Consider the following 72,089-nt stretch of genomic DNA (forward strand, 5'->3'; position numbering starts at 1 on the left):
TTCCAGGCAATAAATGATGGGAACATTCTCAGCAAAGTATGTGTCATGTCCTCCAGAGTCAAGTGTCTTCAACCATATTCAGGACTGTGGCTGCATCATGTAGGGCATGCTTATTATGGCTCACATATCTAGGGAACCACCCAAATAAATCACTAATATGAAGTCCAGAGGAATATTTGCCTTTTGAGAAGTTGGAAATAATTTATATTGAACAGAAACAGCTGTTAATATATTTAAATATGTAGAAGTGCTCACAGTTAATAAGTAGATGAGCCCGACTTTTCCTGAAAAAGTGCTTTTATAACTTATAACTTTTAAAAATGAAAGTGTAAATGACTTTTGGACTTTTGTCTATGGCCACCACATTTGCAATTTCTAGATATCCACTGTAATAGCCTGCAATATCAACAACATTATACTCATCCAAACTCAAGTGAACGTTGCTCTTAGTATGTTATTTTAATATTGTGGCTTGTATGGCATTCCAGTCCTACTCATTGTCACCAGTTGGGAGGTATAAGAACAAAACACAACCATACTGAATGAATTAGTGATACTGAATGAATTTAAGAAGGATTAATAAAATAGTGGCATTTTATATCATTTTAAGACGAATTTTGTAAATGAGGCAAGGGGAGATATAGTGTAGTAATTCATTCTTCTTTGAAATCCTCAGTGAGGTATACCCAAATCTAAAATAATTTTGACTTCTCCATGCAATGTTTGGTTATCTTAACTAAGGATATTAAATCAAGTTTCAATACCCCCAACACACACACACACACACACACATCCTTGTATGAAAAACAAAAATAATTTGTTGACATATAAATATATGCACTTCCATTCCTTACAGCTACTTCAGTAAAGATATATTATCTACTTTTGCACTTCCAGAGATCAATTCATTTCTGTTTTCTGACTTTTTAATTACATTAGCTTATATCTGGACAGGATGTGGTTAATAAATACTTTTGAAGAACCAGCATATTTGAGATTGTGAGTGATCATTTCACATCTGTTAGATGGTCAGATTGCTGAGAACTATAGTTCAGCTATAATACATCTCTAGATTATTTAACTAAATATCAATGGTTTTTCTTCCTTAAGCTTCTTTATGTCTTCTTAGCTGCTGAGAAAGTAAAACTTATATAGGTAATTAAATTTTTTTGAACTGCATTGATGATCATGTTTAACCATAGCACCTTATGAAATCATGTAACCAGAATTAGCGAAATCTGATAAATTCTTAGCACACCCAAGGTTTTCTACTAGAACTAAAGGTGTCTGCCTGGGATGGAAGGAGAAGGGCATCTGATAAAAGACTGTATTTGAACATTGCAACTCATACTCTACCTCTTTTGCATAGAGTCGCAACAAGGCATAAGGATAAGAATCACAATTCCCATTTCATCATTCTGACAATTTAATTGCAGCCCTCTGCACCTCCTACATAAAAACACTGGAAGATTTGTATATTGTATGGGTATGGGTGTGTCTTTTGTTATACAGTGTGGGAAGGCCATATTGTTGAAGGTAAGAATCATTTGGCCATAAAATAACAAAGACCTTGGAGATCCAATAATTCCAAGTCCTGTCAACAGGAAACTTTTGCAGAATGAAACAGCATGAAGTCCAAGAATAACTTACAAATACAAATGCCTGCTTTGTGGTTGAAATAGATTTTAGTCTAAGCAATTTGTGTAACTAAGTACCAAATTATGGAGATCAAGATCAGAATCAGCATAGGACAAGCAAATAAGTGGTACACTCAATTACTTCTAGCTGACTCTCTTGCTAACAGAAACAGAATCGGTTAAACAAATTATAGGAATTCTCTTTATGCTTTGTTTAACTTTATATGCATTCCAGGGCTCTTCCTTGTGTCTCCCAAATAAGCCAGAAATCTCAGTTCAAGGGGGAACACCCTTGATGTTGATGTTGTTTGATGCTTATTGGTCTTGTATTCCAAGACTTCTGATTATATTAGGAAGGAGACAAGTCAGAGCTCCTGGCTAGCAGGATATTAGTAAACAATCTAAAGAAGAAGCATCTATGGTTTGTTGAGACAGTCCTGCTGCCAAGAGAAACCAAGTGAGGACAACCAACCAGGATCTACTAGCATTCTTGCTTGCTCATGCTAAGCCAGTGTTCTTGTACATTCTACCCTAGTGCAAAATATCATTGCATAATTTCAAATCAACTTTTTCCAATATGATAGATAGCTTCTCTGTACTCTGTTGCAGGCTTGAGATTCTGAAGACATTTTTTCTGTCTTTTAAGAAAATGGGATTAGAATTAGAAGCTGACATCTTTATGTACTTCTTTTCCTGCTGCCACTTAGCATCTGTGCACATCTTGTAAAGTTCACTATTGAAGCCCCGCAACTTGAATAAGTTCATATTGAGGCCATCATGCTAACCACATCTCATTTACAATCCTGGCTATTAAACATCTTAACAATAATTTCATCGAAGAAAGCCACATATAAAGCTAATGGTTTTGGGAATGTTTGTTACCAAGGAAACAAATAAAATTCTGGCTATTGGGGACTACTTTGCTTTCGGTGAAGAGCTGCATCCTTTTCAATTATTGTGCAGAATAGAAAAGTAGTAAACAAGGTTATAAATCTTTTGGAATTCATAATCACAGTAATAGAACAATAGGCAGTCACTGATATGCCAGACATGGAAAGAGAAATATTGCAATTTATTATTTTACAATTATGCAGTGGTCATTAAAATGAGATAATATTTCAAACCTGTTAGTGCAACTCAGAATGCACTGCAGCAGCGCGACACGCAAAAACAATGGATTGAATCTAATTATTTCCTTCCTGCAATTTGTGGGAGCCCATGGATTTCTCTTTGCAAATTTATTCTGAATTCTCACCTCTGAAGTTTCAGAAAGGGTCCCGCATTTGGCATAATCCCATTCCAGTTTCCTTGCCTACCCATGGGGCAGCGGGGCTGCTTTCCCAAATAAGAAAAACCTGATTTAAGCCATAAAATGTTACTGACCAGTTAGCAATGATCAGAGATGGGATCAGAAGAAACTTGAACTTGATCTTCTTAACTAGGGTGACCAGACGTCCCACATTTGGCGGGACAGCCACGGCTTTTCATAATTTTTCCCACGTCCCGGGGCGTTCTCAAAAGATCCCGCTTTAATTTTGGCGCCTTCTCGCTCGCTCCCCTGCCCATCCGCTACCGCTCGCATGGGCGGGGTACTGTAGCGAGTGTGTGAGTGGATGGGCGGGGAGCGAGTGAGCCGCTCATTTGTTCCCTGCCCATCCGCTGCCGCTCACATGGGCTGGGTGTAGCGAGTGAGTGGGCGGATGGGTGGGGAGCGAGTGAGCCACTCATTCGTTCCCCCGCCCATCCGCTGCCACTCGCATGAGCGGGGTGTAGCGAGTGAGCGGGCGGATGGGCGGGGGGAGCGGCTTGCCTTTCCAGCCCCACTTCCACCCAGACAAGCCATGGGAAAGCCTCCACCTCTCCAAAAAGAGCCACCTGTGTATGTGGCCCTCAGCGGGGTATGGAAGCGGAGCCTTTCCCCAAAGCATCCCTCATGCACTTCGGGGGCCGGCGGGCGAGGCGAGCACAGCGGCCGGAGACTCCCCCGTGGGACCACTGTTCCCAAGGCAAGAAAACACCGTGCAGCACTTTTCAACTCCCACGCAGCCGCAGTGATTTGTTCTGATGAGCACGGGGCGACTGGACTGACGGTAAACTCCTGCCACCACTGGACTAACTGCTGCTGCCTCCTCCTCCTCTAACAGCACCGCCGGATTTGCTGCCCGGCGCTGCAGCTGAGGTGAAGCCGCCAAAGCTCCCACCGTGCTTTTGAGGAGCCTTGAGGCCACGGGAGCCAGTAGGAAGGCGGTGGAGGGGCGGGAGCAGGAAAACAGGCCCGATGGCTCCTCAAAAGCACGGCGGCGGAGAAGGGGGCAGGGCAGGGGTAACGCGGTGCCCAGCTCAGGTGCTCCGAGCGGAGGGGGAGGAAGCACTGCTGCTGCCATGGGTGGGAGCTTTGGCGGCTTCACCTCCGTGCCGCAAAATTTTTAATCAAGAACCCCCCCCTGCCCCACCCCGTCCCGCCCCGCCCGCCAATGGTGTCCCGCTTTACCAATTTTAAAATCTGGTCACTTTATTCTTAACAGCTTTAGAAGTGAGGAGGCATCAGTAATCAAGACTAGCTTTTATCATTCTAAATGTACAATTCAGACGTGGTATTCAGCAGGTTCTGACCAGTTCTGGAGAACCAGTAGTGGAAAATTTGCATAGTTCGCAGAACTGGTAAATACCAACTCTGATTGGCTCCACCCCTTTCTATTCTCTGCCTCCCGAGTCCCAGGTGATTGGGAGGGAATGGAGATTTTACAGTATCCTTCCCCTGCCACGCCCACCAAGCCACACCACGCCCACAGAACCACAGTAGTAAAAAAAATTGAATCCCACCACTGACCCAGTTCCTATCTGGGTAGACCACAATGACTTTCATAAGCTCTGAACAGGTTGCCTTTAAAGATGGTATAACACACAGTGATTGCACTCCCCTCTAATACATAGGGATTGATGGGTGGTCACCTGCAATGCACAAGGTGCATAGGCTAAGTGTGTTCTTCTAGGCCTCATTTAAATAGCACTGATGAGCACTTAAAATTACCAGGAAATGGTCACCATCCATTTTCTCTTCTTAAGGTTAAGCTCCTAATAAAACAAGTAGATTGCAAGTGGCCCAGGACTCCTTTGTTTCTTACTTGAGAGGGAACTGATAGAAAGTCATGTCTGGCTTACTGAAACAGAAACATCTTTAAAATAAAACTATATCATTATGAAGCATTTTGAGAAAAAAGAAAAAGTCAGACCAAACAAACAAAAAATGCAAAAAAGATGAAACAGAAACAACCTATAATACAGCTGTTTATTCCAGAATCTCATAAGTGGTATCTTATATGGGAATTCTAGCATCTTCCAAAATTTGAGGTTCTGTGTCTGTGTGTGAGAGAGAGAAGGGGGGGAGAGATATATATTATTCTTCAGGTGGCTACATTAATAAATAGCCATTTTAGATAAAGGAGTTAATGTCAAACTACAAGACTTTGGATCACCTCTTCTTCATTATTATGTGTGGTGACTGAAGGGGATTATTATCATTGCCGGAAGACTTTAGGGATATTATGGGATTTTATAACTGAATTGTATTACTTCCAGTGCTGCCCACAGTCAACCACATTGGTAATTTATATACTGATTACAGGCCAAGTGTATATAAATTCTTTATTCTATAAAGAATCCTCCACTGCATTCGTATTTTTAAAGTCGCAAGTTAAGCAAATAAATATGTAAAAAAAAAAAAAAAGAACAAATCACAATTTAAATTGTCTGCCATTAACAAAGATACCATGTACCACAGTGGTGGGTTCTGGATCCCATTGCAACCAGTACAGTGCAACAGGACCAGATTTCAACCACAGGCATATGTGCAGCGCACGCATGTGTATTTACCGCCTGCGACGGCTCTGTACCATCCAGCTGCTCAGCATAACATCGCGTAGGCACTGTACACTCCGTGCGTATGTGCGTAAGCCTCAATTGGCTCAAATACAAGTAAGGAGGGCGGGAGGGCAGGTGGGCCCTCTGGAGCATTGTACCGGAACAGTACCTGGTGCTCCCAGCAGGTACCAGTACGCCCGTACCGGTCATATCCTACCACTGATGTACCACTTTTGAAATAATCATGGAAAGTAAAATGCTTCTCCCTAGTTAAAAGAGAGAAAACATGCAATATTTATGTTTTAAGGAGCGTGAACTTTTAATATAGCCTAGCTATATAATCTCTTTTCTTTAACCATCCTTTTGTTGCCAGTAATCAAAACTCTGGGCCGCGGTGTATCGCAAAACAATGTTTTTGTAACATTTTTAACTATTCCCTTTGCCTTTTAAAACCGGCTACCCAATTTGTTTTCCATGAAATTACTCTCTAGACTCTTCAAATCTATTTCTTTCAGAGCTGTTCTCTTAGAGCTGTAATTTTGTTCTGAAAGCAGCATTCATCTCATTTTTTTTCCACAGCAATCATTGTTCTAGATGAGTGTATTCCCAAGGACACATTTAAAAGTACTAATGTCGCTTTACCTGTTTGAAGTGGCCTCCTCTGTTGTCAATAGTTGTGGAGCAGGAAGGTCCACGCTCTAGTATTTTTCGGCAAGTGCCACCAAGTTTTTATACAGCTTTCATAAGAGCCTGGCACTTGGGTCTCTCGATACTATTGTGGGAGAATGGCTTTCCAGGGGAAAAAAGAAAAAGAGAAAGAGTGAGAGTGTGAGAGAAGATGAATTAAATTGCTGCTATTTGGGCCACAAAAAAGCAATGCACTCTTTGACATACTTAAGCTTTTTTTTTATAAAAATAATTTTATTGAAGATTACACAGTGCAGATAAAATGAGTACAGCCCATGAAAAGGAAAATGTGCAAAGAGAAAAAGAGAAAGAAAAGAAGTAATTTCCCCTTTCATCCCAGCAAGCGTAAACAGTTTTATCAATTTATCACCATCTCTTAACACACCTCAGTCTTTTCTTCCCATACCTCACCTCATTATCTATAAACAAGTCATTGAGACTATGCCTCATCATCCAATCTAATTGGCAAAAATTCATTAAGGATTATCAGAAATATTATCTATAAAAATTTGGATCTAATAAACCTACTTGAATTCCTTCCTTCTACATTTATACTTCCTTTTCTATTTTTTTAAACAAATTCTCCAAACCTCATAATTCAAATTCAATCTGCCAAAACACAATAAAACTTACCAGGTTTAACCTTAATAAGATCAATTCAAAATGCAGCCAGCAACATTTTCCACATAGAGACAGTCCTTGATTTACAAAGGGATGCTTAATGACCATTTGAAGTTACAACAGATCTCCCCAAGGCTACATACAATCTGAAGTTCTGATAGCTTCCCCATTCCTGGTGGTAAAGTAATCACATTTTGGGCACTTGGCAACTGGTCTGCAAATGACAGCCATTTACAGCATCCTGTAATCAAATGGCCACAATTTGTATTCCCCCCCCACAAAAAAAAAGATCCTGGGATTTATACCCATTGCAAACAATGGGTTTGCTTAATGACTGTGGTTAATGCCTTGTCTTCTGGCAGCTCTGTGCATGCACACACTGGGAATAGGCTCCAGCTGTTCTTCTGCTGCTGTCTAACTCCCTCTCTGCCTCTGACGCAGAGCCCTCATCTGAGCTTTCCTCAATCCCCAGGACTGGCCCATGTTCCTCCCCAAACTCCTCACTGTCCAATTCTGCTGCCAGCTCTGCTGGTTGCCGTCGGGCCACAACAATAGTACCCATTTTTTAATAATAATGACACCAGTCTTTTATCACCTTATCTTTTTGTTCCTATGCGTAGTGAAATATGTTTGGCTGTGTACAGATCTGCATTTCTGTGTAACAAGGAAATATAAACATTTGTAGGGGTCAGAACTCGTAATTCCATGACCTGCAGTTAAGTTAAAATAGTTGTGGTTTATTTATTTATTTTTCTTTAAAAATTATTTCCAAAGCATTGCTGGACTCGGATGACATTCTTTTCAGCAGAAAGTAAGTATTTTTTTTTATAATTTAACTCTGCCCTATTGTCTGCTGCCTCATTCTCTCCTGCACTGTCTCTCTTTCACCTTTCTGAATATCTTTAATGTACTCTGTAAAACATAATCAAATAACAGTCTTTTGTTTGATCTCAATCAAAGCAGTATATACTTTGCCATCATCAGATTGATTAATTAATGCAGTTCCAACTGATGACATTTAATTCTTTGGAATAATTCTTTGCATTTCTTTTTTTATATAAGATCAAATGCTAATGCTTTGTTATATTCCTGTGTCTAATCAAAGTTACATTAATTTTGCTCAATCAAAGTCCTCAGGTTCCTTCAATGACAAAGCCTAACAAAGAATATGAAGTTATTTAAGTTGTATAATGGGAGCTGACAAGATGATTTTTTTGATATCATCTTGAATTTTATAACAATAACAAATCTTTTCAGAAATGGCTTGAACATCAGACTTGAGGCACTGTCTAGACAGAAGGCTTCAAGTATTGCCAACTTTTTTTAAAAAATCTGTTCTTCCACAATGGATTTTTTCTAGGCTAAGTAAACAGGCAGAAGAAGCTGTGAGAACATTTGTGAAAGTTTCAAGTAGAAGATAAACTTGCTGGACCATTCACAAATGAAGATGGGCAATTGTATAACAAAGAATGTCTTTAACTAATTTCCTTCACATTTAATATCAAGTACATTAAAATTAAATTGTCTTTTAGCTATGTACCTGAACTACCAATATGCCATTTTTAGGCAATTAAATTTTCCAGAGAAGCTAGAATTTTGGCCATTAGGCTAAATCCATCCACACTGATTGATCTAAATTGTACAGTTGGCTGCTTTTCAAAAATTCTGAGAAATGTACTTCTAACACAATTGGAAAGGTCTAAATTTGGAGAGGCAATATAGAACATTTCAAGCTACTTTTCCTTCTTATTTGCCTAATGGAGAAATATGTTAGAGACAGATACAGAAAGCAATCTATAAATTGCTCCAGTCCTCAGATGATTTTTGTCACTGAAAATTGTATGACATTTTCTAAAGTTATGAAAATCAGTGGCTGTTCTGGCCCTGCTGAAAATTTAATCAATAACTGAGAAATGAGGTTTATAGATTCTTAACCTGCCTCTTTTTTCACATTTAGGTCAAGCAGGTGTTGCTTTTTATTCTATTGATTTAATGATCCCTGCTGCCCATATTGTGTTCATACACTTAGCAACTTAGTCAATGGCTTCCAATTTGGGATGGAAATACTCACGTAATTAATTATCTGCTTAAAAGGTTAGCCATTGATAGAGCTATTGATACTTTGCGGCTCTCCCATCAATAAAGCACAGATGAATTATATGAACGTGACTGATCCAAAACTGAAGAAAACAATGCCTGGCTACCGAATAGTTTTTAAAAAAATCTATTTCTGTTTCATTGGAGATTTCTGAATAAATAAACAGACTCTATGATTTTCAGAGTGGGATGGGACTTATAATTAGCTTTTTAAAAAACCACCCCACAAATAAACCCAAAACAAATCATAAATTCAACCTACACACATATATTAAGCCAAAGTGGTAAAGAGGAATGAAGATATATAACACAATAGGATTCCCAATCCAGTTAATAGAAGATAAATGGTCTCAATCAACTAAATAAAGATGCAGAACTTTCTACTTCAGCATGAGAAGGTTTTTTTTTTGTAAATGTTGGGTCTCTAAACTCTGAAAAAGATGTTAGTTAGTGATATTATCAGTTGAATTGATTGATGTAATATCTTTATCCCATGATGTTGGAGTCCAGAAGATAACATGGTGGCTTAAGCTTGAAAGCATTGTCTGTTAATCATTTCTGAGAATAAATAAACAATTTTGTGTTGAAGGTATTAAGCTAGGACACAGGAGTGCTAGCAAGTCTCTGCAGAGTTAAAGAAAGACATTTTGCATCTTAACTTATTTTTCAAATAAACTCAATAATTTATTGCTTCCCAAGAGGATAAAAAAAGAACATTTAGCTAATGCCCTGCAAGTTGTCCACTCATTTATATAGGACTAGCTATCACCCAGCATTCCCAGATATTTATTTATCCTTATCATGTATTAGACAGGAAAAGCCATGATTTCGGGCAACAATTAAATAAGTTACAAATGTTTTCCCTGTACCCCCAGAAGCCATACATTTGTCCTCAAAAATAATCAAAGCCTTGTTGAAAATGTCTGGACCAAACGTAATTTCTAATGTTGGATTTTCCCCCTTACCAGAGGGACATCCCTTGTAGAGTACTGTGAAGCTATTACCATGCAACTCCACTGTGTTGTACAGTAGAATCCATTTTACAGCAGTACTGTAGAAGCTATTTTAAGGCACAACAAGCTGTATCTTAACAGAACACCCCCCCCAAAGGGGTGTTAGGGGTATCCTACCTACCCCCACAGTATTTGTTTTCAGAGAGTAAGTCATCTGTGTACCAAATTTGGTTGAAAGTGCTCAAGGCATTCCAGAGTTATGCTGGAACACACACACACACACACACACACAAAGAGAGAGAGAGAGAGAGAGAGAGAGAGAGAGAGAGAGAGAAAGAGCCATTTTTATATTCATAGATTGCAATCTTTTCAGTCTTGAGAACTAGATAGATTGCATACCAGTAACTTGACACCTATAAGTAGTCGTCAACTTACTAACATTAATTTAGTGACTGAAATTGTGGTGGCACCAAAAAGAGTGACTTATAACAGGTCCTCGCACTTATGAACATTGCAGCATCCACTTAGTCATGTGATTGGCACTTGGCAACTGGCTCGCATTTATGAGTTGCAGCACGCTGAAATCATATAATTGCTATTTGCAATCTTTTCTTATGCCTTCCAACAAGCAAAGTCAAAGGGGAAACTAGGAAGGAGGGTCGCAAACAACAATCAGGTCTCACTTTAGAATTGTGGTGATTTGCTTAACAACAAAAGAGGTTGTGAAATCAAATGTGGTCACCTCAACTTTACTTAGGATGTCATTATGTGATTATGTGAGTCATTAAGCAGAGCATGGGTGAAGGATCAGGGAGTTCTAGTTTAGGCCCATGCAGGCCTACCTGTCCTGGGTCTCTCAAGGCCTCTTCTACCCCCTAGGCACCCTGTGCTCCAATTTCTACTCCTCATGGATCCCACAGGCCTTGGGTCTGTTTTCCTCCCCCACAAGGTCCCTGCAGGCCTGTCCCATTAGAACCCCACCGTCCTTCACACCCACACTGGTTATCTACGACACACTTATCCTTTGAAGAGCTTTGGAGCTCACATTGAGGAAGGTGGGCTGGCCACTCCATTTCTTGATGTCCTGTGCCACATGGCATTGTTCTGGAAACAGCCACCGTTTTCAAAGCATCCACAGTTCATTGAGGCTTCTCCAAAAATGGTAGCCAGTTCTGGGTTAGCCTACATGGCTTTGATACTCTCCCTGAATGTGCAGGGATGGAGCAGACAGTTTTCCTTTCCTAAGATGAGCTCTGGAGCCCAAGGCCTTCAGGAACTGGCAAGGGGTGGGGTGGGGGTATGTGGGCCCAAAACTATTAGGGACCTGGTAGAATGGGATGGGGAAGAGATAAATGAGGGGTTATTGTCCCTGCAGTTACTCATAAGGTAGGGTGACCAGACGTCCCGCATCTGGTGGGACAGGCACACGTTTCAATAATTTTTCCCGCGTCCCATCGCGTATTGAAAAAGTACCGATTTTCCAAAAGAAAGAAAATCAATTTTAAAAAGGACGCTGTGAAAAAAAATATTCTATAAAGTGTCGTTCCTGATGTGGCCTTTAGAGGGCAGTGTTTCCCTCCCTCCCCTTTTGCGCGTGCATGCACCGACGCGCGCCGTTTTTCTGCAGGGAAAGCGATGGTAAGGAGGAGGCTAGGTCCTGGGCCAAGCAACTCAGCCATCGGAAGTTTTTTTTTTCCTGCTTCTTTTGGACGCCGCTCTTCTGCAGCCATGCCGTGCAAGCCGCTGTCAATTTGGTCTGGGTGAGCCAAGGGGAGGCAGGCGGGGATCCGGTTGGGAGAGGCTGGTGATGGGGGTGGCTTTTGAAAGGGTTGGGAGGCGTGGGGGAAGGCAATTGGGGGAAGGCTGCTTTGCAACTGCCAGCAAAGTCCCATCCCCCCCGCTCTTGCCTTTCCTTCTGCTTGCAGCTTGCTCCATCCCAGCGGAGGCTGAGCCCGACTCTTATTTGGACCTCCTGCATCCCCCCCAAACGGAGCACCCCATTTCAAGCAACGAGGGGCGCCAAGCAGGGCAGGGTTGCAAACACCCCCCTTCCCCCAAGGCTGTAGGCGAAAGCTGCTCTCCAACGTCCCTCCCTGCCCTGCCTTCCCAGACCCAGAGCCATCTCTGTGGAGGTCCTTTTTGGCTTTAACGTGAAGCCTTGAGGGGGGAACAGGGCACGCCCAGGCACCTCTGCCCCTGAATCAGGAACGCTGGCTTTTTAAATCAACTTTTTGGAAGGAGGATGGGAGGACGGATGGGGTGAGTACTAAAGGCATCCCGGCTGAAATCACTTTAAAAAAAAGCCATTTTAAAAAAATCCTACTTTTAAGGCGGTGAGCAGATCTAATGCTCCTTCCAACTCCCCACAACAGAGAAAGGGGGGGGGGAGAAAGTTAGGGAAGGAAGGAAAGAAGGAAGAAAAGGAAAGAAAGAAGGAAGGAAACAAAAAAGGAAGGAAAAGAAGGAAGGTAAGGAGGAAGGAAGGAAGGAAGGAAGGAAGGAAGGAAGGAAGGAAGGAAGGAAGGAAGGAAGGAAGGAAGGAAGGAAGGAAGGAATAGAAGAAGGAAGGAAAGAAGGGGGGAAAAAAGAGTGACTGGCCTCATTTCATCCAAGCAGGTTTTCATGTCCAAAATGGGACTAGAGACTCCTGATTTCTTGTCTGGTGCCTGAACCACTAATGAAAAGAAGGACTAGGAGAGACATTATTAGCAGTGTTTCAATATCTCAGGGGTTGCCACAAAGAAGAGGGAGTCAAACTATTCTTCAAGGTACGTGAGGGTAGAACAAGAAGCAATGGGTGGAAACTAATCAAGGAGAGAAGTTGTGAATGTTCCAACACTGGAAGTTTTTTAAAAGATGTTGGATAACCATTTTTCTGAAATGGTGTAGGGTTTCCTTCCTAAGCAGGGGGTTGGACTAGAAGATCTCCAAGGTGCCTTCCAACTCTGTTATTCTCTGTTATTCTATTCTAACATATACTGTTTTAAAGAAGCACAGAGGGAACAATCCTCCAGGCTTTAGTGACAATCACTAAGTGTTGTAGCTTATGATTCTTGATGAATGTATTCTATTTTATTTTTCTTTATGTACACTCAGAGCATATTCACCAAAGACAAATTCCTTGTGTGTTTAGGAGTTTAGCTTCTCTCTCTTGAAAATGTAAGCTACCATAAGGCATTATGGTAGTCCCCTTCGGGGGAAAAGGACAGCATATAAATTTAATAAACTGAAACTTATAATGCAAGCTAGCCTTAGCTTTCAAACAGTTCATTTAGTGACCAAAGTTGCAATGGCATTGAAAAAGGGGACTGATGACCATTTTTCACACTTAGCGACCATTTTCACACTTAGCGACAGTTGCAGCATCCTCATGGTCACGTGATCAAAATTTTGATGTTTGGCAACAGTTATAATTTATATTTGTAAATTGTAGTTATGTTGAAATAAATAATATTACAATACTATTTTTGTGTTGTATGAAAATTTTTGTTGCTCCGTATAAATTTTTTAATCAAGCCCCCTCCCCCCCCAGTCAAAAGTGTCCCTCTTTACCAATCTGAAAATCTGGTCACCTTATCATAAGGGTGGATGACTGCAGGGGTGCTGCAGTGGCTATAACTTTGAAACTGGGTCTATCATAATTTTGGAGAGCTGCTGAACTAAGTCATAAGTTGAAATACACCGGTCATCTGGCTGGTGAAAAATAAGGGGAATTTTTGCTAGCTGTAATTTTAATTGCCAATGTTGACTCAGCAACTATACAATCCTTCCCTACATGTAGAGATAACCTTTGACCAGCTCTCAACAGAAAAATTGCTTACACTTCTTCCCCTATCTGTATATGGAGTATTAGTTCAGGGAGGTTATACAAACATACTTCATCTCACTGAGCAGACCCTGACTTATCAGGAAGTGTAATAGATCCTCCTCTTTCCAGGAAAAGGATCCAAAGACCCACATCGCTGTGTAATGAATTCCAAACCTGGAAGATTCTCCATGAAATTAATGCCTTGCCACCCAATATAGTTGCCCTCGGATCTTTTTTTCACTGACCTTAGAAACCTGGGATTGTTTTGATAGCCAACCCCAAAACAAGAAAATCTGTTCTTTGCAGAGCAGTCTAGGAAGGCAGCATGGTCCCTTGTTTCTACATAAACTTTTCCCTCCTGACTTGAACTGAATGTGTAACATGACTGCTTGTGCACTGTTACTATTTTATTTTAACAAGGAGAGCAATGTCCTTCTTATGCTTAAATCTGTGAGCCTCACTGCTGCACTGAGCCAGGTAAAATATAATTCTAACAAGAGCTTGATACTTCTGCTCAGTGGGTTTCGATTCCCTATTGTAAGGCTGCTTGCTAATTTCCTGGCTGCCTGTTTCTGACATCTATAATCCAATATCATACACAAAACAAGGGAAAAGGCTTTTTTTTAAGTGCCTCGAACAAAAACTGAAGAAAAGAAAGCAGAAGCAGTTGCAGAAGTCTCAATTTCACAACCATGGGAAACTCTTCAGGGTTGAATAGTTTTAGTGACATGTGCAAGTTTTGAAAATAGCCTAGAACTGAGATTCTCAAACTTAATTACTCAACTTCTACACCCTCCGTTGGGAGTATAAAAGAGCTTTACTGAAAAATCTTGGATATTCTATAACACTCTCCACCCATTTTTTCCACAGAAAGATATATGTTGGGAGCAAATATAATCTAAGGCCTCTTTGTTTCTAACTGAGGAATGGGGGAATTTGTCAAGATTGGTGGGTTGTTCTCATTTTATGATCACTAAAAGATAGTGGTGGGTTTCTAACCAGTTTGCCAAGAGGGCATTTTGCATGGGTGCTACACACTTCGCTCATACACACATGCACCGCACATGCCTGCCACGCATTGCTGCGCATGCACAGTTGACTGAAAACTGTTCTGCGCATGTGCAGAAACATGCCAGCAACAGCAGAAGATACTGGGGAAACAGTCCGGGGATGTGGCAGGCCTGGGTCGCTGCCAGTTCCAGTGATTCAGACTGCCATACCACTAGCAGTTTGGCCAAACCGGTCCAAACCAGTAGAACCGACCATTGCTAGAAGATAACTAAAAGGCAGCCTTCTCCTCAAAGATTCTTCAGATCCAAACCTCCTTTTCAGCCATATATGAAATTGCATGTGACCTAGATGATATTATGTGATCACCTTTGGATTCCACGCAGTGACAAAGAGGGACTGTTAGAAAAAAAGACTATACATTAAAAAAAGAAAGAAAAAAAATTGTTTACCTTCTTGCAAAATCACAGAGCAAACCTGAATCTCTAAACTGACCCAAGGGGTTTTGTTACCAAAGAAAAACATTATTTAAAGGCTAAGATTAATTTTAAAATATTAAATGCTAACACAAGCAATAAAGTAGCAGATGTTTTGCAAATCTGCATTTCACTTGTCAATATACTTCAATATAGGATGGGGGGTCAAACTGGCGGCCTGGGGGGCCGGATGTGTCCCATGCAGGCCATGCCCACCCCAGCTCCACAAAGGGGAAAAAACATCATGATACGTCGCCAGGTCTCGCTGCTTTAGCAGAGTAAGGAAGATACTCAGAGATTATTCACATCCTGGTCAGTGTCTCTTTGCACTTCTTCCATTGGGCAGAAGACATCAAAGTATAGAAAGCCGAACAAATCAGTTTAAAAATAGTTTCCATCCTTGGGCTGTCAGACTCTTAAACACAACCTCAATCACTCCACGCACACACGGAAACGTATGACTAGTTTTTTTCCTTTTTCTTTCTTTCTCTCTTTTTCTTTTCTCCTAATTACTTGCATTGGGATTATTCCTTATACTATTCATGTTGTTTGTATTTGTTGTCATGGATTGCACCAGTGAGGCAAAAACCAATTTCATTGTATTTATTTTGTACAATGACAATAAACACTATACTACATGACAGCAACGTGAGGCCGCCAGTTTGACTCCCGTAATGTAGGACTATCATGTCCCTGTCATTTTGTGCAAGGAGGACATCCTGTACTAATTGGGTCAAAGAATTAGGAGAGCAAAACAGCAGGAAGGTAATATTATTTTTGAAGGATAACACAGGTGGTCCTTATGATTACAATTGACCCCAAAATTTCTGCTGCTAAGTGAAACATTTGTTAAGTGAGTTTTGTCTCATTTTATGATCTTTCTTCCACAGTTGTTAAATGAATCACTGCAGTTGTTAAGTTTGGTAACGTGATTGTTAGGTAAATCTGGCTTCCCTCTTGTAAAATGACACTGCAACCATCATAAATATGAACCAGTTGCCAAGCATCCTGATCACATGACCAAGGGAATGCAGCAAAGGTTGTAACTGTGAAAAATGGTCATAAGTCATTTTTTTCAGTGCCATTGTAACATCAAACAATCGCTAAAGGAATTTTTGTAAGTCCAAGACAAGCTGTACTGTCTTTCCACTTTCTTTTGTAGTGGAAGTAGCAGACTGCAATTCTGGCTGACTTCTGGAGAACAACTGGAGATACAGTCCCAAGCCTACACTTGATACAGTAACTATGGTAAGCAGGAATCTTCCACTTCGTAAGCGTGGAGGCTGCTTTGACATACAGTCATCAGTTTGGGTGTGACTGTCATTTACTTTTGGATGCAGTCTTGTGCTGCACAAATTCTTAGGCTAAGTTTGAGTAAGTTCAACAGGACTTGATATCTTCTTACAGGGATAGATGGCAACCCTCCAAAGTTGTCTTGCTTTGGAAATCATCATGCTACTTCATTTATTTAAACTTGGTTACGTGGAGCTGGGCATGGCAAGGTGGAGCAGGGGGAGAGGGTAGAGAAGGTGAAAGGAAGGAAAGAACACCTGGTCCTCATCAAAGTAGGCCAAAGAGCCTTCACACTTCCATCAGTGAGGCCAACGGGCTGAGAGCACACTTCTTGGCTTGAAAGCTGCCCCACATTTTTGAAAAATGACTCCTTGCAGCTCTATCAAGTTATGAATAATTTTTCGCTCCGAGATCCAAAACACATACAGTTCTTGCTGTACATCTAACAACAGTGGGACAGGGAAATAATTCAATTTCCATTAGCAAATGAATGGGGTTGGGTAGAGACTCAGATGAAAATGAGCACAGGCACAGAACACGTGCCTGTGGAAACTACAATCTTTTTCCCTTCGGAAGAAATCATACTGATAGAGATCCAATTGAAAACCTTGGATGGAAAGATTTTTTTTTTTTAAAAAAAATCAGGTCTCTCCCTGCAGTGGAAATTTATTATACATACTTGGACAAGCAGTTTCCTTTTTTTTTAAACTGCTGTGGTGGGTAAACATAATAAATTGATTCCATCCCATTTATGATGTTGAACTCCTCTGGACAGAAAAACTCAAATCATTAACCTAGGGAGAGAGAGAAAAAAGTTCTTTAATGGTTGAAGGGAAAATAAGATCAACTCGCCCACAGAACTGGAGCCAAACCCAAACTCCTGCAATGTCCAAGCCAAAAGGAAATAACATATGGTTTCATGTTCAGAAGCTTTTGTTGTGAAATTTACAGCTGTAAAATTTGTCTAAAACAGTATAACCCCCTCAAGTCAAAGCCAGGGGCAACGGGAGCAATAAGTCTGGTATGTATTGTAAATTCCACAACATATATATTCAATTAATGGCCTGAAAACCATGAATTCCTACATCAGAAGATTTCCACAGCCCCTTCCCCTAAATTTATGAAAACCAAGCAGGAAAACTGTGGGGTTCTTGGTGCTCTCTGAGGTTGTTTGTTTTCTTGCAGACATCTCATTATCAAACTAGGTGACATCATCAGTGCTAGTAGGGAGTGAAGTCTCCTCTCTGTTTATATACTAGTGGCTTGCCTTGTCAATATTGGTGGGAGTGTTTTGGTAGTTTCTTGATTCGGTTTGTTTACTGTTAGTTTGTTCGTCTGCATATCCCAATCAAGGAACCACCAATGTTCCACCAACATTGACAGGACACGCCACTAGTACCGTAATGGGGAACCTATGGCATGCGTACCATAGGTGGCATGCAGAGACCTCTCTGCAGGCACGCGAGCCATCACCCAACTCAGTGTGCGTGCCTCCCGGTGGCCAGCTGATTTTCGGGTCTCTGCTGTGCATATGGGAAATATGTGTGCATGCGCAGTGGGAAGAGGGATCATGCACACATGCACGGGGTCATGCATGGATGTGGGGGGCAAGGGAAGTGTGGGGGCAGCATACCCTCTGCGCTCTGTTTTTGGTCTCAAAAGGTTTCAGGGAGGTGTGGTAGGCCAAAAACGGGACACAGGTGTGTGGGGGATTCAGCTGGTTCAGGAAAACCCAGATGTTAATTTTATATTTGGTTTGCAAAAACAGTAGTTGCATGGGGGAGTGTGGGGCGGGCTATGCACGCATGCGCAGAGGTGGGGCATATTGCATTATGGATATGAGCACGAGCACAATTTTGGCACGCAAGGACAAAAATGTTAGCCATCACTGCGCTAGTATGTAAAATGAGATGTAAATCCCACTCCTTCTAATATTGATGATGTTACCTAGCTTGGTCATGAAACATCTGCAACAAAACAACCAAGTTCAGCGACACTAAGGACTCCAGAGTTCAGCTTTGAGCTACAAATATTCTCTCCTACACTTTTAGAAAGATTTTTCATCCTCTTGTAGCTTGATAAGAACATTTGGAGTTTAGCAGGAGAGGGGAGGAATGAGAAGAATTTGTTCAGTGTAAAAACTGGAATATACTGATTCTTCTGCAGCACCTTGCCAAGCATTTAAATTATGTTGGTTTAAGCCCACTTTATATGCTCTTGCTACTATGTAAATACTACAAATATTACATTTTTCTTCAATAGTTTGAGAGTCACTTCCCAGGTGTCTGCTTTGGGAAAGGACTACAGTTTTTCTTTGGATTATTTCCAGACATTCTGAATGTTTGTTTCCCATTGTGAAAGATAGCAGTGGGTCTCCTTTTAATCCCTTTTAATCCCGTTGAGAAGTACTAATTAGGCAGCATTTAGAATGAAAAGCATGGCTTTTCTAGACACTGAAAGAAGGAACCCTGAGTGCTCCTAAGAGGACTACAGATCAGGCTTGTGTGAATTATTCAGTAAAGCACTTTGGCCATGAACAAACTGACCTCTGAATCTGCTCCTCAAAGCTACAAAACAGTCCTAGAAAAGGCAGCACTGCTGATTCTGACATTTTCTTGGATTTATGCAGGAAACCACATAGCAATTTCAAGATGCCTGGAATCCTCAAGGGGGAACACCGAGCCCAGAACAGGATACTTACAGCAGTTTGTTTAGCATCATTTGGAATTACGGTGGAGCTGAAAAAGTGACTTATGACCATTTTTCACACTTAGGACCATTGCAGCATCCCCAGGGTCAAGTGATCAAAATTCAGATGTTTGGCAAGCGACTCAAATTTATGATGGTTGCAACCTTCTGATAAGCAAACTCAATGGGGAAGCCAGATTCACTTAGCAACCATGCTACTAACTTAATAACCGTGGAGATTCACTTAAGAACTGTGGCAAAATAGGGTAAAATTCACTTAACAAAAGTCTCACTTAGCAACAGAAACTTTGGGTCAATTTTGATTGGAAGTCAAGGACTATCTGTATACGTCTAGAACAGTGGTGGGTTTCAAAAAAAATTGGAACCTCTTCTGTAGGTGTAGTCTGCTTTCCGCGTGCACTGGTGGAACCTCTTTTATCCGGTTTGGTAGATTTGACGAACCGGTTCTACCGAATAGGTGCGAACTGGTAGGAACCCACCTCTGGTCTAGAAAAACCCACTGACAGGAAGGAAAATGATTGGGAATTACTGTCTTCAAACTGGAAAGTATAGGTATAATATCAGAGAAAATGTACTGTATGTATGTAGATCTACATCTATAAATAACTACATCTAGATATCTATCTCCTGGCTTTATTGCTATATAATAACTCATACTTAATACTCCTTCCTCTTCCTATTTTTCCCAGCAAAACAACCCTGTGAAGTGGGTCTGGCTAAGAGAGAGTGACTGGCGCAATGTCACCCAGCTGGCTTTCATGCCTCAGGCAGGACTAGAACTCACAGTTTCCTGCCCTCACCCTTGTACCTTAACAACTAGACCAAACTGGCTCTCCAATTTTTCAGTGCTAGGATGTGGCAGCATCAGGGGTGGAATCCAACAGGTTCTGACAGGTTCTGGAGAACTGGTAGCATAAATTTGAGTAGTTTGGAGAACTGGCAAATGCCACTTCTGGCTGATCCCAGAGTGGGGTGGGAATGAAGATTTTGCAGTATCCTTCCCCTGCCACGCCCACCAAGACACGTCCACAGAATCGGTAGTAAATAAATTTGAATTTCACCACTGGGCAGCATGCTATCTTCAAATTCACATCAAGCTGTCTCAGTTCCAGCAGGATTTTCTTAAGCCAGTTTGGAGTCAAATCAGAATGAACATGATTTGACACTTTATCAATCTAAGGGAGAGATTGAATGTGTGGTCAATGTTTTAACTCCTGCATTATTCTCCTGGCTGGAGAATTCTGGGAGTTGAAGTCCACGAGGCTTAAAGTTGTCTATATTGGACACCTCTGCTTTAGATAATACACACGCACATGCGCACAAACACACACACACACAGAGAGAGAGAGAGAGAGAGAGAGAGAGAGAGAGAAAGAGAAAGAGAAAGAGAAAGAGAGAAAGAGATGTACATACAAACATGTATTAGCTTGCTTCCATGAATGTATCTTATCTAAGCATGTGTCTTACTACATAGCTTCACATTATTCAAATGAACAAGTTGCCTCCATATTTTGGCAGCTTCAGAAATTTTCTTTCCCACTTAAATGTTTGTTTTCACGTTTGCAAGTACAATACTCACGGGGGTGGTAGAAGGGGGAAAAAGCCCTTAAGAAGTGGCTGAATAAAAATGGATATGTCTAGGTCTATATATAGAAGAAACATTTTAGTTTTCACTGTTTCGTAGCAGAAGCAATTCCCTATTCTTAAGAGGAATCTCCATTGCTTGGCAGGCATATTCATTTCCTTCTTGAGGAAAGGGAATAAGGCAGCTATTACACAAGAGTGTGAATTTAAAATACAAAAAAAAGCCATTTCACAGGGTAGAAACCCCTCTGTAAAAATCCCCTAAACAGTATATGTGAAATGAATTTTGAAATGCAATTCAAAATCATCAAAGGCTTTCAATAATAAAAAATATGCTTTTTTAAAAAAAACTAGGGAGTTTACTCAAAATTAATAAGCAGTTCCATTCTAGAGATACAGCTTCATTCACACACTTCAACTGCTTTCTGGAACCCTCACTTTCTGAATTGGGAGGATATACAGTATATTAATACTTTTTATTAGTGCCAGCAACATTAATAATTTAAAAATATAGCCCCAAGTTTTCAGTGTTTTGAACTGTGCCAATTGAAGTCAAGAGTGACAGTATAAAAATACAGTGAAGCAGAATGCAGTGATAAAGAAATGTATGGGAAGGGGTATAGTGGTGGGATGCTGCCCGCTTAGCAACTGGTTCAATGAGCGCGCGCTTTGCACACATGTGCGCTTCATGCGCACATGCAGCACTGAAAATGGAGAATTTAGAAGCTCAGCTGCTTACCTTCCAAGTCAGCAATGGTAAGTAAAACAGCTGGGGGAAGGAAATCAGCTGTGTCATGCAATTGGAATGAGGTAGAAAGTAGGAAATAAAAGATAGATAGAACAGGGGCAGGTGGGCGGGGCCAGCTGATTGTCAGAGCTACTGGTTCACCTGAACCGGTCCAAACCAGCTGAATATCATTCTGGCAGATATTTTGATTGTGGCAAAATCTGTACTATTACAGTTACCAGTTCTTCTGAGATCCAACCCAATGATATCATGGTTGACAATATCAAAAGCCATAGAAAATGAATGTTGAAGAAGGTTGTGCTTCTTTATTCATCTCCATCAACTACTCTGGTCACAACAGCAGTTCTCAAACCAGGCTTAAGCCTGTATGAGAAAGGATCTGAACAAGCAGTATCATTCAGGGTTCCCTAGAAATGAGAATTCAACCTTCAGGATGGTAGATGTGGCACATCAACTTTTTATTTCAATAACAGGGTATTTTTTAAGCAACTGATAAACACACCATACTTCAAAAAGTATTAATCCTTTCAAATCTATATTCAGATCTAACAGATTTCACAAGCTAGGTTTGTCAGCTGCCCAGATAACAAATTAAGGATTTTGGTTTTCCAGATATTGATCCCAAGAACTATATACTCAAAAATATATACAATAATTGCTTGAGATGTTGCATCATTCTTTTGGTTTGTCACACAATGGGCAATCAATTTGACATGGCCATGAATTGTTTATCTATATAAAGTTTGCAGTATTATACAGTTTATACTATTGTATTCCAGAGCTCTTCCAAAGAAGTTCTTCATCATCTGAAACACTATTAACTGAGCAAATAAAAAAAAATTAGCAGTAAACTAACATTATTTCACCGCCATTAGTTTCAAAGATTATAAATGCTTTATTTGTGTCTTTTTATATGTACTTCTATTTGCACTGCAGTCATCATTACTATCTTCATTGTTACCATCACATTTTTCAAAAATAAAAGCTGAAAAACATGGCCACCAAAAGTCAGCTATTTTGTGCCTGCATGTCATTTGTGTGATTGTTAGGGGATGGAATTCACAAAAAACAATGCTAGGGATTATCTACAATTTATGAACGATCATTTGTCAGTGGTGAGATTAAAAAAAATTACTACCAGTTCTGTGGGTGTGGCAGGGGAAGGATACTATAAAATCTCCATCCTCTATATATCAGAAAGAGAAATAGCAGAGGAAATATGAAATCGGGCTGATCATCTTGAAGAAAATTGAGACCTCTGAGAATCTACAGGACAGAAAGACCTCGAGAGATAAATGATCAGTAGGCTATCACAATCCTAATTCTATCAAGATCTATCAAACACAAGGTTGTATATATTAAGAAATGATTGACTCTTAATTTAAGGGAGGGCAAAAGATAATCTGTCCTCCAAATCTGGTGAACTCATTTCAAAAGGTTAACCTACCTCTCTTCATCCAACCAGAACTTGGTGAGGCAAACAAGATGCCATTTCTCTTCCCTGATTAAGTCACAAATAAAACATCCTTCCCTGTGAGCTGATTTCGTCAATTGGATTTGTTTAGAAACCCACTTTTGCTGAAATTATAAGAATGCCAAGCCAAAATAATCAAATCATATACTTTACAAGATTATGAAGCTCTTAATCAGGAAATGTTGCCCAGCATTCATCAAATGGTAAAATGGGAATTAGGAATCACTCATTGTGTGTGTATGTGTGTGTGTGTGTGTACACACACATCTATGTATGTATATATACACAAACATATATATGCATACACACATACATATATACATATGTATACATATACATAGAAACAATAGGAGGAAAGAGACATGAATGCGTTGTGACATTGTGATACAAAATACAATTGGTGGTGTGTATGTGTGCGTAACAGCAAAATAAACAGTATTAAATACCAATACAATTTCTTGCTCAGAAATATTAGTACCATAAATTCTTGAATGAAAATGCTTAGGATTTTTTGTGTGACATTGCTATGCAAGTAGGAAAGGGCAAGTTTACATCACAATATCACAATGTATATTTCCTCATTTTGGCATCATCATAGTTAGGAATGGACAACTAGGCATTCAAGTGAATCTTTACAAGGAATATTACATGGTAACCTTATTTTCTGCATATTAGGTCATAATGTATCTGAAAAGTGACAGCTGCTTCCAAAACTACACATCTGGTAGAGATTTAGGAGGAATTAATTTAGGAATTAACATTTAAAAAAATAGTTGAAAGAACTAAAGGAAATTGATCTTAAATATTTTCATGATCTCTGGAATAACGAACAAGAACATCCTGTTTGTATATATCGGTGGCTTCAAAGAATGTGAAATTATCTCTGTGTGTGTATATATATATATATATATATATATATATATATATATATATATATATATATATATATATATATATATATATATATATATATATATATATATATATATATATATATATATATATATATATATATATATATATATATATACATACACACACACACACACACATACATACATACCATGGTATATATATATATATACCAAACACATCAAGGAATATTTAATAATAAATCCAATTTCCAAAATCATATAAAAAGATAATGACTTGTTTTATAATAATAAGTACATCTTTTGTTTGGGAGACACCAAGACAGAAGCAAAAGCTCCATAGCTACATAAACTAGTTCAAATATCAGAACATCACTTCATGGTGATGTTCTGGAGCATGGTGATTTTTCCATCACAATTTTAAATCACTTCAGAGGATTTGCTTTTGCAAGAGATCCCTCCTAGTTTTCTCTGCAGAGCAGAACCTACCTGCTTTCTACAAAAGAACACTGCTCTCTAGTGGAATCTGGGTAAAAATTCTATGACCTCACTTACCTTGTGTATCTGCAGTGATAACCCTGCTTGAACTGGTTCGGAAGAGAGTTTCCAACTAATGGCAGAAAATATTTTCATAGTATTTTATGTGCTTTCTGAAAGGGCTTCATTAATTGGCAGGTAAAAGCAAATGAAACTTGTAAGGATATAACCATGATCAGCTGTCAACAACCACATAACAAAATAATATTGAAGAAGCAGCTAAAGAAAATGCCTCAAATATCAACATATTTCTTTTAAAACAATGTCAATAATGAAGATGGTTGCAATTGGAGGGTTACTCTCACCATAAGTTTATTTCTTTGCCAATCAAAGCATTGCAGGGTATTTTCTTCATTTACTTATTTCACACTTAAAAAGGGGAAAAAAACCCTCAATACAGCTGTTTTATAAACCATAACTAGTAGGTCCTTCTTTATTTCCTCCTCTAAACACAAGATCAAGGAGAAAGAGTCTGGAACTAATCACAATTTAATTTGCCTAGGAACTCATAATAATTTAACTTGCATAAGGTTAATTTGAAAGTGATTAATAGCAGCATTTATAGAGTTGGAAATTTTTAATAACATTTCACTCAGGAATTTATGGTGCTAATATTTCATAGCCAGGAATTGTATTGGTGTTGCAGTACTGTTTATTTTGCTGTTACGCACACATACACACCACCAATTGCTTAATAAATTGCTCACTCCAGCAGCAGATGTGTTGCCAAAACAAATGTGGCATATTTTATTTTCTACCTTCTGGATTCACTGTAGAGGTCCTACAGCTTGGATTGGACAGGATAAGGGAGGCCTTGAAAGCTTTTGTTAGGTAAGCTCCCTATTGGGAGAGCGAGTACTTTTAGAGAAGCATTGTGAGAGTGTTGTTGGAGAACACACAAAACAGCATACAGAGACACTGTAGTTTAAGTAGACTTTTACTTTCGTGGAAATAGAGGTATCAGAGTCCATCAAACAGTCCAAGTCATACACAGATAAGACAGTCAGTCATCAATGTCTTTCAGTTAAGAGATAATCCAAATAACATAGTCCATAAACATACAAACAGTCCGATAATCAGTTTGCTAGCAGTTGCAAAACTTACAATAGCTCACGGCACTTTCTAACAGCCAGCTTCCAAAACACTCAGATCAGATCAGCCCAACATCTAACAAACAGAGAGCTAAAAGTCATTCTGGCTACCTCTTATGGCCGATTGAGGAAAACAGCAACCAATCACATTTTACAGTATGATTTAAAGAAACAGGTATAGCATTGTTACATGATTTATATATTGCCAACCCAACCGTTAGATTATATTCCTAACAGCTTTATTTGTTACACAGTTTTTATACATTTATGGAAAAGGCTCTCTGAACGCATGTTTCAAGCGTGTAGATGTAGCAGCAGTGAAATAAGAACACAACGAGCTGCAGAAGATGCATTCCAGACTGACATTGCCAGCTTTGAAGTATCACAGGGTTTAAGCCAGGAAAGTGTTGTTGGGAGATTTATTTTCAAAATGTTCTTATCCTTAGGCAGTCAGCAGATATTTTCTGTCTCTTGGTGTATATATACATTAAACATACACATAATACTTTAGCTTTCATTTTGGGAAAGCAAATAAAGTCATTACTACAGAAACTTGCTTACTCTAAAATCACTTGGTCAAAATGCCAAGCACAAACTATTTTAATATGCTGCAAGTAGAGTAGCTTGGGGAAAATATTTCAAAAGCTATCCTTTATAAAGCTTCTATGCTGGCAATTCAAGAGAAGAAATAGATGATGCAAATAAATCTCAAGAGTATTTTCTTCCTATTATTTTACACTAGTAATTGGTACTAAGTGGGCCTCTATGATGTTTTAGATATCCGTGGGATTAGAACTCCAGTTCTTCAGCTCCATGGGAAGAGACTATTAGTTCTCTTACTTTAAGGATGCTATAAAACCTCTTGCAGCTAGAATATATGTTTTTAGGAATGGAATTTCAAATAATTTCCTTGTTCTTGATTCTTGAACAGGTTTGGGGAAGGGAAGACTTAATGTAACTTAATATTTGTACTTGATAAGAAACAATTTACGTTTCCGGCCTCATCCCATCTAAAAATACAACAAAGATCCATCACAATGTATGCTATTATTTTTCTAGCTTTTAACCCTTCTGATCAATTAAGACCTCTAAACTATTTGTAAGATTAAAAAATTCAGCTAAGCTTCACTTGACCTAAAATATATACCGTATTTTACAGAGTATAAGACGTACCTTTTCCCCTCAAAATAGAGGCTGAAAATCTGGGTGCATCTTATACACTGAATACAGCATTTTTGCCTCCTGAAACCCCACCTCTTCACCGAAATGGCCGTACCTAACTTGTCGGAGCCTTTCATAGAGCTCCTGAGGGCTGGGGAGGGCAGAAATGAGCAAAAAGTGCCCCCCCCCGGAACACTCTACAAGAGCTATTCATGCCCTTTATTTGAAAAAAAAAGGGCCATTTTGGGAGGTTTACAGAGAGTATTTTTTTTATTTGCCTCTCCAAAACCTTGGTGCGTCTTATACTCTGGTGCATCTTATACTCCGAAAAATATGGTATTGCCTCCCCCCCCCCAAAAAAAAAAAATTAAATTAAATTTTGACATGGCCAGCCTGGTCACTATTGCCTTTGACAGAAATGGAATAGTTTTTCAACTAATAAACTTTCTTCTGAAAAAGTGCAAATGACAAGATATAGTACATACACCAGAGGTGGGTTCCTACTATTTCAGACAAGTTTGGCCAAACCGGTAGTAACTTGGCAGCCTGGGTCTCTGGAACCGGCAGTGACCCAGGCATTTCACGCTCCCGAACCAGTTCTCTCAGTGGCACCATAGGTGCCGCCATCTTGTTTTTGCCTTATGCGCATACACAGAGCAATTTTTTGTTGCACTGCGCATGTGCTATTGTTTTGCAAAGTGACCTCGACTATGTGTCTGAATGGTCATCTATTTGGCAACTTCCAATTTCGATTAATAAATGCTCTGTCATACATATTAGCAAACATAATCAGATGTCTAGTATAAGCTAGGTGGCATTGATGTAGCACAGTGATGCCAAACCTTTTTTTTACAGTGTGCCAAAATTGGGTGCCTACTCAATCTCCCCGCCCATCTGCACATGCATGTGCAACCCCCCTGCACTTGCATGTGCAAACCCTCCTCAGGCTCTGGAGACTTTCCTGAAGCCTGAAGGTATGAAAACGGCCTCCTCCAGCCCCCTGGAGGCCTTCTGGAAGCTAGAAACAGTTGTTTGTTCCTGAACTTCTGGTTGGCGCCTATTGGGGCCATTTTTCACCCTTCTCAGCCTCCAGAGCCTTTCCTGAAGCCTGGAGAGGGTGAAAATGGCCTCCCCTAGCCCTCTGGAAGGGTAAAAAATCAGCTGGTGCATTGGAGTTGACAACTAGTGTTCTACCAAATATGGCTCCACATGTCACTTGTGGCACGCTTGCCATAGGTTCACCATCATGGATCTAGCAGATGACCCTCACTTTGTTAAGTACCTTATCTCTGACAATTTATGCTCCAATACTCACTGTAACAGCGTTGCTAAAAAAAAGCATTAAGTGTGGTGAACTTAATTTTGGTGGTGAAGCTTTTTTTTCTGGAAACGTATTGCTAATTAGAGCTTATAAAAACTATGCTAGATTAATTTTAGAGTATTGTTCAACTGTTTGGAATCCCCACCATATATCAGTACAATCAAGCCAGTTCAGAAGTACATCATGAGCAAAGTCTTGCACTCTTCTGTACACAATAGAATTCTTTATGCTACTAGGCTCAAAATTCTCAGTTTGGATAACTTAGAACAGTGTCACTTGCGATCAGACCTAGGTATGGCATACAAAATTATATATAGCAATGTTTTACCTGTAAATGACTTTTTTCTGTTTTAATTGCAATGATATACAAATGAACAACCACTTTAAACTCAATGTAAATCTTTCTTAACTTGACTGTAAAAAATATGATTTTTGTAACAGAGTTGTCAAAGTCTAGAATGCTCTACCTGATTCAGTTGTCTCAGCTTCAAATTTTCACAGTTTCGGTCACAAATTTACTTCCGTGGATCTTACTTCATAAAGTAGTCAGTAGAGGAGACAAGCATAAGTGCACTAGTGTGCTATCATCCCTGTCATTGTATTTTTATTCTCTTATTCTTGTTCTCATTTTTGTTTGACAAATTCTAATAAAGTAAATAAATAAATAAAATCTTTAATTATTATTTATGTATGCTAAACTTACTCTCTCTCTCTCTCTCTCTCTCTCTCTCTCTCTCTCTCTCTGTGTGTGTGTGTGTGTGTGTGTGTGTGTGTGTGTGTGTGTGTGTAGGCAAAACTACTCCTACTGTAGGAACAGTTTTTAACTTCTTCGATTTGGTTTGGTTTTTAAGGCAAATGAAATGGAAAATTGAAACAGAACAATGAAAAAGAATTCATACTTTCAAAATTTGCCAGATTTTGTAATTTTTGAAAATGAAAGTCATTAAAACAAAAGTTGAACAAATTCAGGACAAAGATAATGGAACAATTTATACATTGAGTTTTCATATGCTGAGAACGACAATACACTCAATCCCTCTTGAATCAAAGGTATTCCAGATGTGCTAGAATTTCAATTCCCAGCATTCCCAGCAGCCACGGCTGCTGACATAACATAAACATAAACCATAAGAGCATATTATAGTTTCCATTACACTTCATATACAATATAGAAGGATTTGATTCTGAGTTCAATCTATTGTCCAATTTAAATGAAACTGCGGTAATTGAAGGCAATTGAAAGCTGCCACACACTGATCTATTTCATGCACTAGAAAAGGCCATGATGTTATTCAGTGGTGGGTTTCTATTTTTTTTTACTACTAGTTTGCTTGAGCGTGCACATGCGCAATGTTTCTGCACATGTGCAGAAGCATCTGGGCAGGTGGGTGGAGTCTTCTGCCGCTGCCACTACCAGTTCGTCCAATCTGGATCGGACTGGAAGCAACCCACTTCTGATGTGGTTTACTTGGATTTATTATAGTGTTTTATATGAACTGGCTTGTAAACAATGATTTATCATTTTGTGTGAACATGTAGATTAGGACAGATAGATAAATTGTATAAACCATATATCATATCATCATATGATAAAGAAGATGATTTTCACAGAATTTTGAATTCCCATTTACTAATTATACTAGACCATCTGTCAAAAATTGCATATAAATTTGAGTGGTGATGCTAAATGATTAATTTCATCCCCTTTTGCCAATTATGAATTTCCTGGGAGGAAATACATAAGCCTGTACCTGCAGTGCACAACACCCTATCTGTGACACAAACACACACAAACACACAGACACAAACACACACACACACGAAATTCAGTAGCCAAAAGACTCAACTAAAACATCAAAAATATTTGCATTTTTTAAAAAGGTGGGAATGTGAACAATTTTTGAGAGAAAAGCATTTTCATAGACATCTTTTTTCTAACCGAGTTGATGCCCAAATGATAAACATAATTGTGGTATCATGACACAAGTTCTTCCATTTCATATATGTGCTTGTATCACAGCAAAACGATGCACATTTAATGTCTTGCTTCCCTGTGGATATATCAGTCTGTTTTTACCATATTCTGCCTAAAACCCTAACATGGCTTGAAATCATGCCAATATTTGGTGGCAAAACTGAATTTCAGCATTGGGGTATTCACTCATTTTTTGGGAGGGAAAGAGAAGGCATGAAAAATGAGAGAATATGAGCTTTCACAATTTAAACCTCAAGACAGTCACATTGGCATATGGAGCAAAAGAAATTCCTGGGACATTATTTTATCAAGAGTATAACTTTACTGATAGATCTATATAGGCAGAGTAGAAAGCAAAACCAGTTCTGCCTTTTGGCGTGAAAAGCTGCATAGTTAAAATCCCCCTTCCCTTGTGCGCCACCCACTGTTCAGTGTCCACCAATCCAGTTGGGAAACAATCTGTTCAGAAAGCTCTCATTATCAACCTTGAGGTGTCAAGATTCTCCTAGACCATAGATGGTGCACATGAATTCCTCAATTGCCTCCCAGCCACTCTCCCTGTTTCTGTTGTCTGGCCTCAAGTGAAAGTACAGTCCGAGTTGGCCTTGACAAGGAAGACTGAAATCCACTTATCCTGTCTCTTTTGGGGATGTCACACCCTATCAAAAGGCATTCTGCAATTCTGTCAGCAGCAAAACACGGTATAGTGATTCCCCCAAAAATCAAAATATTACTTGCTTCTGCTTCTGCCTGAAACCATACACCAGCCTGGATGTTTTGTTTCAGACTAAACCAATCCCCTCCTCAACCAATAATAATCCCCCTTCCTTTTTACAATTATATAATCCATTAATTAAGGATGGCTCAGTAGTTAAGATGCTGAGCTTGTCGATCAAAAAGATCGGCAGTTCAGCAGTTCAAATCCCTAGTACCATGTAACGGAGTGAGCTCCCGCTACTTGTCCCAGCTTCTGCCAATCTAGCAGTTCGAAAGCATATAAAGATAAGATAACAGCATTCTGGGCACCTTTGGCATTTAGTCATGCCAGCCACATGACCACGGAGACGTCTTTGGACAGCGCTAGCTATTTGGCTTTGAAACAGAGATGAGCACCACACCTAGAGTCGGGCACAACTAGCACATATGTGCAGAGGAACCTTTACCTTTACCTAATCCATTAATTCGGGGTAGAATCAGAGTGACTGAATGAACCCGAGCATTTACTGAGTGGATGGAGCTGAGTGTTTAGTAGATGGATGGAGCTGAGCATTTATTGGCCGAATGCCCTTCCCGATGCTACACAGATATTTTTCTTTGCGCCCTGAGAAGGAAACATCTACTGCTATCCAGGATTGAACTCTCAACCTTCTGAGTGGAAGTGAGCATCTTTACCACAAGGCTACCATGCCATTCTTCCCCTTCTTCAACCAATATGGGAGAGGAAAACATGATAGTGGAACAGGGTCCCAATTAGTCTGCTTTTTAAGATTTGTTAAAATACAAATCTCTGTTTCTCTCCATGTGTCCAGAACATAAACCAAGGGCCCAGCTCTCTTTCATCTCAAAGGAAATCTGAGCACAAGTCAACATATCTAAATAAGGTGAGAGAATAAGTGGGGAGGCCTCCCGACAGACTTGAGCAGTTTTTGAACAGCAGGTTGTCTGAGCTACCTGATTACATGCAAGGTAATAGCAGAGCAAAAATGCTGCAGCTGATTGTTGGGACCCAGAGCTGGTCTTGAATATTTAAGCAATAATTGTCAGTATGTTCGAAGCAGCAAATGGCTCCCATGTTGAGGCTGCACATTGGTATGTTTACTGAGAAGGAGAGTTAATGATAGGCATTATATTGCAAGCAGGAAGGAAATGAAAGAATCTGGAAAATCTTTCTTTTTAATGGAATTGTTAGTGCTGAAAGGAACGCTGCGGTGGGAAGGGGGGGAAGATGAGGGTGAGTCGACTACCTCTAAAGTTTGTGGAGTAATAAATAATGTCATTATTACCCTCTTTACTAGTTCGAGCTACTTATGCTTTCTTCAGTTGTCACTTATCCATATGTATGGGGATGGATGAGAATTTCACACCGTTTAAATTTTTTGTACAAATTTACTGTCTGATATTCAGGGGTGAGTGAATCTATCAAGCTTATCTTGCTTCCCCCCTCCCCGCCATACCAATGTTTACATTCCTCTCACAGTGCCAGGGGTGGGTTCCTGCCAGTTCTAATCTCTTCTATAGAAGAGGTTCCACAAATCTACTGTGCTGTTTAGAACCAGTTCCAGCTCCCTTCCCCCACCTGTCCGCACCACGCTTGCCACGCCCATCACTCACTGATTGGCTAGCTCACCAATCACCCCGCCCACCTCTAGGAGTCCTATCTAAACCTTAAAGTCTTAAAGCTGTCAAGTTTGAACACCCCTGGGTTTTTTTTCTAAAGGGTTAGGGGTGCAAGGGTCTTGTAACTTGACAGCTTTAAGACTTGCACACTTTCATGCCAGAGTTCCTGAGCCAACATGATTGGAGGAGGAATTCTGGGGGTTGAAGTTCACAAGTCTTAAAGCTGTCAAGTTTGAACACCCCTGGGTTGTTTTTTTCTAATGGGTTAGGAGTGTGAGGTCTTATAACTTGACAGTTTTAAGACTTGCGTGCTTCAAATGCCAGAGTTTCTGAGCCAACATTTTGGTTGCTAAGCAAGAGCGTTGTTAAGTGAGTTTCACCACATTTTACAAGTTGGCCATGGCCACCCAGTCACATGACTACCAAGCCACTCCCACTCAGCCACATGGCTGGCAAGCCACTCCCACAAAGCAGGCCACACCTACAGAAGAGGTTCTAAAAATTTTTGAAACCCACCACTGCACAGTGCCCACGTACCATATTACATGGAGACCATTAGGAAGTAACTGAGTTATAGGACAGAAATGAATCTAATATTCTGCAAAATAGAATAGTCAACCAGCTCTTGTATTGCAGTCATGGGGGGGGGGGGGGGGGGAAACCTTCATAAAGGTTGACTGATTTGTGGATACATGGTGGTTTTTTTTTTTCAGGGGTGTGAAGAGACTATTAAGAATGTAATTGTTTCAGGCATGAATTCTGTCATGCCCCTCCTGAGTGCTTTTGGATTTAACTTAATCTAAAGAGGAAAAAATCCTGGTGGAAATATTTCAAAATGTTCTCTGTCCTATCAGCACTAGTGGGCACCAATTGCCAGCAACTTAGTTTTCTTTTTAATAAGTTTTTTTTAATCCCTCTCTGGTAGCAGCTGGCATGAGCAGGAGGGTTGAAATCTATGTTAGGCATGGTGGCCAGAATTGGATCCTCAATTATTATGGCCAAGTCAACTTAATGGCAATAATTAAAGAACTGGCATGATCCATATAGATTATGAAGGTCAAGGGACATCATGCATCATTTTTGAATTGATGTTTATCTCTGGATGTGAAATGATGAAGCTTTGATTTGCATAAATAACTCAGCTCAGTCGGTGGTCTTACAGAAGTTGTTGTGAAAGTCCTTCCGATTGACTAGTAGGCCAATACAAATATTTCTATTTCTCAATAGTTTGGGGCAGTGGTGGGTTCCGGATCTCGTTGCAATCGGTACGCTGCACCGCGGCCCGGCGTCCACCACATGAACGCGTGCAGCACATGCACAGCACGCGCACGCATACTTACCGCCGTGACGCTCCAGCTGCTGTACGCAGAGGTGCTGTATGCGCCATGTGTATGCGCAAAAGCCCAGCTCAAATAGGGTAAGGAGAGTGGGCGAGTGGGTGGGCCCTCTGAAGTACCGTACCATAATGGTACCTGGTGCCCCCCATCAGGCACTGGTACACCCGTACTGGGGCATACCGATCGTATCCCACCACTGGTTTGGGGAACGTTCTGAAATTTTGGCACATTTATCAGTGAGCCTCAGTGAGGGCAATAATGAAAAGGGAACTAGATCTGAGTATGGTTGTTTTGTTTAAAGGGGAAAGAAGGTGAGTGTTTCTTCTACTGTATAAAAATTATTCTTAATTGGCACAATGCTCTTTATGTAATTCCCAGCTCAAAATGGTAGCAAAAATGTGACAGGGTATTTGAAAGAATTCCTTGGGTGAATTCAGAAAATGTTTTTGGGGGATTTGCATCCTTGTGATTGCAGGTTTTCACCATTGTTCTAAAGCCATTCTCTATGTAGGCGTTTTTCAAATCACAGGTTTTCAAACAATGACCATTCGAGTTGTGGAATTATGGGAGTTAAAATCCATTCCTAACAACAAAGGCTTACAAAATGACAAAATGTGCACTGCAATATCAAGACACTTTTGTGCTTGTGTTGCAAGGTTGCACACATGTCTGTAAGAGCTGGAGTTATTCTTGCAACATTGTAATTCATTTTATCGTTGGAATGATGCTTCATGGAATAGTACAGGTAGTCCTTAACTTACAACCACAATTGAGCCCAAGATTTATGTTGCTATGTGAGAAATTTGTTAAATTTGTAGAGTATTGCCTCATTTTATGACTTTTCTTCTCACGTTTGTTAAGTGAATCACTGCAGTTCCAGTTAACATGGTTGCTAAGTAAATCTGGTTTTCCCATTGACTTTGCTCACCAGAAGGTTGCAAAAGGAGACCACATGATTCTGGGAACCTGCAATCATCATAAATGGGAGTCAGTTGTCAAGCATCTGAATGTAAATCACATGACCATGGGGATGATGCAATGGTCATAAGTATGAAAAAAACAGTCATGAGTCACTTTTTTCAGTGCCGTTTGAACACACTAACTTTGAACAGTCACTAAATGAGCTGTTGTAAGTTGAGGACTTGCTGTATGGGATTCTCACACTGGACATTAGATTAATTCCATCCCTTTCAATATTCTGGAAGTCCTTCAGGGTCTGGTTACACCAACAAATCTGAGGCTCCCAGGGAATAGAAGACTCATTAAGATGCCTCTGCTATTGATGTGGATCAGTGGTGGGTTGCAGGCGGTACGCCCGGTATGGGCATACCAGAGCCTGCCCAGAGCACCGGGCACTGTTCTGGTACGGTGCTCCGGAAGGCCCATACACCCACCCGAGCTTCTTTTCGTGTTTTAAAGCTTTTGGCGCTTCCGTGCGCGCGCATGGCGTGGACAATGCCTGCACGACACTCCACCGAGCAGCTGGAGCATTGCGGAGGCTTGCGTAAGCATCATTTGCAGCTACAATGCATGTGCACCCCGCACGCATCCATGTGGCCAACGCTGGGCCCGTTCCAATCGTACTGGTTGGAATAGGATCCAGAACCCACCACTGATGTGGATATACTCACATTCTCTCTGATTGGGGTTTGTATAGTTTTATTTTTATTCCTCTTCATTTTAATGCTCATTTTTTTCTTTTTAAATGCATGTTTTATATATGTCTCCTTTTTTTACTGACTGTTGTATGTCACCCAGACTCACTTCTCACGAGAGGAGTGGCTACACAAATTTGATTAATAAATAAATAAATTTTTAAAAATCACATTTACTTCCCTGACTGACCACATCCATTTCGACAATGTTATGAAGGGGTCTCAGAAACAGGAATATTCCCACTATGTCCACTGCTTTTCAAACATTTTTGGAGTAATTTTAATTAGCTAGAAAATCAAATGGGGAAAATTGTTCAATTTACGCAGAAAATATAAAAAGATAAATTCTGAGTGTCGGCAATATAATCTAACTTAGACTTGATGGCACATTTCATATGTATGAAAGAAATTTCTCTTTTGAGTTATTTGCAGTCAAATCTTCTCTTCTTGCCTCTATCTGCATCAGGAGATATTGCTTTGTGTAGCACCCATTTCTTTTTTCTGTTATTATTAATATATGTAAGAGACCAAGTTCTTGGACTAGTGGTTACTAATGTGCTCATGAATAATAATAACAGGAAGCATAGACACCATAGTGATTCAAGTTTGCAGTACAAGAAAATTTTCTCAAGGATAAAATGACGCTTCCACAAGCCTCCGCGAAGCTCCAGCTGCTCTGTGGAGAGTTGCGCAGGCGCCGTACATGCACATGCGTGGAAGTGCCAACAGCATAAAGCACCAGTAAGGAGCGCGGGCGGGTAGGCCCTCCGAAGCACCATAGCGGAACGGTATCCAGTGCTCTGGGCAGGATCCGCTACACCTGCACCGGGGCGTACTATCTGCAACCCACCACTGATGCACAAGTATGTGAAGCTTCAGAACCAGGTGTGGGTTGCTGCATGCATTACTGCCCATTTGGAATGTAAAAAAAAATGCTCCGTGCGCATGTGCATTTGCATCTAAAAAGGTCTGTGCATGAGCACAATGTTAGAAAAGGAAGGAAAAAAAAACCCTTACATTTTTGCAAAGAAGATTGTTCTGTGTATGCATAGAAATGAAAATCAAGATGGCGACACTGACAATTGAAGTGATTCAGGGGCGTGGCAGGCCGATTTATTACCTACTTGGCTGAACTGCTCCAAACCAGTAGGAACCCACCTTTGTTGAGAACAGTGAAAATCCCTCTATCATATGTTAAAACCTCCATGCAAGATGTTCAATTGATACTGTAATAATGATATATTACATTCTAATTATAATCTATTGTGGTTTACTTCAGATATAGCAAGGACAACTTGCTATTACACAGGGGTGAAATACTTTGAAGTCTGTTACCAGTTTGCTTTGCTATGTCTCATGATTTAGATTCACTAGAAAGCAGGATTTCCTGCTTTCTAGTGAATATAAATTGTGCGGCACAACTGATTGTCACACAGCTGATTGTTGGAACTTTTTTTAAAAAAATTAAAGCATTTTTTACTACCAAACCCGTCGCATTTCACCCCTGCTATTATAGTCATTTCTGGTTCCTGTCTTCAGCACTATTGAGCACACAGAGTTGCATGTCAACTGCTTCATACTTATATGGGACCCACTGGGATAAACTAGGTTGAAACTAGTTGCAAATACTTTGGATTTAAGTGAGTACCAAGCTGCTCTGAAATCCACTGACTTTGCATTGAAGCTAAAACATACAGTGGACCAAAATACCACAGCAAAGAAGAACCTCACTACGTAGTCCAGTATTTTTGTACAAAAAGAATCATTCTGTGGCAATACCTGGTCATGCAGAGATCCTGTTTGTTAATTCCTCTCCTAGGAGCAAGAGGAAAAGAGGATCACAGGAATTGGGCCTCAGCATGATTAGTGATTTGCTTGGAAGGCTTAATTCACACTGAAGATTATCTGCATGTTGGAGGGAGGTAGGAGGGAGGTATTTATTATCGTAGTCTTTGATCACTGCATCAGTGTGTCTTCCCTGCAGGAAATTCACACAAAAAGACCCACAACCTTGAATTGAAATATACAAACTACAATGCAGGGCTTTGCAGAAGCCATGGGCTGCTTCAAAAATAATCCACCTTGTTGGCTTTCAACAAGATTATTCTGATTTCTTCCCAGCTTTGGGCCTTATTTTGGAAAGAATACAGTTTATTTTCCTGGACAAGATAACAAAGTATTTAAAAAAGGAAGGAAGGAAGGAAGGAAGGAAGGAAGGAAAGAAAGAAAGAAAGAAAGAAAGAAAGAAAGAAAGAAAGAAAGAAAGAAAGAAAAAGAAACGGTTCCATTCAGGTATATGTGTGCTTCTCTGTTCCATTCTTTAACTTTTGTTCCCTCATACAGTCATCTTCCCCCAAATTCCTAGAGGAACTCTCTACAAAGGCCCCCCTGCATTGACCAGTCACTGCCTAAGATATGCCATTCTCATTAATCCCTGACACATCTAGAAGGCTGCTATTGAAGTATCTACAGTTGTCCTTGACTTAAGACCACAACTGAGCTCCAAATATCTGTCATTAAGCCAGGTAGTTGTTAAGTGAGTTCTGCCCCAATTTATGACTTTTTGGTCACAGTTGTTAAGTGAATAACTGCATTTGTTAAATGAATCATGCAGTCATTAAGTTAATCTGGCTCTCCCGCATTGATTTGCTGGTTGCAAGCTGGTTGGGGAGATTACAAATTGTGATCACTTGGCCCCAGAACATGCCATAAATACCACCCAGTTGTATGTAATGCTAAGTGCCTGAATTTGAATCACATGACCCCAGGATTGTAATGATTTAAACTGGAAAAACCGGACCCTAGTCGCTTTTTTCTGTGCTGTTGTAACTTCGAACCATCACTAAACAAATGGTTATAAATCAAAAACTACTTTTATTGGTGGTCTAATTTCAAGGACAGGGCCATTTGAATTCTGGGAGTTGAAGTCCACAAGTCCTAAAATTGCCAAGTTTGAAGACCTCTGTGCTAGGGCATCTAGTCAATAACCTGGGCTTGGGTCTCCAAAAGGGCTGCAAACCAAATGTTGCATTGCAAGGGAGGGAAAAGTTATCCAAAAATTATCTCATCCCAACCCAGGTTCAAGGTTTACTATAGGACCATGATGGCAAACCATGATGGCACGCAGAGCCCTCTCTGTGGTCATGCGAGCCGTTGCCCCAGCTCAGCTGCACCATGTAGGTGTGTTCACCTCCCGCCAGTCAGCTGGTTTTTGGGTCTCTGCCGTGCATGCATGGGGGGGGAGCATGGGGGAGTGGGAGCGTTAGGGGTCACACGCACATGTGTTGGGGGCAGGGTGCATATGCACGGGGGTGGTGGGCATGGGGAGGCACACACGCATTGCAATTTGGGTCCGTGCGGGCACGATTTTGGCACACAACGACAAAAAGGTTAGCCATCACTCCTATAGGATGTTTCATTGTCCTATGACTTTGCATAAGCTGCAGAGTACTTATATTGAACATGATGATGATTAAAACAGCTTTGTATGTATCATTCAAAGAAATTCACTCTTTGATTTTCAAAGAAACCCATCACTTTTTCCCTTGTATTTGAGTTCAGAGACAAAGGAAAGACCAGATATTGTGTCAGTGGTTATAGGTAACTGGATATCAAAATGGCTGCATTTCCCTTATAAAGAGATCCAGAAATCCCTCAACATTATAAATAATGTTGTATTCCTAATCACAAACTAAACTTAAAAAATAAAGAACAGGAGCAATAGAACTTGAATTCAGAATAACATGAGCCAATAGCATCTTGTTAGCAAAAATGGGAAATTAGGAGAAACTGAGGCTAAATAGAAGCTTATGGAGTCAGGTGTTCGCTGATTGAAGTTTCAGTGTGAAAAAATGCTATCAAATTCATGGTCAGATTCAATTAGGTAATTAATCATTCTGAATGAGTGGTATTCTTTTTTTAACCTTTGAAAATAAGCTTTTGCATCATGGGAATTCACCTATCTTGTGAATTAACTTAGGGGTGTTGCCTTGGTATTGACATTTCCCACAATGTGCTTCCTGACATAAGAGCCAGTACAAAAAGCTGCAATGCAAACACTTAAGAGAACCTGCTAAAATGTGTTTATGCTGTGATGAATGTCTTATGCTGAACATACAGTGTTGGGTGTCATTTCTCCTGTGGCAATACGGTGCTGATATCTCAAGGCAATAGCACAATTGATAGAAGTCCAAATGTCATATTATGTAACTGAATAACACATAGCTTTTTCAGTGACCTCATCGTGGAAGAAGGGCTATGACGTATGAATAATCTAGTTTTAGTTCTCTTTCTGGAATGCAAATCACAGAGTATCACCCTTCTAATAGGAAGTATTGCCTTGCAACATATTACAGTAAAGTAACCTGGTTACTTTACTGTTAAATTTCTTTCATCAGCAAGATAATCACAGGTCACCATGTGATATCTTCAGAATGATCCTTCAGGCTGGTTCCATATATATGTGGGAGTGGCTCACAGATAAATTGATTTTGTTGCTACTAATAATTAGTGCTAAGGGAGCACAGTGGCTGAGTGATTAACTGAAGGCTGGCAGTTTGAAACCAGTGGTGTGTTTCTAATTTATATTTTACTACCGGTTCGCTTGTGCTCACTCGTGCATGATGCTTCTGCACAGAAGGGTCCGGGTGGGTGGGCAGAGCCTCCTGCCACTCCTACTACCAGTTCATCTGATCCGGATCGAACTGGGAGCAACCCACCTCTATTTAAACCCAAGTGCCTTATGACAGGGTCCTGTCCTTGTCCCAGCTCTTGCCAACTTAGCAGTGATAGGAAGATAACCACATTGTGTAGACCTTTGCCCTATAGTCATGCCAACCACATAATCATGGAAGCATCTTTGGACAATGCCTGCTGTAAATTGAGATGAGAACTGCCCTGTAGAATTAGACATAACTGGCAGGGGAAACCTTCTTAATAAGTAGTGCCACTTGACACACTTTGCAAAAGTATCCCACATACTGTGACTATAGGTTCTCTTAACATAGCCCACCTTTGTTTGGTGAAAAACTGATGGGTTAATCATGGATGCCCTTCCTGAAAGATTCAGTATGAAGTCTCACTTGATTCTGTGTAAGGACACTCAATCATGTACACTAGATCTGCAGATTCAAGGCTTCCAAGGTGACAGTGCTTGCCTACAGCCTCAACGATCACAATTTGGTCCTCAGTTCTCCCATAAAATCTCACACTAACAGCAGTTCCTTGACTTTCTCTAAATATAACTTTTAGTATGTAGTAAATTCTATTAGTCCCTCTACATTTCTCTTAGGGAAATTGGCAACAGGGACATGTGAGATTAGTTCCATTGTTCATTTATAATACATCAAAACCTTTTCAGATCTATTGACGTTACAGAGCAGTGAATCAAAAGGTATCACACAGCCATAAATAAGCCTGCCAGAACCACTTCAGTCAAATTGTCTTTTTTTTTTTAATTTCCTTTATAACCATGTAAATAATTAGTTGAGGATTAATCTCAGTCCATTTTTTTCTTTAAAAGTTACTAAAGTAATTCCAGATGCCTGTTGTTTTGCATTTTGGTGGTGGCTAAGTCAAATGGTCATACATATTGTGACTTTGGTTCCATTTGCAATTAGAAACTATTAGGGGTGTGCTTCAAAATTTGAAGTTTCAAAAATTGCAGCAACGGGTTAGCTGCCCCATTGCTGGGTGGGCATTGCCTTGGTGGGTGTGACCTAGTTATCCTCCTGCACCATGGCGGGTGTTATGTCCTCGGATTTATGCCACCCACCCAAGAGCATGCTGGCCAGGAGGCGCACTCATTGGCTAAGCTGCACTAGCCGCTCGGCAGGAGAATACTGTGTTGCCATTGGCCACCCTGTATGACAACTGCTATATAAAGAGCTGTCAGATGGATGATTCCCTGTTACTGGTTTCGGAGTTGCCTTGTTCCGTTAGCGTGTTAGTGTTAGCCAATAAACAGTTGTTTGTTCCACAACCTGCCTTGCCTCGGTTCCTACCTGCCTGGTTCTCCAAACAGAGCAGTGGGGGAGGGCGTTTTTCACCCTCCCCAGGCTATGGAGGGCAAAAACTGGTGGAGCCAGGTAGGGTTGGCATTTGGGGATTTGCCAAACTGGGCACAATCCTAGCTAGAGGATCGCCTGAACCTATCGCCCTCATTCATTTATAGCCTTACTATTGAATTCTTAAGGGAGATGTGGAAGGCCAGTTGATGCCATCTCTGAGCTGTCATCCTTTTTTGCTTTGCTCTGATCTCCTATGAAAATATAAAGCAGTATAAAATAAAAGATAACTTTGTTTATTTTTCTATCCCCCATTGTATTTGTTTTCGTCCACAAGAAAAAAATATTATTACACAAAGAATATGATTTCTGAAGAACAGGAAAAAAAGAGGGATTTCTTTTTGCTTATTTACATTATATGATCGGTTCACTCTTAATGGTATATAGAAAGCAAAACTTCCATCAAGAGCACTTTCTGGATTTCCTAATAAAATTGATTCCTTTTGGATCCATATCACAAGATGAGATTAACAGGCATTAGTGGAACCAAGATGGGAAAGAAGAGAAGGAGAAATGTTTACTTTATCTCAGGGCCAGGTTATTTACTGGCTGAAGAGTGCTGTTTTTCCCTGTTACTTTTTAAAAATTGAGAACCAAATGCAGTGGGGTTAAGTTAAAGTTTTCAACTTATTGAAAGTCTTAAACTTTAACCTTAAAATTTGAAAACCAGAAGCCTGCAAATTGTGATCTTCCTACTCCTATTGGGATGAGAGCTCAACTTTATACAAATGTTTTCATATATATAACAGAACCCATAATTCAAATATTCACTGGAGAGAGGGAGGGAGGGAAGAAGGGGGAGAGGGAGGGGAGAGGGAGGGAGGGAGGAAGAAAAGGAGGGAGGGAGGGAGGGAGGGAGGGAGGGAGGGAGGGAGGGAGGGAGAGAGAGAGAGAGAGAGAGAGAGAGATTTCATTGAATTTATTTCAGTCCAGCTCCTATCATTTCCTGATATCAGGAAATAGTATGTGGGGGAAGAAACCCATTCTCCTGTCCTCTAAATAGGTTTATCCAATTTCCACATTTTCAGACAGTTAAAAATCACAATTCTTCTGATTTTGCATTATAAAAATGCACAAAGTACCTTACATTAAAAAAAAAAATGAAAGCGACCATATAACAGAATTTTCAGAAGAAAATAAAAGCATGAAACCATTTGCACAATTTATCAACTTTAAGAGAAAACCAGAACAGTGCATGGCGAAGGGAAGAACCAAATATATCAAGGGTGTGGATAAGGTTCTAGAAGGCAGGGTTTTCAATATTAAGCAAAAATCAAGAACACGGGGGGGGGGGGGCGTAACCTCAAACTGACAGGAGGGAAGTTCAAAAATAATGTTAAAAAGTATTACTTCACAGAAAGAGTAGTAGAAGCTTGGGAGAAATTTCCAGCAGATCTGGGGAAGGCTCTGATGAGTGCTCTGCAGGACTGTCCAACAGTTATCAGCTGCCTTCGGAATTGGAGTTCAGTGTTGCAGAAGAACAGCTGGAGCCTGTTCCCAATGTGTGCAAGCACAGAGCTGCCAGGAGAAGGAAACAACTAAGAGACAAGGGCCAACTCGGGAGTAAAGGCACAGGTGGATGGTGAATGGCCCCTCCCGTAGGGAATAAAGAGGAGGGAAAGGGAAGGGGAGTTTTTAGGAGACAATTAGTTCAATTCATTAGGGTGAAGATCTGTTCCTGAGTTCTTGCCAAGTAATTGCTACTACAGAGTGGTGTTTGGAAGATATGGCCTGGCAACTCTCCAAGCCTGATAAAGGTCTGTAGTTGTGAAATCTCATGAAAGACTGTTTGCAGGAACTTTGCTGGAGAGGAATTCTCTTTAACCTAAATAAAAGAGGTTTTATTGGGACAAGGAGTCTGCTTCATGATCTTGGGAAGCCTAGGTCAGAACACCGAGGTGATGGTCATCAGTCATCAGTAACTGAGTTTAAACATGCTTGGGATAGACACATGTCTCTCATCTGATTTTAAATAAACCCTTAAAGAGTAGACTTGATGAACCATTAAGTCTTTTTCTGCCATGGGTTTTCTATGTTTCTACATTCCATAGTCTTGGTGCCAGCCCAGAAAAAGCTCTGTTCATCTTCAAGCTTAGAGCAAAGCCTGAAATATTAACCGTAGCCTTTAGATTCCCAGGAAATCTGAAACATCAACAGTGCCTGAGCAATAGACTTCAAATCACAGTGTTTCTTCCAAGGACTGGCTCCAAATTTGTGAAAGTCTATCTGTGGCAGGATTCTTTAATCCTAAAGATGACAGATACAGTACTTATCTCTCATCAGTTATATGTCCATGTTGTATTACTCCCCTATTTATGGAACATCAAGACCCTACATTGCACATCTAAAGGAGAGCGCCCAAAAAAGGATATGGTCACCTCATTCACAGAGCACTTTTCAGCCAAAAAAGACAAGTTGAGCAAATGCTGAAGGTTCCTTTTATTCCCATCTCCATATTTCCGATGTAATAAGTCTACATTCAGAGCATTAACTAGAAATTAACAAGACAAGGAACATCTATGAAGATTCTCAGACATCCAGGTCATGGTTGTCTCAAAGGTGCTTTTTCAAGAGGCAACTGGACTTTCTGGTTTTTCTTTGAAGACATTTCACTTGGATGAGAAGCAAAACGTCTTCAAAGAAAATCAGAAAGTCCAGTTGCCTCTTAAAAAAGCACCTTTGGGACAAGACAAGGAACTCACATTACCGTACCACTTTGCCATTCAGCTGCTCTTAGTTTGACAGACATGTTGGGCAGCTGTGCTAAGATTTATTTTTATTTGCTTCCTAATTATTCATTTACAGGACAGGGAGAAACAGGGCAGAGAGACTATGTCGGTTTCAGTTTCTCTGGGTGTCTTGTTTCTTCTAATCTGTCAAATTCAATTTCTCTAAGCTCCTCACTTTCGTGGCTGTCCCTTCATAGTCAATTTGAGATGAGGCAAGTTTGCCCTAAAAATCATACACAATTCTGAAAATATAGGGGTGTGGGTCTGTTCTCTGCAAATAAGTCTTCATTATATAAGAAATGCTTTCTATATCACAGTCAAAAGTATATTTTGGAATTTTGAAAAGTAAGGATTCTAAAGGGTGATTAAGGTTAGTGAATCACTTCAAAAATACAAAATAAGTTCTCATTTGCATCTGAGCCTCTACTTCCCTCTCTACTTTAAAAATAACAAGTTCAATTGTCCAGTGTCAGTCCCCTGGCATTTTTACCAGGCAGCATGGCAAAGAAGTTTTTTAAAACTTGCACTGGAGAGATTCTTTGAAGAAGTTTTTATCCTTGGCACTTAACATTAATAGCCAGTCTTCCGCAGGCTGCATCAGAAATCTCTCTGCCATTGATGGAGTGTATTGCTTCAGAGGAATCCAGCAACAAAAGCGTTGGACAGAAATGAAAGCAAGGTCTTTGCTTATTGGCTGAGGCCACCTAGAGCTGTCCATGGTGCCAAATGGCAAGACAATCTGGATCCTGACACTTGCCTTCAGGGAACAGAGGACTAGTGCAAAGCTTATCTGAAAGTTAAAGGCTGATCCGATGAGACATGCTGTTGTGTGAGATTGCATTGTAATACTTTGCCATATTTGAAGAAGTGGAACACTTGCCTAGCTTGTTCACACCTGTCCGGGTAATGTCATAACTAATCTTTGACCTGCCAGCTACAGAACAGATCAACCAATAGGCTTCCTGTTCCAACAATTCTTTCTGAATGTAGCATTCTTAGAGGAAGATCTGCTAAAAGAGATGGAGCCATGGGGTGTTGCTGTGAGGCTGTTCTCTTGGACTGAAGCCCTAAAAATCACTGTGGGAATTAAAACTAGAAAGTAAACTTGGTAGATAAAATCTGCAAAATGGACTGAAGTGATGACAATGATATTTTTAAAACTTTTGGACAGTACTAACCATTAATTTATTTTTTAACTTTAATGCACTATAGACATGTCACTTTGTCAAGTCCAAACCATGCTCAGAAGAGTTATGACATCCATAAATGTCATACGTAATTATATTGTTAACATATTGTGCTGTATGTATTGTGTATGTTAGCTAATTGGTTGATTAAGTGTCATCAATTTGGTATCAACAGCAAGTGACCACATAAATAGACTTTCTCCAAGACAACCTTCCTAACCTGGTGCTTCAGGTCTTCTTCAGTGGACCCATAATTGCTCTTACTGAGCCCATTCACCTTGCTGCTGGTCATTCTTCTCTTTTTTTTGTTATTTCCACCTTTCTTATCATCCCCCAGATATCTACATAATTGTAGACATCACAGTGTATTTCCAAAGTATACTGGGCTATTTGTGCCACAAGTGAGCTTGGCCATTTTTGTCTTGAGTGAGAATGCTGGTTGATTAATTCAGTTATTTTTTATTTTTTTGTTTCACTGGCTAGCCTTGGTATTCTCAGTAGTGTTTTTCAATATCAAAGTTCAAAAACATCATACTCTTTCTAACCAAGGCTTCTACAAACTCCAACTTTGCTTCCACCGAGAAAACTATTTCCTGTACAATTCTGATATTTGCAGGTATAGACAAACCCTGGAACTGGACTTCACGGATACTCTTCTAAATTCTTCCCTTTGCCATATTTCCTGACTGCTAGTTCCTTCAAAGTTGTTTCCCCCCCACCTTCTGTTCAATCATGTCTGTTCAATCATGCCTGTTCATTCATGTCTGATTTTTGGAGACTGCCTAGTGAAGTCCCTACAGTTGCCTTCACAAGGTTTTTTTCAGAAGTGGTAACCCATTGCCTTCTTCCTAAGGCTGAGAGAGTGTCTGGCCCAAGGTCACCCAGCTGGCTTTGTGCTCAAGATGGAATGAACTCAAAGTCTCTCAGATTTTAGTCTGATGCCTTAACTTCTATACCATAACTAGCTTGCAGAACCTGTCCACCAGTATTTTCACTGTCAGTTCTATGGCTGATGTTTTACCTGTTGTTTAGTCTTCTTTATATTTAATTCTATATTACATTTTTTCACTCCTTGACTTTCATTACTGGAGCTTGCTGATCCTTTGTATTTTCAGTTGTTAGAGTAGTGTTATCTTAATATACACTATTGAAGTTTATTTCTCTTTTAAAGTGCCACAAAAGGAAAGGCCTATTTACTGGGTTCCAACAGGTGTCTCAGGTTCTACAGCATCTCAACTCTAAATGACTAGATTAGATTGGGAACACTAAAAACACTATGAAAAATGGCAGTTACAAACTACTTTCACATTCTTCCAAGAAAAAAAAACCATGACCATTTCCATGTAATCGCCTGGAGTTGAATTTACCTCAAAGAAATCTGTAACTTTTTATTAATATAATTTATTAGTAGTTTTCAATTGTCAACAGTGCTATAAAGCTTATGAAAGAATGGTATTAAAACGTGAACATTGCATCTCAGAACCTAAAACCGTTCATTTCCTTAATTTCCACACATAAGTGAGTCTGTCCCAGGAGTTCATGAGATAGACATAAATTGCATAATCTGTGACATTTATTGTCAGTTCACAGGTAGTTTTCTTTTAACTGAGTTGCCATTGCATTTGACCAATAAGGTTTGTAAGGTGTGCCTCATGGTTTCACAAGTTATTTGAATCCAATCCTTAGTGCAGCTTATTCAGCAAATCAAAAGATTAAACCATGAATGAACCCAGTTACTGTTCACAGCCATATAGCCACAAAAGAGCTTCTCTCAAGAATATTTCTTATCTTCACTGGAACATTTAAGGGGTCTCTCAGATTTTTCATTCAAAGAACTCTGCATCGGTTCAAGTTTGATTGTTAAGCACATGCATCTTTTATGCTCCAAAAATGAAGTCCATCAGCAAAGCTGTTCATTGAGATTGAAACTATCTTGGCTGGCCACTTTCTCTAAATATGCCTCTTCACAAAGCATTAAGAAGACTTTTCTTTAAAAAAAATCCCTATGTCAGTTTTCTGGCATCATTCCCAACATGCTGTAGAGGTCATTTGCATGGCAGAAAAGTAATCATATTCTCTGTGGGTCAGTAGGCATGTTTCATTTGCAGACTTTCAACTTGAAAAAAAAACCACTGTCACTTTAATAACTACTTCTCAGACTAAAATATGTGGTAGATTGGGAGGAGGAACTGAGTGTTTGTGAATTCCAAATTTCTGCCTACTGTTCACAAATTAAATACAAATGTGAGCAGCAGGAGGCTGACTTTTAGAACAGACAAGTGTTGCTACACATTTAAGAGATGGCTTGTCTTCAATATTTTCTTGGCTTTCTGTGCTGTATGCCTAAAATATAGACTGGTAAGCCCTGATTTGCTGAATTCTTCTAGTTTTTGGAACGCTAGATCAAAAAACCAGTTATGCTAGGCTCAGATCAGTGCATGCTGGATTAGGAAAACCTTTCCAGAATGCATTGCTTTCTTTGGCCATGCATCTTATTCCCGGAACAGAGGAAGAACAGGTGCATGCTTTTCTCTGAATAGAGAATGAAAGATGATGTTGGACTTTCATTCCCATACAATTATGGAAGGTAAACACTGATCATGGGTGTCTGCAGTAGGATGAGAAGGAGGGGGAGCTAAGATGTCATGTGATCAAAGCATTGGGCTTTGTGGCAGTGGTGAAATTCAATTTTTTTACTACCGGTTCTGTGGGCATGGCTTGGGCAGGATGTGGCTAGGTGGGTGTGGCTTGATGGGCGTGGCAGGGGAAGGATATTGCAAAATCTCCATTCCCACCCCACTCCAGGGGAATGATAAAATCTCCATTCTCACCCCACTCTGGGGCCAGCCAAAGATGGTATTTGCCAGTTCTCTGAACTACTCAAAATTTCCACTACCGGTTCTCCAGAACCTGTCAGAACCTGTTGGATTTCACCCCTGCTTTGTGGACATTCCTAAATCCAACCCAATTACAATAGGACCAACAGACATATCCAAAGGGAATTAATTGGGGAGTTATTTTCACTAGGTAGAATTTCAAATGATTGAAATGCTTAATGTTTATCCAAATCTAGGCAATTTAATTCTCAGTTGTGTGTAATGAATACTATTGTCAAAGTAACATACCTCTTATTCTAGAGCTCGTTACAAGTTGGCTAAATTCCTTAACACAGTTTTAGGGGATTATCTCTGATAGTAAGTTATGATTTCAAGGACAGTGACATTGATACACTTTTGCACAGTGGTGGGCAAGGGACAAAAATGTGCGCTATGATTTCATGGTGCAAACCCTGTGAAGAATACAAGTAAAAAAGACAGGCTTGTATTGTGAGGTCACTCCAAGTGTGCCATGATTTTTCTATCATTATTACATGCCATGGAATACTACAATATTTAGCTGAAATTTGCCCACTGGATAGCACATGGTTTTTTGCATAATGTTAGTCACTTTGTACCAATTTGGGATAGAAGTGTTGTATTTTCCTATGAGAAATATGTATAATTATCCTTCTCATTCTGTAGAGCACATAAAAAAGGAGAGAGAAAATCATAGAATTGTGAATTTGGAAGGGACCAAACAATAATTTACTCCAGTTCTCTTCACTGAGCTGGAAAATCCTTGAGAGATGATTATCCAGCCTCCTCTTAAGAATCTTTTAAAATTGAGAACTCAAACCCAGCAGTGATTGGTTGCTCTACTGTTGTAATGGAATTACCACCACCTCCTCCTCCCCCTTCTTCTTCTTTTTCTTCTTCTTCTTCTTCTTCTTCTTCTTCTTCTTCTTCTTCTTCTTCTTCTTCTTCTTCTTTTTCTTCTTCTTCTTCTTCTTCTCTTTCTCCTTCTCCTTCTTCTTCTTCTTCTCCTTCTTTTTTTTATTCTTTTTTTTTTTAATGTATATTTTATTATGTTTTCATTCTATACAATCACATATTCACTGTGCTTGATCAGGGCATATAACATTGAATAATAAACACGGCCCTCACTTATATAGAAAATGCCCTCTACAATACAAACCCAATATACCACCTTGGCCTGCCATACACCCTCTTTCAACCCCCTCCAACTTTCATTCTTCCTTCTCACACACCCCTCTACGCCTACTTCCCCTCCCCTTCTTTCTAACCCTATCACTCCCTCTCCATTCCCTCCCTCCCTTCTCCTCCTCCTCTCTCTCACCCTCTCCACCCTCCTTCTTCTTTCACTCGACTCTTTCCTTCGGTATCTATTACCTTCCAGTATATTCGGTTTGTACTATTTTCGCACTAACATTGAGAAGCCACAGTATACAAATACAATCATGGAATTTAACACATATTGTATTTCCCCCCTCCCCCCTCCCCCTAAATCCCCACCTCCCTTCCCTCCCCCCGACTTCCCAAAGACCATACGTGGTATAATTTTTGAACAATCACAGTCTGAAATATCTATACATTGAACTCAGCTTCTTACTGTTACCCAAATTTTAAACAATTTAAATTATTACTGATACTAAGCATAAGCTATCTGGAGTTTTTTAGTCCCATATTTACTTTTTATGTAATCAATCCACTTTTTCCAGTCTCTTTTGTATCTCTCATTTGAATGTTCTTTGAGATATGCTGAGATTTTGGCCATTTCGGCTAAGTTCATAACTTTCAAAGTCCATTCTTGAATTGTGGGTAAATCTTTCTTCTTCCAATACTGCGCCACCAAGAGTCTTGCTGCCGTTATTAAATACAGGATCAAATTAGTCTCTGCTACTGTAAAATCAATGCATATACCCAGTAAAAACAGCTGGGGGGTAAATTTTATCCTTCTTTTAAAGATGTTTTGCAGGATCCACCATATTTTTATCCAAAATGCCTTAACATTACAACATGTCCACCATATATGAAAATATGTAGCTTCTTCTCCTTCTTCTCCTCCTCCTCCTTCTTCCCTGTCCCTTTCTCTTCTTCCTCTCCTTTTTTCCTAGTGTAGAAGCACCAAATTAATATTCTCACAAATTTACTGTACATTGTGACAGTTTATGCTGGACAGTTTATGCTGGAACTTTTCTAAGAAAAGGTAGCAATAATCAATTGAAGAAATTTGCATTTTTGCCAGATGCCTGGAGTTCTTCAGGCTGCTGTAATAGATTATAAATATATATATTAAAACTCAGACTATTATGTTGGAATGAAGAGGAGAAAGACTGTAGGCAAAACCCTACTATAGTTATTCACTCTCTCAACAGTCTGACAGATCAAGTCAGAAGTGCTGGCTCTGGGTGAAGCCATTGTTTTTCAAATGGCATCAAATAAAAAGGAGGACATGGGGGGATTCCCCCCTATTTCAACATTAAAATAAAGACTGCCTTCAATAGTTACTTATATTTACTTATTTTTTAAAAAGGACAATTTTATGGGATACTTCTGAATTGCCCTTCAGAAGTTGTGTTGGAAATCTTGAGGATGGAAAAGGAAAAGGAGAAGAAGAAGACTCTTCTCCTTTAGAGGACACTCCCTGGGGTTGGTTTCTTCTGTATGGATATTTCTTGGTCTCAACCAGTGTTCCTTAACCTCAGTAACTTTTAAGACATGTAGAGTTCAACTCCCAGAATTCCCCATGCTGGTCAGGGGATTCTAGGAGTTGAAGTCCACACATTTTAAAGTTGCTGCAGTTGAGAAAACTTGTCTAAATCACCAGCCAGACAACTGGCTGAAGAACTCATCCAACAAATGTTGTTCTTTGCAAGTAATAAGGCCTTTTTTGCACTAGTACTCCACTCCTCTGCTCACAATAGAATCCCTTGTGCCACCAGGCTCGAAATGTTGGGCTTGGACAACCTGGAACTATACCGCCTACAGTCTGACCTAAGCATAGTACACAAAATTATCTGCTACCATGTCCTACCTGTCAACGACTACTTCAGCTTCAACCTCAAAAATACACCGACAAACAATAGATACAAACTCAAGATAAATGGATCCAAACTACTGTAGATTGCAGAAAATACGACTTCAGCAACAGAGTGATTAACACCTGGAATGCTCTAACTGACTCCATTGTTACATCCTCAAACCACCACAGCTTTAATCTTAAACTGTCTACCGTGGACCTCACCCCATTCCTAAGAGGTCCATAAAGGGGGTCGTGCATAAGCGTACCATCGTGCCTAACATTCCTGTCTTACTGTCCCCATTTATTTGTACTCATTTCCTTTGTTCATGTAGATATTTATACTTATACCTGTTATCTTGTACATGTTTGACAGACTAAAGAAAAAAAGAAAAGGAGTGTATTAAAATCTGCCATTTTGAGCATCTGTTTGCTGAAGCTGTTTGCTCACATAACCTATTGTGCATTAATGTGCTTTGTTATTGGGACATATAGATTTACTTATTAATTTTATATGAGAAAAAGGCACCTATAGCTTATTCAACAAATCCAACCCAGCAATTTTCTTATTAACATTCCTTAGTCTATGGTTTTTGCTCAGACTATTGCCTACTATTCCTTTGAATGTTAATCTTGTTTGCATTATTCGTTGGTTGATAAGGCATAGAATGACTGAGTTGAACATGCTGTTAGATTTTGTGATACATCTTGCCTGGTGTTGCTACTAAAGATGTCTTTCCCAGATTGCCACTTTTAATATTATTTTGTCTGTTTTCAATAGGTTTTAATCACAAAAGGAGACTTCCATATTGATGGCAATTTTTTTAAAAAAGGGCTTATGATGTCATGAATGAAGTTCTGCCTTTTGTATTTCAAGAAAGTAAAGAGAGCAAGACTTTTCATCACAACATTGTGAAATAAGTTTAATCACTTGCCCTCTTTTTGTAGACACCCAGGAATTCAGACAGTTAGCCCTGGCCAATCAGGAACAAATGAACTGAAATGACAAAGTCACTACTTTCTTTTTTCAGATATTGAATCATGGGCTTTTGGAAACTGATCTACAGTTTCAGACAAATAAAAAATTAAAATTTCTTTCAGATAAGCACAGCCAAACATGACTTCATGGGTGAACAATAATGAGGAAGTGTTTGGTTACTGTCTTCTTTCCCATCTAGTCTACAACATTTGTGTTGCTTAAAGGAATCTCATCCAAATACTAATCAGCACTACGTAACCTATGTATCTGATCCTACATAACTTTTTCAGCCAGTCCAGGAATCACCTGCCAAGACTAACTAGAGTTAATGTCTGGTATCTGAGTTCTGGAACTGATCAAATTACTACTAAACGACCATGTCCAAAGAATATTTTGGAATTTATTTTGTAAACTTATTATTATTAATATTATGACTAGCTGCTGGAAATAAAAAGATATAAGAACATACTATAATAGCTTGTGAAGTGAGCCAATACATTGCACAATACAATGACTCTGTTTATTACCATCCCCAAATATGTCTGGTGTGTCTTAATCATTATTCATAAAAGTTAAACAACCTTTATTACTATATAGAATATATATTTGAGAATATTATGAATCAATAGAAATGCCAATGCAAATTCAGTTAAGGCAATCCTTGCCATCATATTTCTTGATTAATAATACTTTATTAGCTGGCAGCTTAACCTGCCTCCATTTTTCATAAACTGTATGAGACATGCTATATTTGCAATTTTATGTTGACCTTAATTCCTGGTTCATATGTATGTATTTGCATATATGAGAGTTATAACTAAAGTATATAAAGCCTTTCCTGTTTTGCCAAAGAGCTTTATTGTGTCATCTTTGTGGGTGGTCCATCACAAACAACATGTCCATGTTTTGTCTGGAAACAAAAACACCGAGTAGCAAAGTGCCAATGCAAGTGCCCACCGGGAATTGACATAGATAAAAATATGTCCATGGCAATGTAGATCATTGCAGAGGATCTCCTAACATTGCTACTTCCTACTCTTCTTCTAGTTCTTTTTATCTCATGACACTTTGCTTCGCAACTGGCTTTGGAGAGCTTTGAAATTTTGTTTATTTGTACCCCACATTTTATTATTCTTACAAATATACAAAGCAGCAAACATATTCCATATAGTTCCTCCTCCTATTTTCCCCTTACAACAACTCTGTCCCAAAGACTGACCCAAGATATCAGGCTTTCATGCATACAGTACATCAGGACTTGAATTCACAAGTGGTGCCTTAACCACTAGATGAAACTAGACCAAAAAAGACTGGTCTTCTTTCACTAGATGAAACTAGACCAAAGAAAACTGAGATACTGAGTCTATTGTAGCTCCACTTTCTGTTATTTTAATTATTAAATTTATATGCCATCTATCTCACTATCCAAAGAGAGTCTTAATTATTATATATTAAGCAGGAGCAAGGCTTATTTTGGTATGTGGTAAACAATCCGCCCTGAAATACATGTGTCTGGGTCTGTGTATGTTATAAGAAATATTATTCAAATAGCATTCAATTATTCAGTATTATTCAATTATGATTCAGAGATACCTGTAGGATTGCTAAAGAATTTCATAAAGAAAGTTTTTACTCAATCACAAAAGTGATTTCAATCACCCTTACCAGTAACCACTCTGTTGGATTAGCCTTTGGAACTCCAAGCCAAAATAAAACCATGTAACTCTAAACTGTTGAGCTCCAGGTGCTTCCTGGAAAACCTCTACTGGGAAAAATTGTACAATGATGGATCCTAGAATTTATTGTTCTATTATTAAAGCACATTTTAGCATATGTGCCAACCTGGTTTACATCTGTATATTTGAATTCTTCCTGAGTAGTAAATAAATTCTTGGATTCATCTGAAGGTATCTCCTATGGTGACTCATAGTTGCCTAAATCAAATAATATTGCATGCCTTAAACTCCTTAGTGAAAGCATGCAGATAGAAGTGATCAGAAATTCTACATAAAGACTCTAACTGACAGACAGTTGTCTACCAAGTCAGGTTCAGGATTTGGTTTTGATGTGTTAGACCTTAAGTATATGTGGCAGACTGTTTTCTCCTTTACAGATCACTGTGATGATTAGAGGAAATCAGGCCATTGTCCTTTGTGAGCAGAACAGCAGTTTTTTGGGGAAATGAATTTACTACATTGGTGCCTATTTTGGGAAACTAATGGGAAGAAGAAATAACCATGAGGCATAGGAGGAAGAGTCATAAGCAGGACAACACTCAGATAAAATAAACTTTAGTTTTAGTTTAGTTTTATTATTAGTTTTATTAAACATTTATAGGCCGCCCTTTTCCCTGAGGGGACTCAGGGTGGCTTACAATAATAAGGGAGGGGAGTGCAGAACAAAACACAAAAAGAAAATGTGAATAAAGATAATTAACGGTAAAAACACAACATTCATTCAGCATTCGGGAGGGGCGAGAATAAAGTCTTATCCCCAGGCCTGATGGGATAGCCAGATCTTAAGGGCTGTGCGGAAGGCCTGGACGATGGTGAGAGTGCGGATCTCCACGGGGAGATTGTTCCATAGCATCGGAGCTGCAACTGAGAAGGCCCTCCTCCGCGTAGTCGCCAGTCGGCACTGACTGGCGGATGGAATTCGGAGGAGGCCTACTCTATGCGATCTGATGGGACGGAGGGAGGTAATTGGCAGAAGGCGGTCTCTCAAATAGCCAGATCCACTACCATGGAGCGCTTTATGAATGGTAAGTAGGACCTTGAAGTGCACCCGGAGACCAACAGGTAGCCAGCGCAGCTCACGGAGGATCGGTGTTATGTAGGCGAACTGTGGTGCGCCCACAATCACACGCGCGGCTGCGTTCTGGACTAGCTGTAGTCGCCGGATGCTCTTCAAGGGCAGCCCCATGTAGAGCACATTGCAGTATTCCAGCCTAGAGATCACAAGGGCTCGAGTGACTGTTGTGAGGGCCTCCCGGTTCATGTAGGGCCGCAACTGGTGCACCAGGCGAACCTGGGCAAATGCCCCCCTGGTCACAGCTGACAAGTGATGGTCGAAACTCAGCTGTGGGTCCAGGAGGACTCCCAAGTTGCGGACCCTGTCTGAGGGGTATAAATTTTGACCCCCCCAGCCTGAGTGATGGAACATCGGCCAAATTGTTGGGAGGAAAACACAACAGCCACTCGGTCTTGTCCGGGTTGAGTACCAGTTTGTTAGCTCTCATCCAGTCTTTAACAGCCTCAAGACCCCAGTTCATCACGTCCACCGCTTCATTGAGTTGGCACGGGGCGGACAGATACAACTGTGTATCGTCCGCGTATTGATGGTATTTTATCCCGTGCCTCCGAATGATCTCGCCCAGCGGTTTCATGTATATGTTAAATAGTAGGGGGGATAAGACCGAACCCTGCGGCACCCCATAAGTTAGGGGCCTCGGGGACGATCTCTGCCCCCCCACCAACACCGACTGCGACCTGTCCGAGAGGTAGGAGGAGAACCACTGCAGAACAGTGCCGCCCACCCCCACCTCCCGCAGTCTTTGCAGAAGGATACCATGGTCGATGGTATCGAAAGCCGCTGAGAGGTCAAGGAGAACCAGGATGGACGCATGGCCTCCATCTCTGGCTCTCCAGAGATCATCAGTCAATGCGACCAAAGCGGTTTCTGTGCTGTAACCGGGCCTGAAGCCGGACTGGAAGGGGTCAAGGTAGTTAGCTTCCTCCAAGGTATGCTGAAGCTGGAAGGCCACCACCTTCTCAACAACCTTCCCCATGAAGGGGAGGTTGGAGACTGGACGGTAGTTATTAAGAACGGATGGATCCAAGGACGGTTTCTTCAGGAGCGGCCTCACCACCGCCGCCTTGAGCGCAGTGGGGAAGTGCCCCTCCCGAAGAGAGGCGGTAACAACCGCCTGGATCCAGCCCCGTGTCACCTCACTGCTGTTGGCAACCAGCCAGGAGGGACACGGGTCCAGTATGCAGGTGGAGGCACTCACAGCTCGCATAGCCTTGTTCACATCCCCAGAGGCAACATCCTGAAACTCAACCCAGAGATGGTCTGCCAAGTTATTCCCTTGTGTCTCGGCTGGATCTGCGGGAGTGGAGTCCAGGTCCGACCGAAACCGAGCAACTTTGTCCGCCAAGAATTGAACATACTCCTCAGCCCTACCCTGTAAGGGATCCCCCGTCTCCCTCCTATTTAGGAGGGAGCGGGTTATCCTAAACAGGGCGGCTGGGCGGGACTCGGCGGACGCTACCAAGGTGGCAATGTGTGTTCTTTTAGCTGTTCGTAATGCCCGGATGTATTCCTTGGTGCATGCTGTCAAAAGTGCCCGGTTCGGTTCGGACCTATCGGATCTCCACTGGTGCTCTAGGCGTCTCCTCCGGCGCTTTATCTCCCGGAGCTCCTCGGTGAACCAAGGAGACCTCCGGGAGCCGCTGACCCAGAGGGGCCGTAGTGGTGCACTTGAGTGAGAGGCATGAATGTCATTTGAGAAAGCATCTCAGCTATGACTCCGCCGAGTTTTCATGAAAATAAAAGGAGGGGGGGGAAGCACATTCAGGAAAAATTCTATTTACCCTATAATAAAAGTAATATTAGCTTTTGTGCTTTTTCCCCCTAGTTTGCTCTATCTTTGAGGGTTGGCATCAATCTTGTACTGCTTGAATTGAGTTTTAATAATGGTATCATGTTTCCCCAAAATAAGACAGGGTCGTATTTTCTTTTGACCCCCAAAATAAGCGCTTGCCTTTATTTTTGGGGAGGTCTTATTATTTTTGAGGTGCAGGAAGTGGTGAGCATGGTCACCTCATGGCTGCTGCTGTGTTGTAATATTTTGGGGGAGGGCTTATTTTAGCGCATGCACTCAAAACTCCAATTGGGCTTATTATCTGGCAAGGTCTTGTTTTTTTAGGGAAACAGTGTATTGACAACCAATGTTTATGAACCTTGCCAACTTCAAGATATATGGATTTCAACTCTCCAACTGGTTGGGGGAATTTGGGGAGTTGAATACCCTGAGAAGCAAGTTTACTGGAACCAGCACAGAAATGTATTAAGTACATAATAACTGCATACAAAACAGGAATGGAACATTCAACTGTCTCCTGGAAAATTATTTTTTTCTTCCAGAATGTGCCAATTCAGATATATAAATGTAGTTCACACTTGTCCTGAAATAAATGTTATGCAACAGAAGTAGTTTGTAGTTTGTGGTATTCTTCATCTTGGGGAAAGACCTTCTTTCTATCCTGAAGTAACAGGAGCATATGTATGTTACATATGTAACATATATGTGAGGGGGAAAAATCCTTCTCTATGATTTATCTTAAACTGGAAATCCCTGTTGATTTAGTATGAGTAAGTATATCTATGTGTGTGTGACAGTGTGTGTCTATGTATGTGTATGTGTGTGTGTGTGTGTATAAATAAACATATACATATTGTATGTACACATACACACACACACACACACACACATATCCCTTTGGCACATATATACATGAATTTAGCATTATTTTTGCATTGCTTTTACATTGATATCCATGCAATCACACATTCTCCATGGTTTGTTTTTATGGTACAGTATTTGTATTATCATTCTTCTCCGGAACATTGTTTATTTAATTTAATAATTATTTAACTATATAAAATGAGTGGGTTAGTCTACGGGAAGAATAGACTGAGGTAAACATTTCTGAGGAATTCTAAATCAGAATCGCCGACTACATTATGCAATTTATTTAAGTGTCTGTCCTCAAAATAGATTTATTATGGATAGATTGGGGTAAACAAAATCATCAATGAATCTGATTTTCACATCCTCCTCCTGCCAGTTTTAAATTGGCTCTATTTTATTTCCTCATCAGATGTGAGACTTATCTCCATCTTGCTATGAATTCTGCCTTAATATAACAGATTTATCTTTCATTTCTATTCAGATACTTCTTTGGGGGCACTTTGCCTTACATGCACTGACAAATGTGCTGAATAGGACAGCTCTAGAGATGAACCGGTTAATTAATTAAATAACTATTTTTGTATGCACTTTTATATCCAAAATCTGGAGACGTGTAAATCCTGACAAATAAATAGATTTATGTTCATCTGTTGCTTTGGAAAGTATGAATAGATTTGCATTAAAAGTATAAATGGAACAAATCCCTCTCCTGTTCATTGGTTTGGTTCAAGTATGCACAGTATAGATTAGAACAAGGGTGGGCAACTAATTTTCCTAAGAGGCCACATGAGAAACTGGAATCTAATTTGATGTCTTCAAACTCCATGACCTCAACTCCTCAAACTGCTCCAAATGAAGGGGGTAAACACTATGCAGGTGCACAAAAGTATTTTGTCTCCGCATCCTCCCATGGCTGCCAGGCAACTGAAACAATGAACAGTAACTCTGAAGGGCCAAACTTGATTCTTCTCTTGCCTTCAGTGCAGTGGTAGGATTCAATTGTTTTTACTACCAGTTCTGTGGGCGTGGCTTTGTGGGTGTGGCATGGCTTTGTGGGCATGTCAGGGAAAGGATACTGCAAAATTCACATTCCCTTCCCACTCCTGAGGGAAGGTTATTGCAAAATCCCCATTCCCTCCCCACCCTATTAATCTGCTTCCCAGTTCCTGTTCAGGGCAACAGAAGAAGATCATCTGGGAGGCAGCGGGGGTGGGGCCAGCCTATTTGCCGGTTTTCCAAACTAATCAAAATTTCCACTACTGGTTCCCCAGAACCTGTCAGAACTGGCTGAATACCACTTCTGTTCTAGTGGCACACTTACTTAAATTTGATTTCTAATTTCTGATTGACCTTATGTGGCCAAACAGAAACAGCCAAAGGGCTGGATGGTGGGTGAGTGTAAAATGCCCAGGTCTGACTTAGAAGCTCTTTATTTTGGTTTGTTCCCATAATGTGTAACTTTAATCTCTTTGATTATGGCTCCACCAGATGAGGTGAGACCTTTCTAAAGTAGTTTCTTCTGGTGAAGGCCCTGTGGTTAGGTTGTGCTATTCCTGGTATCTACGTTATAATCTACTAGGTGTGAAGAAAAGAGCTGCTTGTTCTCCCACATTTTAGTTATACTTTTTAGTATACATTTAAAATCTTGACTGATTTTAATTTCTTCCTAAAAGAGATCTGATGGGTTTTGATGTTTTATGTCAATTCTTTTCTAAACCAGTGAATGAGTGTGTAAATTAACATTTTATTTTATGGATGCATTCCATTTGCAAACCAACCAAACAGCTTTATTGATGAGCACTGTAAATGATATAAATAAATGATCAGCCTTATAATCCTGAATCTAATCCCACTGGATAGTAGAAATGTGGGAAAGGTTCGTTGCTAAAACTATGGCCAGTAAACCTGGGGTGCAAAAATCCAGACAAGCCTTAGATGGCAGCAAAGTCTCACTCTTTAACCCAGATCTGCTAGCCCAGTTATTTTTCCCCTTTTCCTTTCAATTGTGTCCAGGGGTGAAATGCTACCTGTTTGGACCAGTTTACTACCCAAATCGGTAGTAAAAAAAAAATGCTACTGGTTCGAACTGGTATTTCCAATGATCAGCTGTGATGCGCAATTAATATTAACTAGAAAGCAGGATTTCCTAAATTTCTAAATCAGGTGGCACAGTGGATCCCCCCCCCACTGTTCTACTTACCTTTGCAAGCACGCTTGGTAGTAGGCTCCGCCCACCCACCCAGACATCATAATGTCTGTTTTTGATGCTCTGCGCATGCGCAGGAGGTCTTGGGCATGCATGGATTTGGCTTGTGCAAGTTAAGCTAGCGTGCATGCTCACATTTGCAAACCAGTAGCAAAAGTAAGTAGATTTCATCACTGATTGTGTCCAATTCTTAAAGAGTCCATGGGGGGGAAACCCTGCAGTTTTCTTTATGAGCTTTTTCAGAAGTGATTTGCCTTTGCCTCCTTCCTAGGGCAGTAGTCCCCAATCCCTGGGCTGCAGCACACTACCAGGCCGTAGTCTCTTTGGAACCAGGCTGCATGAACAACTGGTAATCGCACACATGTAACTCAACTTGTGCAAGAAGCAGACTGGCATGTATGTAAGCAGCTCTACTTGCATGAACAGTTGGTTGATGCTTGCACACGCCACCTACCACCCATATGGGTCAGTTCCCCTCTCCCCCCTGCTGGGCCAACAATCTGTAAAGGTTGAGGACCACTGTCCTACAGGAAAAGACCCAACTGTCCTATAGGGAAAGAGCCCAAGATCATCCAGTTGGCTTTGTCTCCAAGGCAGGACTAGAACTCAATGAACTCCCAGTTTCTATCCTGATGCCTTAATTAGTACATCAAAGGGGCTCTTTAGCCCTGGTTGGAGTAGCAAAAATGGTGAAGGTAGACTCCTCTTGAACACACTGGGTTCTTAGCAAACAACCCTTTCCTCTTTGCAAAGGCAAGGGTATATTTTATAGTTCAGTTGCTCCACAAACCATAGTTTCTGTGTGTTTGGTGAGAGGCAAGCTTTGATGTAGAGCTCTTAATGTGAGACAATGCGAATGACATTTACTAGCAATCTTTTCTCCCCATTAATGAACGGTACTTCAGGGAGTGTAAAGGCAAGAGGCATATAATTTCTGAACTATTTAAATTGCTAATTAGATCTGTACAGGAGGTGTATTCCTAATGCAGATAATTACAACGGCTCCTAAGTGTTTGCTTTACAGTTGCTAATTACTGCAGAAGCCAATTAATTGCTGTTGACTTTTTGTATTCTTTTGCATATCACCAGTTAATATTTACATTCATAATGAAGACAAAATTGGCAAACACTGTGTCATTTTGTAATGAACAATTCCAGTGTCTAAACAATGAGCACATTATCTCATTTGTGCCTGAAGAGTACAGCTGATTAGCATATGTTCTGTGCACATTAAAACAATGTTGCTCTTTCTTCTAAAGAGAGAAGCTGTCAGTTGGGTACAGTCGCTGCAGGTGTGGTATCCCTATGGTGCTAAACAACTCTTGTTCACAATACATTATAATACGTTCCCACACCCAACCTTTACTCAAGTAGGTAATTTCACCAATCCAAAATGGTTATATTTTTCAGAAGCCTTTCTGGATCCTAGTTTATGATGTTCTGAAGCCATGAATATGACTCAAGGCCAAAGGGACCTACCTTCCAATCTTCCTAGTGCTGCTTTAGAGACACAGGAGTCATATTATCCCCCCCCCCAAGAGTTCTTTCACATCATTTAAAAAGTTCACTTCTGATGGGCAGAGTCAACCAAGGGTGGCTTCTTGTTTTTTTATGGAGTCAAAAATCCATTGGGACGCCCACAAAATTAACCTCCGTTTTCATGTTGTTCATGGAACTGCATTCCCTATGATGCTAAATGAAATTCACCTAGGATAATGACACTTGCTTTTGAGAAAACTTACATGAGAGTGGATTGCACTCAACAATCTATTGGAACTCTCTGTTAATTTAGACTAAAGACTTTCTTTTTATGGAATGCTGCCAGAAGGGGTTCATTTATTGTGTGGATGCTTCTCATTCTGCATGTGTTTTGTGTTTCAGTTCATACATTAAAAGTTGCCAAAACTGGTTAGAGATAATAAGAACAAAGATGATGTCATGCTTTCCTGGAAAATTTCTTCTCCTTGACTAGACCACACATGCATCTTTCCTGTGTCAGTTCAATGATGCAGAAAAACTGTGACAAATCAACTCCCTGTGTAACTACAGAAACTAAATGGGCAACATCCACTGACAATTACTGGGTTGTTTATGTGCATTGCTCTTTGATTTCCCTGCCCCTTTTCTTCTGAAGTGCCAGCCATTCTTGTTTTGTTTTGTTTTTTACATTTAAACTGCATTTTTTTTAGGCAGGCCCAATTTCACTATATCCCAGAGCTGGGGGTATCATCATGGTGGTCCATGCTGAATTATCGTGGATCAGTTTGGTGGAAGGACTCCTGGGATTCTGTGGTGTAGAAACCCAGTTGTTACCCTTAACATAAAAGCTTTAAACTTCAACTTAGCAACTTTGTCATTTTGATACTGAACTATGGGGCAGGGTATTATACCTCTAATGTCTATGGAAAATCTCAACCATCCAGTTCAGGGTTGTCACAAAAGTACTTTTCCAAAAGACAATGGGCCTTTCTGGTGTTTTTTTTTTTTTTTTTTTGGAAGACGTTTCGCTTCTCATCCAAGAAGCTTTTTCAGCTCTGACTGGATGGTGGGGAATAGAAGGATTTATACTCTTTACAGACAGTTGGTTATTTGCATTCTTTTAGCCAATTGTTAAGGCCACCTGAAAGTTTATCTGTGTCCTCAGGGTTACCCAAGTGGTGCAAATGGTCGTGGAGCCTTCTTGGAACTGTTGAAAGGACTGTGTTGTAGGTTGGAGATAGATGATGTCGTATCCCTTCTCCTCTGTTGAGAGAGGGCTGTTCCATTTTGACATAGATGGCCTCTTTCAAACCAGTGGTCCTCTCTCTTGGTCCATTGGAATAACAGTAAGTCACAAGTGCCTTTTGAGGTTATAAGTGAAACATTATATGTAGAATAGGAGACAAAGCATTGGAAAAGACCACAAAATATCAAGATCTGAAATATAAATTTGAAATATTATGTCATAAATTGCCAGTCCCAGTGGTTATCAGCACACACTGGGTGTCATATCAAAACATTGTGGATGGCATTTAACAAACCTGTGCATTGACAAGATTTACATCTGTCAATTACAAAAGACCACACTGCTTGGATTTGCACCAGTGGTGGGTTGCAAGCGGTACGCCCCGGTACTGGCATACCAGAGCCAGCCTGGAGCACCGAATACCATTCTGGTACAGTGCTCCGGAGGGCCCACCCGCCCATGCTCCTTACTGGTGTTTAAAGGCTTCTGCACTTCCACGCAGATGAATGGCACATACAGTGCCTGCGCAACACTCTGTGGAGCAGCTGGAGCGTCGCAGAGGCACTAGGACACATGTGCACGTTGTGTACGTCCACGAGGATGCCACTGGCCCCGTTCCATCCCTACCGGTTGGAACGGGATTTGCAACCCACCACTGATTTGCACACCTTTAACACCATCAAACAACGAGGGCCTAGGCCCTAGGCCCTTATGAAGGTTCAATAAGTGGATAAAAATATCAGTCTAAACATCTATCTGTGTGACCAACCTTAATAAATTTATATAATAATAAGTTTATAAAGTAATGAAACAAACTTCATAACTTTGAAGTATGTTTCTGTCCCTTTTGCTCTAGCATATAGGCAATGAAGAGAGCACATAGGAAATGATGGAAGAAGAAAAGATTGTTGGCAGACAATTCAGTAGATGGGAGAATGGAGACTATAAAGACAGAAAACCAAGGCTCCAGCAGTCTCCACCAGCATTTAAAACTATCCACCTACTGCTCCTGTATATTTTTCAAGGCTGGCACTTTATATGCTCAGAATGGCCTTATTACAAATGGTGAAATTTCAGTTAGCATTTCTGGAGCAGGCTTAAATGTCCTCACCATATCAGCTATTACTGATCAGACAGTCTCTAAGCTACATATAGTTCAAGCTATCTTCATGATTATAATATGCTAAGAAAAAAATGGAAATCAATAATTGCAATTGATAATTTTACAGCTTAATATACAGATAGTCCTTGACATACGACCACAACTGAGCTCAAAATTTCTGTTGTTAAGTGAAACATTTGTTAAAGAGTGCAGAGAAGAGCAACTAAGTTGATTAGGAGAGTGGAGATTAAAACATATAAAGAATGGTTGCTGGAATTGGGTATGTTTAATGAAAAGAAGGACTAGGGGTGGCATGACAGCAGTGTTCCAATATCTCAGAGGTTGCCACAAAGAAGAGGGGGTCAAGCTATTCTCCAAAGCACCTGAGGGCAGGACAAGAAGCAATGGGTGGAAACTGATCAAGGAGAGAAGCAATATAGAACTTGGGATAAATTTCCTGACAATTAGAATAATTAACCAGGGGAACAAATTGCTCCCCTGGTTAAGTTGAAGTTGTGAATGCTCCAACACCAGATGTTTTTAAAAAGAGATTGGACAACCATGTGTCTGAAATGATGCAGGGTGTTTTGCCTATATCATTATGCCTGAGCAGCGGGTTGGGCTAGAAGACCTCTAAGGTCCCTTCCAACTCTGTTATTCTGTTCTATTCTAAGTGAGTTTTGCTCCATTTTGGAACAGTTTTTGCCACAGTAGTTAAGTGAATCACTGAAGTTGTTAAGTTAGTAACCAAGTTGTTAAGTGAATCTGGCTTTCCTACTGACTTTGCTTGTCAGAAGATTGCAAAAAGTGATCATGTGACCACAAGACACAGCAACCATCATACATATGAACCGGTTATCAAAGATCATGGTCATAAATCACTTAATTCAGTTCCCTTGTAATTTTTGTAATAGACCTAAGATTAAACAAAGCCTTTTAAACCCGTTCTCAATTGCCCATTTAACTAAACCATCAGGTCAATGGTTTTTCACTCCTTCAGATTATGTATCTTTGCCTCATAATGTGAAGATATGGCTATGTAATCAAATTAATATATGTGTAAGTGTTGCTGGCTTTATCCCCAGTCTAGTGAGCCATCCGACATTTCATCTGTGATATGTTCTCACCCAAAATGTGTTTTTGTTTGGAATTTCAATTGATAGATGAATTGATGTGGCATAAAACCCCTACAAAATTGCTCAAACTTAGGAGAAGAAAATTTGCAGTAACCAGCTGGCTAGAATTTTGTTGGCAGAGTTTGTCCATTGCAAGTAAACAGAGCCAAGATTTAGTCTTCTGTTAGGTCATCTGTCTCATCCCAACCAAGCATACGCTGACTATTTATAGCCTTAAAGAAATTATTATTCCTCAGCACATCTGAAAACATGTCACTGCTGGAGTATATGTGCCACTCATGAAGGAAAACTCAAATGCCATTTCTTTCTGACATCAGGTGGAGGGGGGGGGGAATGGTTGGGAAAACATTTTTGGTTTTACTTTTCCACAAGAAAATAAACTTAAATTGCATGGCTTCCTATTCTGCATTCCTAAAAGCAGACTGTTAAAGAAACATGCCATTCAACGTTCATCAATGGAGAATGAAGTCATTTTAAAAAAATATATTTCTGTAGTAATGGATGTATGCCTGAATGGACTGTGTGGTATACCAGGTGATTCTGTAATTCTAATGTTTCAGGATTATGTATTGAACTAAAGTCACCTGCCCATAAAACAGTCTTCTTGTTTTCACCACAAACCAGAAGAATTGCACTCGTCCTGATGTTTTGGAAGATGAGCTACTTTGGCAACTTCAGTATCTCTCGTGTATCCTTATTGAAATGAAACACCAGTGTCAATCAAACCCAGCACATAATCCAACATGTTATTAAGCAGTGCATATTCTTTTATTGGACAACGTGTCAATTAATTTGGAACCGGGTAACAGAAGAAAATTACAAGAAGACTTGTGCCAAATTTTACAGTATAAGAGATACTTCAAGAAAGCAGAGTAAAAAAGGAGACATAAATCAAAGATACATGTAAAACGATGGGCCGAATGAGATAAGCTGCTAAATTAAACCTAGTTATATGGTTTAATTTTTAACAATTTAAATAATAACTGTTGGAAAAGCAACAGATTTGGAACTATAGCATATGGACAAGTAATATATCCTTTTAAAAACCCTGATTTATAATTGTCCCTTCTTTACAGGTGCTATTAATCCCCATAAAGGAAAAACCATAGTCATAATGAAAGTTTCTAAATTTTCATTTTGAAATGGTGAGAAGAGACCAACCTTCTTTATGTTTTGCCAGAACTAATTTAACCAGGATATCTTTTTTCATCTACTGGTTCATCTACTGTATATGATGATCTATCTATCTATCTATCTATCTATCTATCTATCTATCTATCTATCTATCTATCTATCTATCTATCTATCTATCTATCTATCTATCATTATCAAAATGTCTCTCTGTGTATATGTTCCCACATAACTCTGGAACGCCTTGAGCAATTTCAACAAAACTTGGTACACAGATTACTTACTCTCTGGAAACAAATGCTGTGGGGGTAAGACGCCCCTAACACCCCTCCGGCTGTGTATGTTCTGTTACAATACAGCCTGTTGTGCCTTAAAATGGCTTCTACTATACTAACTTAAAATGGTTTCTATTGTACAGTGCTGTGGAGTTGCATGGTGAGGGCTTCACACTACTCCACCCAGGGGCTTCCTCCTGTAAGGTGGAAAATCCAACATTAGAAATTGTGGCAATATTCATGGAAGGAAAGTTGGGATAAATAAATACCCTGGCAGTGCTGGGTTATCAGCTACCAATACTTGTATCTAAAAGAAGAGAACATTTGGGTTGAACAGCAAAGTCCTTAGTGCTCTCTGAGCTTGGTTGTTTTCCTGCAGACATTGGATAATTAAACATATTCAAGAAAGAAACCAAGCTCAGAGAACACAAGTACCCCACAATCATCTCTAGTTTGGCCCAAAAGAGGTAGCTTAAGCAACAACGTGCAAAAATAAGACTGGGATCAAGCTACATGTTTAGTCATGTATTGGAGATTGCAGAAACTAAAATTATATGATCATAGCATAAGCAACTGGTTTTGTACAATCTCTAATAGCCATTAATCTAGGCAGTAGAAGGCATTTTTCATATTTAACATTGCATTATAAATGCATTTTTCTAGACAATCAAATCATTCCAAAATGTTTTGGACTTCAATTGCTATTAATTTTAGTTAGCTTGACTAATGGTAACAGATTGTGGGAGATCTAATCCAAAATATTTGGAGAACACCAGGTTTTTCCTAAATAACTCTCCTAGAACTCATGAAATCAGCCAATAAGATGACTTTGGTTTAATTAAATATGTTATCCAAGATCTTTTGAAGGGAAAGCTTGTTTAAAGAGCATAATATTTTTGCCATTAATTTATATATTTATAGAAATTTGGAAGTCCAATGCAGATACCTTTAACTTTGAAAGAGGAAAATTCTTTCAAATGAATTGATAGAGAAAATCAGAAGAATGAACTTTCTCTAGAATTCTTAGGCTGCTTCAGGAAATGTATTATTAAAAGCACTCATGTAGTTAAGAATCACTTTGATTTTGACTCCTATATTAACTTGGATACAGCTTTTTTTTAAATTAAACTTGTAAAATTTAAAGATATGAAGACAGGAAATGATTAATACCAATTTGCTAAAGGACCTTGCCTTCCTTACTTAAAGAAGACAATAATTAAAGAGGAACATCCTTGACTCAACAGCCTTGAGAATTAGAGGACAATCTCATATATACTCTTTTTCATCAAAATGATTGAGAAGGTGGTAGAGGTAGACCTCTAAGTACATCTGAATAATACTTATTAGCTCGATTAATTTATATCAGGCTTACAACAGTTTCATAAAGCTGATTTTATCAAGTTGCTAGATGACCCATATCAAGGTTGGATAATAGTTGCTATAAAATAGCTTTCAATATCATCAAGGATTCTTAATTCTCTCACAAATTTGGGCCTTGAAGACTGCTATATTATAGGAGTGCTATTTTTTCCTGTCAACTAGAGAAAATGAAGATTTCTGTACCATAACTGGCCAATTGCATGCTGCTGGATTCTGTTCATTTCCACATGTTTTCACATTTGTATTAAGTCACTGATGATGTCACTCAAAAACATTGACTATGTTCCAGTTTACTGATCTATACAAATTAATTTTTTTTTAAAGTGGTAAATATTCTTGAATCAGGCTGGTTCTGATAATATTTGGAAGGAGGTGAAAAAACATGGAGTAAATCTAGCAAGGTAGATGTGCTTTTGTGGTTTGGGATATTCTGATGATACTGTCCTTCAAAACTCCCATTTGTAAGTATTTTCACTTGAGTGTTCAGATGGAGTGAAAGAAGGGAATGAGTTTTCAGGGGCAGATTTAGACATATTGAGGGCCTATGATAAGCTGTAGAGTCTATGTTCAGCAAGTATTCACTAAAATCAAGGCTGTGTAACAACTGAATGTGGCAAGAACACCAGCAAGATAAACAACAACCTGGACATGAGTTGAAGAAGCACCTTCTTGGTGGGCAAGTCCTTGTTTGAGCAGAAAATATGAATGCAGGTAGAATCAAAGCATGTCTTCATCAAGCCATACTAAGGGACATAATTTACAGAGGCTTTTTTATATGTAAGCATAACAACATTGTGACAAATGTTATTATTAAACAAACAAAATTTTGAGAGCCTCTTTCAGACTACTGTAGCTTGCTTAGTTTATCCCTCGATTTGTCTTTATTGATTTTGGTTCTTAGATTTTGAGACTGCCCAACTCTAAAAAGACTTTGAATGCTTGCAAAGTTATAAGTATATATAATATAAAATGAGAAAAACATGAACACTTAAGACCCACACTGATAACTGTCAAAAAAATTGTCAGGAGCTGTGAAGATTCTTTAACCCCAGGACTGGCAGTAAATTATATTTATTGACGAAGTCACAGCCTTTCCTAACTCAACCTGATCTGGCAAGAATTATGCTGCAATCACATCACATTCAGACTATATAATATGCTTCTCATACAGGTACCTTTGGAGAACACCTGCAAGTTTTATTGTGTAAGTTGCTAAATGGAACACAAAATGAGGAACACATCAATGAAATAAAATCTTCACAATATGATAATTATTTTACAGAATAAAGTCTGTTAGCTTCTCTTCTTTTCTACTATTATATACTTTATTCATTAAACATGAAACTCAGTCAACTGGACATTCAAAAATGCATCACAAATACCTCTGACTGGTGCTAATGGTTGATATGGGTTGCTGCAAGCGTCCTAGGTATCAACCAAGTATCTTCTTAAAATATATGATGATCCTAGTAGCACAGTTTTTTTGCAGTTCTACTGATGTTATTGCAGGAAGCTACAATTTCTTTATGCATTTTGCAAAATTCTTGGACATGATACCAAGTGCTATGATGACAATGGGTATCACTGTTACATGTTTCATCCATAGCCATGTAGTTTCAATGGCCAGGTCGTAATATTTTGTGATATTTTCCAGTTCTTTTTATTCAAATCTGGCATCTCCAGCGATATCAATAAACTGTACGCTTCGGGCCTCGGCAATCATGATCTCTGGCATATTGTGTTCCAAATAATGATCCATCTGTATTATTATTATTACTATACAATTGTATCACAGCGGCCAGTTGTTTCACCGGATTTGGCATTGGTTACTAGTCGAGCCCCACCCAGGGGCCTAGGACGTTGTAACATATTTTTGTAATATGCGTGCAGATCCAAGCAGTGCGGCTTTTTGCATTTGACTGATGGTGATTTTGTCAATTTTAACTGTTTTAAATGTAATTCCAGTGCTTTTGGAATAGCACCCAGTGTGCCAATTACCACTGGAATTACCACTGCTGGTTTGTGCCATAGTCGTTGAATTTCAATTTTTAAGTCCTGATATTTTGTGATTTTTTCATGTTCCTTCTCGGCGACCCTGCTATCACCTGGTATTGCGATGTCTATGATTGTGACCTTATTTTTCTCAACCAGTGTGATGTCTGGTGTATTATGCGCCAGTATTTTGTCTCTTTGTATACGGAAATCCCACAAGATCTTGACCATCTGATTTTCGGTGACTTTTTCAGGCTGATGTTCCCACCAGTTTGTTGGTGTTTTGATATTATAATTTTTGCACAAATTCCAATGGATCATTTGTGCTACTGAATTGTGCCGCAATTTATAATCAGTCTGCACGATTTTTTTTACAGCAGCTGAGTATGTGATCAACAGTTTCATCAGCTTCTTTGCAAAGTCTGCATTTGGCATCATCAGAGGATTTTTCGATTTTGGCCTTAATGGCATTTGTGCGGATAGCTTGTTCTTGCGCAGCCAGGATTAGTGACTCTGTTTCTTTCTTTAATGTACCTGTTGTTAACCATAACCAAGTTTGTTCACTGTCCAATTTATCTTTTATTTTTTTCCAGAAATTGGCCATGCAGTGCTTTGTTCTGCCAACTCTCCATTCTTGATTTTATCACATCTTTTCTGTATTCTTGTTTCGTCTGTTGGGCCTTCAGTTGATTTTTGTTCTTTACTTCGATTAATAGATGTTCTTGACTTTCTTTTAAATAATCAGCCAGTGCATGTTTTTCTTCTTCAACTGTTTGCTTCACTTGTAATAATCCTCTGCCACCTGATTTTCGGGGCAGGTACAGTCTGTCAGTATCACCACGTGGATGTAAACTGTAGTGCATTGTCATTAGTTTCCTGGTTTTTCGGTCCAAAATGTCCAAATCAGCTTGTGTCCAGTTAACTATACCAGCTGTGTATCTTATAACTGGTATTGCCCAGGTATTTATGGCCTTGATTGTATTTCCACCATTCAATTTAGATTTCAAAATTTTCTTAACTCTGTTGGTGTACTCTCACCTGACAATAGTTTTTACTTCTCCATGCTTGATGTTATCCAACTGCAGAATGCCTAAGTATTTGTAGGCTTCATTTTCTTTGCATTTAATTAATTGGCCATTGGGCATTTCAATTCCCTCACATGCAGTGATTTTGCCCCTTTTTATGGATACAGTGGCGCATTTTTCCATGCCAAACTGCATTGAAATATCGGTGCTGAATACTCGGACTGTGTTTGTCAATGATTGGATTTCTATTTCTGACTTGCCATAGAGTTTCAAATCATCCATATATAGTAAATGCGAAATTTTTTCAGCTTCTTTGGCTGTTTGGTAGCCTAATTTCATTTTTTTTAAAATTACTGATAGTGGGATCATTGCGATGATGAAGAGAAGAGGTGAAAGTGAATCACCCTGGAAAATTCCTCGCTTGATATTAACCATTCCATAGATCTCATTCCCTACTGCCAACTCAGTTCTCCATTGTTTCATCGCCTTTTCAGTAAAGGTTGTAATATTTTTGCTAATGCCAGTTGTTTCTAAGCATTTTATGATCCAACTATGTGGCAGTGAGTCAAATGCCTTTTTGTAATCAATCCAGACCATATTCAAGTTCGTTTTTCTGTTCTTACAATTTTCTAATATCATTTTATCAATTAGAAGCTGATCTTTTGTGCCCATGCTCCTTCTTTTGTTGCCTTTTTGCTCTACTATGTTGTTTGTTTCCAAATAATCCATCATGTTATCTGCAATAATGCCTGTGAGTAATTTGAAGGTTGTTGGCAAGCATGTTATTGATCTGTAGTTTTCAGGTGTTGTTCCTTTAGTTGCATCTTTCTGAATCAAGTATGTTTTTCCAGTTGTCAACCATTCATCAATTTGGCCCTTTTGTAAAATTTCATTCAGTTACTTGGCCAATATTGCATGTAAACTGGTCAGATATTTGAGCCAGAAACCATGTAATTGGTCCTTTCCAGGTGATGTCCAATTCTTTACCTTTTTAACTCGATTTTTGACCATCTCAGTTGTTATTTCTAATACTTGCATTTGTTTGTTGCCAATGCTTTTCTCAAAGTCATGTATCAACTTTGCTTCCTTGTTGTAGTCCTTTGCATTTTCCCACAATTCTTTCCAGAATTCAACTGTGGCCTGGTTTTCTGGTTTTTCACTTTTGGTGTCACCATTCACATTAAGACTTTGATAAAAACGCCATTGGTCTGATCGAAATTGCTGATTTTGTTTATATTGGATGATTCGTGCCTCATATCTTTCAATTTTTCTAGCTGTTGCTGTTATCTGCTGTTTTACAATCTCTACAGCTTCATTGATGTTTCTTGTATCCAATCTATATCTTCTGATTAGCCGATCTATGATTTTGTTGTTTTTAAGCCGTTGCTCATGCATGTTCTTTAAGTTACTAGCATCTGCTCTTAATTTTTTGATTTTTTGTTCTAAATGGATTTTCCACTTTGGCTTTGATGCTTTTTCTGTTGTGTGACTAGTTACTTTAATTTTAATGCCTAGTTCATTAGTGACTATTACAGCTGCGCTGTACATTAACTTGTTTGTTTCCAAGATGGATTCCGGTTCAA

Source organism: Thamnophis sirtalis, unplaced genomic scaffold, assembly GCF_051295495.1.
Source record: "Thamnophis sirtalis isolate CommonGarterSnake01/CBP01778 unplaced genomic scaffold, rThaSir2_p1.2 scaffold_5, whole genome shotgun sequence".
In the NCBI taxonomy this organism is placed as follows: domain Eukaryota; kingdom Metazoa; phylum Chordata; class Lepidosauria; order Squamata; family Natricidae; genus Thamnophis; species Thamnophis sirtalis.